We start from the raw sequence: 72,089 nt of genomic DNA, 5'->3' as shown, positions 1-72,089 counted from the left end.
TGTTACTATTGGAATGTTCTACAGTAACTTTATTAACAAAATTTTCTAAATTAATTAGAGACTGATTAAAGAGAAATGAAGATCTTCTGATTTTCTTTTTCTGTTTCGAGCAAATTGATGAATTTCAGAATCTTTCATTACTTCAGTGCAAATGGCTGGAAAACTTGACAATTTTTTATGAAAACCATTATACTTTGTGAAAACTGAAACATCATTTATATTTTTTGACATGAGGAAAATACCACTGTCAAAGTATAATCTATGATTTATCTAAGGACAATATTTTCCATCAACCTCCATAATGTGGAAAGAATGGTTAGTTAAAAACATGGGATTTATTTTCTTCTTAAGGTGTAAGTAATTTGGGTTTAAGGGATACAGCAGCTAAATCTACTAAATCTACCTCTCTTCTGGTATTACAAATATACAATTCATGGTTAATGTGCTCATCTGGAGAAAATTTTGAAACTTTAGAAAAGTTTTCATCACTTCAAAAATAAGGATCTGATAGTATTTCTCTCAGAGATTGATCCATTACTGTATTTGTCAGGCAGTTTTCCATAATTTTTTCAATATCAGAAGTGCAAATACCATAATTATCTCTTACAGAGGTAAGTAAACCATAATTCATTAAAATAGCAATTGGTTTGTAAAGGGAAATAACTTTGGAATCATTATCAATAAATAAATTGATGGAACGATACTCATCTTTACCATATAAATATATATTTCCTTTTAAATACTGTTGCTTTTCCTCGGGCAATAATTTTATCGAAGGCTTTGGTATAACTAATTGAATTGAGGTTCCATCAAAACCACGATGTGCATCTGTAGACTTAACAGCAGAATAAGAAGATCTTTTGTTAATACTATCTACAGATGCTATTTGAAACTGACATTTTTGAGGAATTCATTGAATTGGATTTCCTTTATTCAACAATTTGAGTTTGATATCTCTCATAAGTCTGCTTACAAACACATATACCAAATTTATTTAAAAGGTTAAAGCAATCAGTAGAGGAATTAGTAAACTTGTCAATGGTGTCAGCTATTAACATTTAAAAATTGTTACATTTAGAATCTCTGTTGTAGATTAAACAACAACAAATATTAAAAATTTGAGAAAACTGAACAGAATCATCACTTATTGAATTCTCCCCAAAAGGAAGCTGTAATTCTGTTTCTTGTCCTATTAAGGCACACAAGAAATTCCACAATACTGGGTCAATAGTATTTTCTATGAAGTTGTGGAATTTGAAATTTGACAAATTTCTGTTTGAACTGTTTTGAATATTTTTACAAGAAGCTTGTATTTTTAATTTGATAATTTCTGCTGCATTTTTCAAAACATTTTTATCATCAGTTTGTACTTTTTCTTCAAGTGTATTTCCATCATGTGAAGTACAAGTTTTAAATTTCTTCAATTTAGCTAATGAATCAATAAGACAGGAAACAATATTAAGTCCTTTCATTAGTATTATAGTACCTTGTCTGTCATATTTACAACTGATGGAATCACCGAATAATGTGTTTAATTTGTTAAATAATAAACGGTTTTGATTTCTCAACTGATCTGAGACAAAATTCCCCCCAAAATCTTGATAACACTGCACAATGTCTGAAATAAGAAGTGCCTTTCTTTCCAGAAGATCATTGTAAATTTTAATGACAAGTTTTTCAAAAGATTTAGTACTATTATTATCAAAATGGATTGGAAGGGAACTGTTACAGGCTTTTGTCAATATGTCTGTGATCTTTTCACGGCTTAATATCTCAACAAAAGCATCACAAAATTTTGTTATAGAAGAAAAACATTGTTTGCATATATCTGAATTTTTAGATAAATCAACATAAGTCAAATTTTTGTTTTGGAAGTAGTACATTAATTTGTCAATCTTGTCAAACCTCAATTTGTATTTTCTCTTCATAACAGAGTTACAGATTTTGCATTTGTCATGCGATGATTCAAACATCATAGCCTTCATAAAATGTGAATCACATAAAAAAATCTCCAATCCTTCATAATCAGTCACATTTGTGTCAAAAACAGAATTTTTTTTATCCAAAGAAATGGGCGAGGGACGAACATGAGAAATGCCAGGGGAGCACAACTCTAGAGAATGTTATGTACACTGTGCCTTTTTCTTTTTAATAATTGGTACATCTTGCTCATTTCTCTTGCATCTGGCTGCTCTCTCTGACTTGAGAAAACAAGTCTTGCAAATGCAGTCATTATCATTAAGTCCATATTTTTGATGAATATAATTTAAAACTAAGTCAGATTGTTGATCATTTTTTGACAAGTGGCGATATGAATAATTGCTGTGTTTTTTGCATATTCTGCATGGACAACATTCTTTTTCAGGATGAAAATTTGAACCTTTAACACCCCCCAATCCAGGTTGATATAAATCTATTTTCAGACCATCTTCACATATCACTGGCTTCATGGTTGATAATGTAAGACTATTTTTTAACCCAAAATGTTGTTGTTTTTTTCCTTATACCAGTTTTTTTTCAACAAATGATTTAAGGCTTGTTATTGATACAGTTTTATGGAATGTATTGTATGTGAGAGATTTACCAAAGGCTTGAATATGAAGACTTGTTCTCTTATAATTTGTATTATGAAGTCTAGATCTGTTACTATAATTTGCTTGAATTATATTCTTCTTTTCATGAGTAATTTCTGCTGGCACAGGTATAGTATCATTAAAACAGTTTTCTTTTTTGTCAGGGATAGATAATAAATCAAAGAAATTTTTTTTTGTAGAAAGTGTGTATAAGTCAGAGACAGTATTACAATAGTTGTGGTTGATTGTGGTTACATATTTTGGGCTTCTACCAATATTAGAAACAGGACATACTGGAGATGTATGACTTTTAGCCTTTTGTCGTTTAGTACCAAAATATTTATATAACTTTTTGCCAGAGAATTTAAAATTATTAAGAGATTTCTGGATGCCCATTTTGTCAATTGGGTCAATAAGGGGTGGAAAATCTTCCCCATTCAACTGAAAGCTCATTTTAAATCTATGTATTTTTTATGATTTATATATACAAAATATTATTTCAAAAAGTTTCCAATTTATCTTTTAATGTACACTAAGGATTTTAATAAGTCGTTAACTTTCAAACAATTATGTGTCAACCTGAATTCTCAGTGTAAACGTGTTAAAAGGTAAAGAAAAATTGAGAGCTGATTGTTTATATTACAACAAGTTTGAAGAACAACCAGCAGATAAAATGACTGACAAGAACGCTCTTGATAATATTGCGTGAACCGTTCTTTTTACTGAGGAAGTTCAGGATAGTGCGATCGATTGGCGTTTTGATTAAAATTATCGCTCAGATTCAGCCACCAACAATTTTTTTTTGTTTTGCCGGAAATGAAGGAAATTAATGTACAATGCAGTTCTCTTGCGGTACGAATACCAAATAATTCCGGTTTGATTAAAGGGTACCGATTAATAATGATTTAAACAGGAAAAGAACAATAGTTTGTTGAACATTGTGAAAAAAAAACTTATTTTAAGAACAAAATAGTTACAGCTGGAATATACTAGTAGTCTAGTATATGATATCCGCTTGACTCCGCTTTCTTGCGTTGTGACTGGTCGGGACCCAAAATGCATATTGCCATTACAGTTTTTCTGCTCTATAAATGCATATTGTCATTACAGTTTTTCTGCTCGATAAAAATAGCCAAATTTTACATCAGATTTGCTTTATATATCAAAGAACTTAAAATTAAATTATGAAGAAAATCGAGGCCTAGAATTTACCAATTTAAAAAAAAAAAGTGAAAAACCAGGTCACCCCTCCGTGAGGGGTATCCTCACAACCAATATGGTTTTTCTCCATTTCTACTCGATAGAACTGTATAATTTGTTTAAAATAACATACAATGTACACCCAGGATGATTACAGAAATGTATGAAAAAATTTGAGGCGACCATTTTTTTGAATTTGCTAATTATTGAAGTCGAGCCGTAACGTTAGCGAGAAAAGTTAAAAAAAATCATATCTTTTTCTCGAATAAAAATTCAAAAATTTAAATATATCATTACATATGGTTTTATTTCAAGGAATATAGGTACCAAGGATTTCATTACAGCGTAGTGAATATTTCATATTTATACTAAAACGCTCACAATTTCTAAATCTACGACACAAGCTATGTAAAAACTTGTAAAAAATGAGACCCCTACTTCAAAATGGGTACAAATTTTTGCCCTGGCTTGAACACTAGCTCCTGGTCTTTTCGAATTTCGATTCCAAATACTAGCGAGAATAGGATGTAAAAATATTAAGAAAATCGAAGGATGTGTATTTTTTTGTACCCATTTTAAAAATCGCCAATTAATTCTCCAGTGCAGAAAATCAAAATCCGAAATTCTACGTTCAGATATAAAAAAAATAAGATTTCCCGTTATTTTAATGTATGGAAATGAAAATAATATGTAACATCATATTTTTCTCATGTGGAAGTGCTTACAATAAACAGTATTTACCGTCAGTACTTTGCCGTGAACGAATGAAAAAAAATAACAAAAGCGCGCCATTTTTCAGTTGACGTCAACCGACGTAAAATAGTCCAATTTTGCGCGTAGGACTACTGAGCGCCGCCGAATCACCATTTGGCCTAAAAGGCACATCCGGTTGTCCTACTGATTTTCTAGCATGATACGAAATGTAACCACATCAAATAAGCGCCAGCAAGAGGGCTTAGCAGCAGTCTGTTAGGGAACGGCCATTTAGATATAGGGGAGGCTGGCAAACTTGATGAGGTCGGAATATTTATTTAAAATATAAAGGCGGCCAGATGATTCATGTTCCCTCAGACCAGGCCAGAATATTTATACAACACTTTATAAACTTTAAAATTGCATGCTTCGGAAGCGCAATTCTGGGAAAGTAAACTACATTATTTCTGTACTATTGAAAAATGAATAAAATTTATAAAACAAATATCAACAAATCTGAATTTAATTAGACCCGTTTAAATATGCCAATAGGACATTCAAACTCAAAATTTGAAAACAAACTAAGAAAGAAATACCATCACTTAATCTTAATATCCCTCACCTGAATCTTTTTCAGAGTTTTGTATTTCCATATTAGAAATAAGTGTGTGTTATTATGAATAAGTGTATCTCATATTTTTTTTAGAAATAAGGAGAATCAAAATGACAGAGCCGACCATCAGTTAAGACCAAAGGACAAACACACGCCATTAATACGGTAGCCTTAATAATCCCTCAATGAAAAACGGAAAGCAGCAATAATTACAAAAACAAATTATAAATCAGAGTGAAATCGAAACTTTTATATAAGTAAATACGAATGTATAACACAATCCACAAATCAACTTACAAAAAGGGTATGTAACCTACCAATAACTGATCATCTTTTAAAAGATTGATTCATATGTATAATGTGTATGCATGTATTTTCAATTTCACATGCAACACAGTTACACACAAGCCATTAAACACAGAAAAACTGCATATTCCGTTGACTGCGAAAATACACTGCGAGATAGAAATAAATCATGCCGATAAACAAATTACTGACTGTGCTATAATTAAAAACAAGCGGCAATTCATTTTGATAAACAGCTCAAATATTTGCTGGTTTGTAATGCAGATAATGGACATGCGTTTTTGTTTCAGATAAAACTTGGAGAAAGGGATTTGGAATATATTCAAATGATGTATTAATTTTTAATCTTTTGATCTTATCAACTTGTGTGGCAGATACATGTTGTAATCATTTTATGACTAATTTACATAACTGGCGTCACTGACGTTAGCTTACTGAAACGGTTGTTGTTTATATAACAATCTTGCTTGAGATATTTTCCATGTAAATTGGACTATAATTCTTTACATATATATCCTATCGGTAAACTTTCATTTATGGTCTTCAAACTATGATTTGTCTTAAAATGTTCGCGGTAGATTATTTTTGGGTTTTAACTATTATCGCGAAAAAACGAAAGTAAAATTGACAACATCCATACAGAAAGGTAACAACGGAAAAAACTAAAACGTTCAATTCATACGAGAAGAAGGAAAATATATTCTGGTGATAAATATAAAAATAAGGAGATGTGGTATGATTGCCAATGAGACAACTATCCACCAAAATTCAAATGAAGTGGATGTAAGCAATTAAAGGCAACCGTACGGCCTTCAACAATGAGAAAAACCCATACTGTATGGTTGGCTATAAAAGGCCCCGACATGAAAAATATGAAACAATTCAATTGAGAAAACTAACAACCTAATTTATAACAAAATAGTTTACGAAAAACAAATATGACAGACATGTACCAACGACAACCACTGAGATACAGGCTCCTGACTTGGGACAGGCACATAAAGCATGTGGCGGGGTTAAACATGTTTGTGAGCGCTCAACCCTCCTCTAACCTGGGACAGTGGTGTAACAGTACAACATAAGAAAAAGGTTATTTAAGCAATATTATTTTCCGTTACATGTAACAACAATAATTGTTATAACTATATTCCCGAAATCGGTCTACTGAAATATCTTAATATCTAAATTCGAGTTATTTGATAATCTCAAACATAATATCGAAAGTCGAATACTCAGCGAGTTTAATATGACAACAAAAAACCTCAATTAAAACATGATTGATATAAAATTCATCAGCACTGACAACTGTTTCTGACACCATATGAACAAAAGAACAAAAGAACAAATAAAATAACAAAAAATCTCAAAACGCTGCAAACACTTAATCGTGAGTAAGTATAACGGAGGTGTTATTTTCACTCGCTTTGTATTGTGAAATAAAAAGAAGAGAAAAGGAATAATACAAATAACCATAAAAATAGGGTAAAGCATACAGTTTTCCACAAATGTCAGGCGCTATCTCGTCATGATACTGTAACAGTTGTAAATACCTTCCACAGAAGCAAATGGTACAGTTGCATTCAACATCAAACTCTATAAATAAAAAACAACATAAAGAAATGATTGTAGCGCCACCGATGAGTCTGATGTAGACGAAACCCGAGTCTGTCACACTATAAAATAAGTCTGCTGATCAGACTTTGTTAAATGTCATTGGCGTTTTAGCAAAAAATTAATGAGCCAGGGTTTTGTCAAAGAAGAGGTCGTCCTTTTCTCAAGAAGTTCATCAGAAAGTACCATGAACTAATTATATATTAATATTCAGTGTCTACTTCACAAATACTAGTAATACAAGATGCTCTTGAGTTATAGATTCTAGATGCTGAAGTTGTGTATTTTTTCATTTACTGTACAGTTATCCTTTTGTCTTCGTGCTATTATGTTTCCTTTGGTCGTATGACTTTTGACGTTATTCGGTATTTATATATATCCCGCTTTCGGGTTTTTGAGTTTGGGCGTTCCTGTGTCCTGAAGTGCAATTTGGACGTAAGATGATTCTATTTTATTTATCATTGTATTTATATTTTACCTTATCTGTTTACTATATACGGTATGTACTATCAACTACAAAAACTTTTTTACTTGCGCCTTTGTCAATTTACTCACCTACACATACTGTTTTGTTGCGTCTTTGTCAAATTTACTATCATCTGCAACACATGTTTTGTTAGCGTCTTTGTCAGATTTATTTGTATGTTTGTTTCTAATTTTTAGTCAGTTGTGTTGTATGATTGAGATGTATGTTTACACAGTTTTGGCTGCTGGGTCCTAATTATTGTCACATTAACTTATTATAGAATTGAGAATGGAAACGGGGAATGTGTCAAGGGACAACAACCCGACAAAAGAGCAGAAAACAGCCAAAAGCCACCAATGGGTCTTCAACGCAGCGAGAAAATCTCGCCTGATCCCTAAACAATAATGTATACTAGTTCAGCGAAATGGACGCCACACTAAACTCCGAAATATATAAAGAACCAATATTTTAAAAACACACAAGACTAACAAAGGCTCGAGGTTCCTGACATGGGACAGGCGCATAAATGCGGCGGGGTTAAACAAGTTTTGTGAAATTTCAACCCCCCTCGATCATACCTCTAGCCAATGGGGAATAAACAAACACACAACAATACGCACAGTAAAACTAAGTTTAAAAGAAATCCGAGTCCGCTGTTACCACAATCATCATATGAAAATCAAGCGATTTGTATAGAATATTACCATGAAAGATGGGATGTGATAACCTGAACGTATAAGATGTCTGCACATTGATTTATATTTACGAATAATACTTTCTTTTTGGTTTATTTTTGGTCAATATAACGTAACTATAAACAATTATCATCCAAGTTGGAGGTTTAGCTAGCTATAAAACCAGGTTTAATCCACCATTTTCGTCGGAAAATGCCTGAACCGAGTCAGGAATATGACAGTTGTTTTGCTCTTGTTCCGTTGGTTGATAACGTTAGGTTCTAAAAATAAGAAGATGTGGTATGATAGCCAATGAGACAACTCGCCACCAAAGACCAAATGACTAGAAGTTAGCAGTTATAGGTCACCGTACGGCTTTCAACAATGAGCAAAAACCATACCGCATTGTCAGCTATAAAAAGGCCCCGAAATGGCAAATGTAAAACATTTCAAACGAGAAAACTAACGGCCTAATTTATTTATAAAACGATGAACGAAAAACAAATATCATATACAGCAACAAACGACAACCACTGAACTACAGGCTCCTGACTTGGGACAGGCACATTCAGAATGTGGCGGGGTTAATATAAAAATAAGAAGATGTGGTATGATTGCCAATGAGACAACTCTCCACAAGAGACCAAATGACACTGAAATTAACAACTATAGATCACCGTACGGCCTTCAACAATGAGTAAAACCCATACATGTTTGAATTAAACGAGAAGAACATAACCCGCTTTCAAATATTCGGCTATGAGCGTTCCTGATGAAGGTAAATCCAGAAAAGCGCTTCGGACGCATGAAATTATTTAACGTCAGATTTTATGGACTTCTCGTTTTTGAATTTACATTTGAGTTCAGTATTTTTGTTATACTTTTTAGTTGAGTTTTTACGTAGTTATTTTAACATCTGAACTCTCTTCCTTTCCTTTTTCAGTCCTGATCAGTTGATTAACGACATGTCATATTAGTATTTATTTCCTTACGTGTTAGTAGGTTTTGCCATCTTGACTTGACGCACTCCCCAATAAAAAACCTGCTTGTGTATATACAGTCCGCCAAAAGTTAAGCACCACCTAAATATAACTGTCAATATTTTTTTAACTATTGCGAAAAAAATATTTATGTTTGGTGTTATGAATTGCCTATAGCATACACTAAGAAAATTCATTACGACCAAAAAGATTAAACTCCGATATACCCGCCAAGCAACCTTTTATTAAAGGTCATCTGCACCTTTACAAATACACTGTTACGATGCCTTTAAATCATCTTCCTATTGTCCCGCGTACAGGTGAAATTTGACCTTCACCAAGTCACTGTGAAATATGGCAAGCGGTAAGTTATCTGTGACTGAACGTTGACAAGCAATTGACATGGCAAATGCCGGTAGGAGCACTGGGAGCATTGGTAACCATTTCAATGTTAATCGCACCGTCATTGTCAGATTTTTACAACGTCATATTGACACAGGAACTGTAAATGATAGACCAAGGTCCGGAAGACCCTGTTTAACTACCTATCGTGATGACAGACTACTTATTGGTCGTGCTAAAGCCAACCCATTTACTCCTGCCCCATAGCTTAGACACCACTGGCCTCCAGGTGGTCGTGTTAGTGTTCGAACATTGGTCCGTCGACTTCATAGAGGCTACCTAAGAGCACGTCGTGTTGTCAAAAGACGTGCCCTAACAGCCAGGCACCGTATAATCAGGTTTCAACTGGCAAATGACCATCGACGATGGAATATGAAAACCTGGCAAAATATTCATTGGTCAGATGAGAGTTAGTTTCTGTTACGACAAAATGACGGCAGAATACGAGTTTGGCGGGGAAATAAAACTGCCTATCACCAAAACAACAATTGTCCAACGACAGCAATCGTTGATGGTGGTGTTACAGTATGGGGTTTCTTCTCATACTGTTGTAAGCTGGGTATGCATATTTTGCAGGGAAACATGAACAGACAGATATACAGGGATTTGGTGCTTAGAAACATTGTAGTCCCTCATTTTGAGAAACCCCAACTTGCGTCAATACCCTCGTACATGGACGGCAACGCTAGACCGCACAGGGCAAGGATTGTAACCGATTACAAAGACCAAGAAGCCATTGACACTATCTTTTGACCTTCCATGTCTCCAGACCTGAACCCTATCGAACATGTCTGAGATGCCATTGGCAGAAATCTCAATCGCAGAGATCCGCCTTTGCAAAATCTTGGCGATTTAAGAGGGGCAGTTGTTGATGAATGGAATAAATTTGCTCAACTAAAGTTCAGAAGGCTTGTACAGAGTATGAGACGCCGTGTTATGGAACTGTACCGGAAGAGAGGTGGTTACACATCCTATTGACTTAAATATTGACATTAAATTTGCCAAACATACCAAAGATTATTTGTAGAGACTTTTAATGATTTTGGGTAATTAATTGTTGTAAAAAAATAAAATCAGTGTAAAACTTAAATTCCGTTTCTGTTTGTGTAATTTTCACTATTTCTATGAACGCAAAATTCAAATGCATAGAACCTGTATCAGTGACCAAACTTAAGTTAATGGTTTGTTTATGGCATATGTAAGCAAAATTGCTACATGAATATTTTCTCTTTTTCGAGGATTAACTGTTTTTTTTAAATGAAAAAAATTTCGATGCAACAAAGATAGGTGGTGCTTTACTTATGGCGGACTGTATATATGGCATAGAATAGATCTTGTTTGCTTATTAGTAAAATGATAGGTCAATCTGATTGAAATAAATTTTCGCTAAAAAGGGTCAATCGTGATTTAAATGGTCGGTTTTGTTTTATAATACGCAATGCAAAATTTGGAATGAAAAATTCATTTATTGACGTAATAGTCATTAGCAAGTTAATTTGTCCTTCCGTATTAAGCGGAAGAATTATGGAATAAAATTTCGACTGTTTAACTTGACAACCTTTATTGATATTCTGTATAATTAAACAGATATACATGTCGATATTACATTAAAATTCCGAATTTCTGTATACTTCGCTAATTGTACCATGGGAACTAATAGTCAACCAAAAGTGGAAGCGACCAAAAACCTATTTATCTTCATGCGCACGACACATTTTTCTGTTATTGTCGTCATCTCTCAAAACGAACAATACGGTCAAGATTAGTTTTAGTTCAATGGAAGCCCATTTAGGACCTTCCAAAAATATAATTTGAATTCGAAATCACGAATTGTATAATTTGTTATAACAGATTAAATTTGTGATAACGAATAGGTGGAAATCGTTATAACAGATTTTGTAATTCGTAATTACGAATTAAATTCGTTATCACATTTTTTTGTAATTTGTGATAACGAATTAAAATCGTTATAACAAATTGTATAATTGGTTATAACGGATTATATTCGTGATAACGAATTTGTGGAATTAGTTATCACAGTTTTTATTGTAATTTGTGCTTTCGGATTAAAATTCATTATCCCAGATTTTTAGCTCACCTGACCGACAGGGTAAAGTGAGCTTTTCTCCTCACTTTGCGCCCGTCACTGTTCAATACCTTTACAAAAATCTTCTTCACTGAAACCTTTTGACCAAAGTGAAACAAACTTGACCACAATCAATTTAGTTTATCGCATTTTATTTGCAAAATTAGCAAAAGGGATTGTACACAAACTGAAACAACATTAGTGACGTCTTCTCGGTGTACAAATATAAACACAAAAACACTATACCTAGACATTTTTGTCGTGTAAACGGGTGGGTTAACTCACAAACTGATATGTAAGTTTATTAGCCAGCGACCCAGTTTACACACCAAAACTCTCTAGAAAAAAAATGTGTCTAATCCTCATATTTCTTGACCGATATATTTGTATTCCTTATTTTTTATTTAAAGTCTTTTTTGGAGCGGTGAATATCATTAGTGTGTATCGCGCATGGATACATTTTACACAGAGGCAACGAAAGTAGTTTCGGTAACATGGTTTATTGAAGTGTAAACCTAGGAAAGAAAATCTAACAGACCAATCACATTCAAGTATTTGTTGATATGCTAATAATATAGTTATTTAATAATGACGAAAACATAATAGGAGTGCATGTAATTTAAAAACAAACACAAGATATAAAGAGGAAGAAAATAGAATATAAGTGCACAAGTAGATTAGGCTAGCCTGGAGTGAAACAGAGCGAGAAAAATAAATCATGTTTGAAGAATGTGTGCAATGAACCCGCCTGTGTAACAACATGACCGACGTGGCGTAAAATAGAACACAAGGGTAAAATGCAAGTTTTTTTCTTTTATCTTAAAAACCGCTATAGATAGAGAATTGTTTAGAATCACAAGATTTAAGTTCTGTCTATTTACATCAAAATTGTAAGATGACTATGTATAGGAATAATTTTCCTTTATTGACGTTTATTATTTTATTTTGTGTTTTGTCTATTATTTTGAAAATTTTAATAGATAGAGAGAATCTTTCAATCAATTATTATAGCGAAAATGATCACTGAGAAAGCAAAGATCTACTAATAATTCCGTATCATTGAAAACGGCAATTGACCCTTTTTTACCCTTATGTTCTATTTTTGGCCATGCTGGCCATGTTGTTCCGCAGGCGGGCTCATCGCACACATTCTGTATAGTAGATACCCTAATTTATTTCTCTCACTTCACTTCACTTCAGGCTAACCTTATATACTTTTGCACATTATATTCTATGTTCTTCTTCTTTATATCTGTTGTTTGTTTTTTTGCATTACATGCACTCCTATTTAGTTTTCGTCATTATCAAATAATTCTTAAATTATTAGCATATCAACAAATACTTGAATGTGATTGGTCTGTTAGATTTTCTTTCTTAGGTTTTACACTTCGATAAACCATGTTGTCAAAACAGCTTCTGTTGCCTCTGTGTAAAATATATTCATGGGCGATACACACGAAGGAAATCGCCGGTCTAAAAAGACTTTAAATAACAAATAATGAATAAAAAATGTATCGGTTACGAATTATGAGTAATTAACACTTTTTTATGCCCCCGCCGCTAGGCGATGGGGGCATTAAGTCTAGCCCTTGTCCGTCAGTCCAGTCCGTCCGTCGCGTACGTTCCCAAAACTGGTTTCCGTTCTCTAACTTTAGTTTGCCTCAACCAAATGTTATAAATTTAACTTATACACTATGCTTATTACCACAAAACACAGATCAAATTTGAAATTGAATGGCGTCACTTTTACCGTTCTTGAGTTATGCCCCTTTACAAATGGACAAAGACTTAGTGCTAAATTTGTCGTCGTTTCCGTTCTCTACATTTAGTTTGTCTCAACCAAATGTTATTGAACTACTAAACAATGTTTATTAACACAAAACACAGATCAAGTTTGAAATTGGGTGGCGTCACTTTTACCGTTCTTGAGTTGTGTCCATTTAGCGCCCATTTACAAACACAAAAAACAAACAATATCCCTAATTAAGTGTCCAATCTCTTTTGCTAATTTTTCAAATACAATTCGTTAAAATTAAATTGCTAATGGTCAAGTTTGTTTCACTTTGGCCAAAAGGTTTCAATGAAGTAAAATCACAAAAATACTGGACTCCGAGGAAAATTCAAAAAGGAAAGTCCCTAATCAAATGGCAAAATCAAAAGCTCAAACACATCAATCGAATGGATTACAACTGTCATATTCCTGACTTGGTACAGGCATGAAGAAGATTTTCGTAAAAGTTAATGAACAGCGACGGGCGCAAAGTGAGGAGAAAAGCTCACTTAACCCTGTCGGTCAGGTGAGCTAAAAATCTGGGATAATGAATTTAAATACAAAATCACAAATTGCAAAAAAACTGTGATAACTAATTCCACAAATTCCTTATCACGAATATAATCCGTTATAACCAATTATACAGTTCGTTATAACGATCTTAATTCGTTATCACAAATTACAAAAAATGTGATAACGAATTAAAATATCTGTTATAACGATTTCCATCAATTCGTTATCACAAATTTAATCTGATACAACGAATTATACAATTCGTGATAACGATTTAAATTCGTGATTTCGAATTCAAATTATATTTTTCGGAGGTCCTTAATAAACACAACATATAAAATTAAAGACTGTGCAACACAACCCCCTAGATATTGCTCCAAATGTGACAACCGTCGTGTTGCCTATGTAAGTACAAATTCGATATTAGGTCTTATTTGGTGATGTCACATTGGAGGAAAAGAGAATGGGATTATTTGTATAGACATTTGTAACATGTCTGCCGTCATTTGTGAAACAAATATTTAATAACAATTCACCAACTCGTGATGGCAACCGTAAGTTTCAAAAGCATGACTTCATCCATCAAACTCACCACTTAGAACCCTTGGTTTAACAGCTTCTCTGTAAGCAGCAAACCTCTACTAAAGAAATCATGATAAGGAATGAAATATCTGGAAAGCGCATCAACTGGGAGATATAAACACTCCTTATGCAGGCTTTTCACTTATGTTGCTGTAAAGAAACGGACAATTCACAATTGGAAGCTGAAATAATCATGATCTTCTCTTTTGTCGTAAAGTTTTGTTCTCAACCGATTCTCATTGCCAATTTCTAGAGGTAAGTCAAGATATGAGGATATCTTTACTGCAGTTGTATCTGTTGTATCCTTTATTTTAAGATCGATGTGATATATGCGTTCAACATAGTCACCAAACTTTGAATTATGCAGTGATAGGCCATCGTCTTTATAGTACTAGTGTAACTTAAATGAAAAAGAGAGGCGAAAGATACAAAAAGGACATTCAAACTCATAAGTCGAAAATAAACTGACAACGCTATTTTATTATTATTCTTTGTTTTGTTTGCTGAAAAACATGTCCTCCAAACGTAACAAATATGTTCTCAATCATGGCATTAAGCATCTTGATTATGTAAAATTGAGAATGGAATTGGGGAATGTGTCAAAGAGACAACAACCCGACCATAGAGCAGACAACAGACGAAGGCCACCAATGGGTCTTCAATGCAGCGAGAAACTCCCGCACCCGGAGGCGTCCTTCAGCTGGCCCCTAAACAAATATGTATACTAGTTCAGTGATAATGAACGTCATACTAAACTCCAAATTATACACAAGAAACTAAAATTAAAAATGATACAAGACTAACAAATGCCAGAGGCTCCTGACTTGGGACAGGCGCAAAAATGCGGCGGGGTTAAACATGTTTTTTGAGATCTCAACCCTCCCCCTTTACCTCTAGCCAATGTAGAAAAAACAAACGTACAACAGTACGCACAGTAAAACTCAGTTTAAGAGAAGTCCGAGTCCGATGTCAGAATAGGAAACAAAAGAAAATAAACAAAATGACAATAATACATAAATAACAACAGACTATAGCTACTAACAGTTACTGGCCTGCCAGCTCCAGACCTCAATTAAACTGATTGAAAGATTATGTCTTCAACATATGAATATCAGGCACAATCCCTCCTGTTAGGGGTTTAGTATTATACCGTCATAAAATATTTGAGAAGAACATAACCCGTGTCATGCCAACAACTGGTTTTAGAATAAATATGTTTAATTCCGATGCAAAGACCCTATAAGTGAATCAATATTAAAGCCAAAATATGCAACCTTATGTGTTTGTTTTACAATACACTGTAAATTCAAAAATAATTGTGATGTTTTTATTAATGAGAATAATGCGACTGGGTGAGTATCGCAATAATAAGAACTCACATTCAGATATCTGATAATATATCTGTATGCAGATTTTTCTGTAATCGCAATAATTAATCTCGCATTTCTGTCCGTTCTTTAAAAATCGCATTATTAAATGCATGCAATAATTTCTGAATTAACAGTATCATTTATCCCTTCCAAGACTAGGTAGTTTCAAGATAACCCCGATTCTTGATTGAAAATGTCAATACAAATGATGATAATAGTTTAGAAAGACGTTCGTTGCGCACTGTGAAGAACCGACAATATAACGTTGTTTGAAAAATTATGTAATTTAAGTACTCAATACAGCGAAAGAAGATTTACTTTTTCATCTTTGGTTGAGATCCCAAAGTAAAATAGAACAGACCTTTAGATCTAAAGAAACATTTCAAGTTTACGCTAATTCGCAAACGTCGGTGATACGGTTAACAATCTAAAAGGACAGCCAATCACCAGCTGTTGAAAATCATATTCAAATCATACACTAAAATTATTCCAATTAATCCTCAAAAATATAAACTTCGTAAAATATATGACATGTATAAGAAGATATAAACTTGATTTAAGATATTTGTTACATTTTATTTTGCATTCCATTACCAAATTTATTTCAGTCGCTGTAATGTTTGTATACACAGTCCATTCCTCTCTGTATGTGGATCAATGCTTCCACAAGAGAACGTACAGAAGCACCGTCTCGACGAATCCAACGCTTCAAAATTTCCCGAGTTTGATTTCTTATGTTACGATCAGATTCAAAACGAATTATTTCAATTTCTGGTATATCAAAATCAAGTTCAATAGCTAACTGGAAAGATTCAATGCCGATATGATTTATTAGATCCTCCAAAAATGATGGTTTTGGAATTTCATTTAAAACGATTTCAGCAATACCTGAAAAAAGTATATATAAACATGATAAATGAAAAGTGGCTAAAACTAGATACTATAATTAAGGTTATCTTGGTTATCACAAATTTGTTCCGATAAGACTGGGTTTTGCTTATCTCTTATTTAAAACTTATCCTGAAAAAATTATTAAACTTATCATTCCATTGCACGTCAATATTCATAGCTTAATCAACATTTGATTGGTTGAAATCATTTCACGTTACGTTGAACAAACCTTCCGAGTATCATATTCCCCTCTGGACGACCTTGTGCGACGTTACGCGCGGTTAATGTTTATAACGTTTTGAATGGTCTTTTTTATATAGAGTTTGTAATGCAATTTCGTTTTTAAAATTATTTCAGATCTATAAAATAAAAGAGAAATAGTAATGAACTTATGATCGGTACTGTTTATCATAGTTTATGTTTTGTTTAGTTATAAAAACAAGCGGATAAGAAACAAAATATGTAAATTAATATCTTATGTTCAGGTAGTAAAAAAGTAAAGGCACTAGAATAAGACATTCATTTTCCTTGGCTTAGGGAGATATGAAGATTTGTTCATCCTTGAAAAGTCATATTTCCCTCGGGCGATGCCCTCGTGAAATATGAATTTTCTTTGGTGAAGAAATATTCATATTTTCCTCAGGCATGGGAAATAAATGTAAAATGTTCAGGAAAATAAGTGTTTTCCCGTAAAAACATTATGTTAACTGAATCTAACAAGCGTCTTACCTATTGGAAAGTTGTCTTGAATAAAAATCTGTAAAAAAAAATCCGCCTCAGAATACGTAAAATAATTTGATTAACTGTCAAGAACATTTATAATTATCAAATAATATAGTCTATTAATTTCCAGAATATTTCGTATGGATTACAGAATACATCCATCTGTGTCACGAATGACGGGTGTGTTTCGTTTGTCCTAATCACAGTCACATACTACTCTTAGTGTGTATTACCATCGCCAAAAACAAAAAACCGACTTCTTACCGGATTTTTTTATGGCAAGAACAACCTAACGGGTGCAACTTGTAAAGAAGGAACTGCTTTACCTTCACGATTGAGTAAACATTATAGTGTACGTTGTCATTGTGTTGTAGGTATTTAGTTTTTAGTCTTTTTGATTGATCATTTTGTGCTTTCTTTGTATTGCAAGTATTGTAATACATTACCTGACACATTTTGTGGTCGTCTTCATCGATACATTTAATTGCTCTTAATACATCTTGTAGGGATGTATGACGGTTATTGACTTTCCATTTCCATAATAACATAAATTTGTAATCGTCCACATGGTATCTGTATTCATCCCAAATAGACTGTATTGAGTCTTGTGAAACCTTCAGATGTTTGGCTAACTCTCTACAGCTATTTATACTTAACCTTCTACTCAGATGTGCAAGTTGCTTATTTGTTGGACATTGCTGCAAATCAGCGTCTTTAAGAACTATAGAAATATCACAAACATTACAAAATATATTATGCAGTTATGCAGATCACAATATGGCGTAAACAACTTTTTTGTAATTCAGTTCTATTGCTGCGTGCATATGATATATATAAAACAAATATATTTATGTATGTGATCAGACACGGTTTGACCTATAGTTAATTTTTACACCATACCGAGATAGGATAATTTGCAAAAGGAAGGAATCTCAAACTATTTTACGAGGTTAAGAAATAACCGTTGTTGTTAAGCAGGAGATGTTATCCATCCGTAGTACAATAGAACACCCCCGGTTTTTGGTGGGGTTCATGCTGCTCTTCCTTTAGTTTTTAATGTAGTGTTTTGTAGATATAAGACTGTTATCTATCTTTTCGTCCTTTTCCGTTTTCTTCCCTATGATTTAATTTGTCCATCATCGACTTAATAGTGTTGATTCTCCCTTAGGTATTGTACATTTTAGTATCGACGCTATTTACTGATGTATGCACAGTATTGCTCCAAAGATTCCGTTTGGGTCAGCTAGTTCTATATACACCTTCAACAATGTACACTCTCCAACATTGTAGACTAGAATAGAATTCATGACAAAAAAATCTCTTTTACGTTGATCTTGTTTTGCTGGTCATTTTTCTGTTTACAATTTCTCTCTATCTTCTTTCAAAAATTAGCTTTTGTCCAAAACACAAAGAAGGTTTAACCCTTTTAACTTATTTGTAGATCTTGTCTTGCTGGCCATTTTTGCTATTAAAGCCTCAATCTATCTATTATAGTTTTCAACATAATAGGCAAAAATACTAAAAATGTGTAAATATCGTCACTAAAGAGGAATAACTACTGTAATGAGTCTACTTTAGATTTCAGTCTGTTGACTTATTTGTAGATCTTGTCTCGCTGGTAATTTTTGCTATTTTAAATGTCAATCTATCTATTATACTTTTCTATTTAAAAGACAAAAAAATAATAATTTTTTTTAAATATCATAATTTAAGCGCAATAACTCCAATAATGAGTCAAGTGAAGAATTCGGCCATTAGACTTATTTGTAGAACTGGTCTTACTGATCATGTTTTGCCTTTTTAAGTTTCTATCTATTGTAGATTTTAAGATATTAAGCAAGCACGCAAAAATTGATTTAAATCGTCATTTAAAGCAATAACTCTAATAAGGAGTCTTCTGCCAAATTTTTCTATGTTGACTTATATGTAGATCCTGTCTTGCTAATCATTTTTGCTATCTACTTTAATTTTCAACATAATAGGCAAAAATTTGAAAATGGCAAAAATTCTTAATTGATGTCGTCTGACAGTTTTTGACGTAAATAGATAGTAGGTAGAAATCAACATTCTAAATATTTCTGGTCCTGTCTGATTTCTCTATTTATAGCGGTTTTCAAAACAATAGACAAAACTTGCATTTTACCCTTAAGTTCTTTTTTGAGCCATGTTGGCCATCTTGGTTGGTAAGAGTAATCATCGGACACATTTATATATCTTAGATACCCCAATAAATATTGTGGCCAAATTTGATTTAATTTGGCCCAATAGTTTTAGAGGAGAAGATTTTTGTAATCGTTAACGGACGACGACGACAACGACGACGACGGACGACGACAACGACGACGGACGACGACAACGACGGACGACGGACTCCAAGTAATGGGTAAAGTTCATACTGGACCTTCGGGCCAGGTGAACTAAAAGTGGTCAAAGGGGGCTGTATATACATTTTCATCATATCTGCAGACACCAGACATTGATGTTTATCGATACCTAATGTACCATTCACATAAATAATATATTTTACGCAACCCGAGGAATAATTACTGTATAACATATACCACAACAACACGAGGTTCACATGATTCCGTAGTTTAATGGTGCTGCTTTTGCAGGGAACAAACGTTCGTTTACCAGGTAACTATTGATTCACATTATGATGATATATTAACTAATCATTACTTCAATATAGGTCATAGACCTTGCTTGTGTATGTACAGTGTATATACAAAATAATAAGCAAAAAGTGCATTACTGAAAAACTACCTTGGCCATGCCGACACTTGAAGACGTCTTCTATCCTCTGAAATTGATGAGAGGGCATTATAGTCTTTAATAAAACAAACACAGGGCTAAGTATGGAGCAATCTCAATTAATATTTTATATAAGATATTCATTGTGCAAATGAAGCTACGAAAGTTTACAACTAGTGATTTTTGTACCAAGCGATACAGTAGAGATCGCCTTTTCGAACAATTTTGACTCAATATCAATTTGGATATTAAAAGAGAACATGTACTTTTTTCGTACTTTTTATTACAAAGTCTCCATGTCTGAATTCAAACATAAAATATGCTATTTCGACACATTTTCGAAAGCAATTTTCAGACATTCAACAAAATAGGTAACTTCACTAAACCAGTTGTTGACATGATACGGGTTATGTTCTTCTCATATATTTTATGATGGTATGATACTAAACCCCTAACGGGAGGGATTGTACTCGATTTTCATATGATGAAGACATAATCTTTCAATCAGTTTAATTGAGGTCTGGAGCTGGCATGTCAGTAACTGCTAGTAGTCCTTTGTTCATTTATGTATTATTGTCATTTTGCTTAGTTTCTTTTGTTACCTATTCTGACATCGAACTCTGACTTCTTTTAAACTGAGTTTTACTGTGCGTATTGCTATGTGTTTCTTTATTCTACATTGGCTAGAGGTATAGGGGGAGGGTTGAGATCTCACAAAACATGTTTAACCCCGCCGCATTTTTGCGCCTGTCCCAAGTCAGGAGCCTCTGGCCTTTGTTAGTCTAGTGTGTTTTTTAATTTTAGTTCATTTATATATTTTGGAGTTTAGTGTGACGTCCATTTTCACTGAACTAGCACACAATTTTAGTTAGGGGCCAGCTGAGGACCACCTTCGAGTTCGGGATTTTCTTGCTGCATTGAAGACCCATTGGTGGCTTTCGGCTGTTGTCTGCTCTTTGGTCGGGTTGTTGTCTCTTTGACATATTCCCCATTTCCATTCTCAATTATCCGAAAATAATTATTGCTATTTCAGGAAAATCTGCATACAAATATATATTATTGTTGCGATAATCATTAAGTTGCGTTATTTGCATTAATAAAAACCTCACAATAGTTTCTGAATTTACAGAATTTAAATATTTTACAAATTGAGACAGAATTACCTCTTTTGCGAACCAGATTGTCATTTGGTTTATATCTGTACTAGTTTCATGCTGCGAACATTGCCAGAAATCTCCTGAAGCATTTTTTAGCTTTACATAGTCTACATAGCAACCACAGGACGCCTTTACTTGAAACTTAAATGGCATATCATTCATTTCAGAGGTTGACGTTCCAGCAGCGGAATTCAAAATGTCGGAAATTTTCTTAATTGATACAGATAAACATTCTTGGGTGCTCGTTGCAACATCTCGAACTATGCAAGACTTTCCAAATGCATGTACAAGGTATATGATAATCTGTTTCTTTTTTATAATTAATATGAGGTCATGATTTTGGTTTATTCCGAACATTGCACATCCTGCAAATAATTGAAGTTCAGCTCTAATAATTTTCAGGTCCCATATACAAAGGCATGAGCTTAGAATTCGATAGGATAGACCAGTAGGTATAATGTCTTCTTCGAAGTTGTAAATCAAACACAAACTTTTTTCATTCGAGATCATTTCTGGAATCCATTCTGACTTACATGGAGTAGTAATCATAGAAGGCACTAAATACCTTTCAATAACCTGATCATCTGTGTCATTGTCGTACCTTTTTTGTGCTACTAAAATGTCTAAATGACACAGGATGTCAATCATGAAATCTTTGTATGGAAGAATGTTACAAAATTCAGGCTGTTGCCAAATTTGAAAAATATTTTTCTTTGATATGATTCCTTTGGAACTTAGTTCAAGTAGTGTTCTTGAAAAATCTGGTCCACTTGGCCAGTGTTCTCTTATCGTGACAATTGATTTTAATACTTGAATTAGACATAGCGGATTGATAATTATATATTTGTTTAACTTTTTCACATTGAAATAAATAATTTTTCCAAGACTATTTTGAATTTTCAGGAATGTCTCTAGGGCTTGTTCATTCAAAGTCACTGATGTCTCATGTGTATTTATTGCAATTAATGCATCCTTAGTAAGAACAAATTCACCTTTCTCAACACGCAATGCAATTTGTAATTCCAATGTGATCCAGGCAACAGGCATTGGCTCACCCCATTTTGGATGAGAAAACGCAATGCTAACAATCTGATCTTTAACCATTCTCATTTCACGATCGGATTTGTCAGTTGCATTAACAAAAATCAATGGATTGAAAATTAAATGATGACGACCTGAGTGTTTCTGGAATAATATTTCCAGCGATCTAGTTATCTCACGCCTGCGGTTCTCTACGTTGTGCTGGAAAAGAGTAAAACCGTGCAAAATTACAAAAAAGCAAGTCAGAGCAGACTATTAAATGGCATATTGATAATTTTAAAACAAATGACAATTAACTTTTCAGAAATTGACCTTGTAACAGCGCTCTGTCTGAATTTTCCGTGAGAATACAGCTACGCAAAAATATGCCATTAAAGACTTATCTAGATGTGTTTTTGATTGTGTGCATCATTTTTTTTTTAATAATGCTAGAATGGTATACCCTCTGAAGACCACTTTTAAGATAGCACTGTTAAATATGTCATCTTTGTAGATATTAAGATAAGTGCGTTTCATAACTTTGTCCCTTTTAACTTCTTTCTGAAATTGTCAAACCTGCTATAAAAGTAACCTCTTTTTAGCCCCATCAGTCTTTTCAAATTACCTCCTTTTTTGAAAAAAAGTAGTGACCTATGCATTTTGAACTCAAAGATCACTTGTCTGATAATGTCCAGGTTGTCTGGTCATGAAGAATAACTTTATACACAGGTTTGACTGATTTATAGTGGTAAATAAACATTCTCAGGTAAGCAAATAAATCCGTACTGAAATTTGTACGCATAATTTCATTGAAATCATCAATTATACATTTATGTTCTAGCCACTACACAACCAATACATCGTTTTGAATAATGCAGCTTTGAGTGAACACATAAACACATAATAGTTCAATACTGATCAAATGTACAAGTATTATTCTAAAGTACAAATGACAAAAGTGCATATTAAGCAAAACATTGAGATTGAAGTCTATTTGCCTGGACGAATCGATCTATATAAAACATATAAAATTCACGTGATAAATATTGCGGCATGTGTATTCTTTTAATGATCGAACGCGCTGGAATATTTCGGCTACGCTTCTTATTCCGATTGAACGACATTTCAGATCAATACCTCAGGTGGTTTTATATCTTAAAGTGATTACAATTAAAATGGAAAACAAAAAAAAAACTTGTATTTGTTGTTATAATATTTAATAAAGTATTATTTCCATTTGAAAAATCAAACCTTGAACTAGTCACTTTTGTACATGTTGTAACTATAAACATAAATAATCTATTATTTAACGCAATACATACAGGCATGCTCTGTGTAGATAAAATTACCTGATGTAGAAGGTCTTTATGTGTTGCTACAAATAATATTTTTGGATATCCATCTTTAGTATTCTTGCAGTATGTAAGAATTGAATTTACCCAATGTAAAAGATAGACTGAAATAATAACATAACTTCACTTGAAGCAAATTTTAATTTTGATGTAGTTTTTTTTTTATATTATTAAAGTGAGTTATCGCATCGATGTATGGAAATAATAAAACATTGAATGTAGAGATATAACTAGTTTCCTATGAATTCATATCACACCAAGGCCGCTTTCGTAAAGTCAGTGAATGTTTACAGAAACATTCACCATATCATAGAATCATATGAGTACGGTAAGGATGATTCATCTTTAAAACTTATTTCCGATTATATGTCTTTATAATAAATTTCTAAAAAAAAAAATGGCACAAAACTTATATTCAATCACAAAATATCAAGTAATCAAATTATAAATGTTGTCTACATTATGAAATTTGGTCGTGTTATTGTGGTACCAAACACCTTGACTAAAATTAATTTGGCTCGTTTAATTTTCATAAAACTTTGACAAAATATTTACTTTGACTCTTTGACAAAAATATAAAAATTTCAAAAAACTTGAACCACACACTTTATTGGAAAAGTTTCATTGGATCTATAGCAGTTTGACAAACACTAATTTTTGTCATTCAGAAGCTCAAAATTTCTTTAACAATAGAAAGTGATTAAACGTTCAACTGATTTTTACAGAGTTATATCCCTGTAGTGTTATGTCCAACCTTAAGATGTGCTTTATTCACAATGATAGTACTTAAAACGTTCCGAATAGACTGACTTTTATTATCTATCTTTATTATGCATGTATGTAATTAAGATCATACCAGAAGTTGTGGGATACTCTGAAATACCCGGCAAATATGATTTGACGTCTAATGGATCATCCATTTGTTTGCTTCCATCAAAAACTAAAAGAAATGTCCCTCTATAACAGATAAATAATTGGTGTGTTACATAGTAAACGTCTTGTCCCCCAAAATCCCATATATCAACAGGGGCGATCTTTTCCTCGTATTGACCATTTTGCAACATTTCTTTAATTCTATTGTACATCTGTGTATGAGTAGCTCCGATCATGCTATAGAGGGTATGGCGCGTGTCAGAAACTTGAGAACTTTCTAGACACACCTCGGATTCACCTTTAGCTAGTCGAAGCTTCTTTCTGGCAGGTTCATCAACGGTTTCACAATCAGTAGCATATTTGTTTGCGGTTCTTCCGGATCTTTCATAAATAGTGGTCGTGACTTTTGGTGCAATTCCTGAGTAATTAACAGACATCAGGAATCCTTCCAATACAGAACTCGATTTAGAAATTTCTGCATAAGAAACACTCATATAAATTAATTAGACAATTAAAAATCATTATAAAAAAAACCAGACAGAACCATGGCCAAAATAGAATACGACGACAAGACAAACAATGGTTCGAAAACAGCAACTCAGAAAACTGATATTGCTGTGCAAAAACCAGACGATTTTATCGTCAGGGGTGAAGCCCAAAAAATAAGTAATTCCATTCATTATAATGGCATACGTCGTGTAGATCTTAGCAAATAAAACATTGTTGATGTCACAAACGATATTCCATAACGATCAATCAAATCAAAGGAACGACTGTAACTTAGCCAAAAGGGGCCATGCATTCAACAGCTACTTACAAAAGCAGCTTTACAACATGATTCGATACTGAAAACAAAACAACACGAACAACATTTAAAGTGCACCGGTGATGCGTAGTATTATTTTACAAGGCATTCATGATGATTGCGATATGGTTTAAAAGGATTTATTATAAACATAGCAAACATTGTTACCAGTTTTGCCTGTGTTGTCAAATCGGAGTTGAATGACATTTATAAAATTAATCTGACATCAGGTAGTTGGATTGATATAGGTTTATCATCATGTGTGCGTTCGTACATTGAAAGTTCATGATAAACGTACTAGTATCCAAGGTTAGAGGTAGGGTTGGCACCTTCAAACATGTTTAACCTGTTCACATTCTATATGTGACTGTCCCAACTCAGGAGCCTGTAGTTCTGTGGTTGTCGTTGGTTAATGTCTGTCATATTTGTTTTTCGTAAATCGTTTTTTTTTTTTAATTAAGCCGTTAGTTTTTCTCAATTCTATTGTTCATATTTTTCATGTTGGGGCCTTTTATAGCCGACTATACGATATGGATTTTTATGATTGTTTAAGGTCGTATTTCAGGGAAACGGATTAATATTAGCTATGTACAGCTTGTTTCCGAATCCTATTATAATTATGTATTTTGTATGATGATATATTTGTAATGATGACGAATAAATATGTTTAAACTAAGGCCGTACGGTTGCTTATAACTGCTCACATCCACTTCATTTGAAAAATGGTGGATAGATGTTTTATTGGCAATCATAAAACATCTCCTTATTTTTAAATATTAATAAATGGCCATTTTCGTATCGGTTTGGGTATCATTGCTCGACCCATATCAGATCATCGACTAGTGCTTTGGGCTTATAGGAGAGTCCTGATGTGATAAAGGGATCGGTATGGTAGGAATCTAGTCATTTCGTACCATACCTATTTCGTGCCGTTTCCATTTTGTACTCAAAATCACCATTTCGTACGCAAAGTTTGCCATTTTGTACACAAGGTTTATCATTGTGTATCCCTGATCAATCTATTTCGAACTATATGAGCCAACACCATATACGATTTCATATCATATTTATTAAAAGCATGTTTCCTATTTCGTAATATGTATTTGTAAATGATTGAAAGTGTGTACTAGTATCGGTATTTGTCATGTTGATTATTTTGTATAACACAAATTTATAATACAATATAGAAAAGATCCTTTAAAGTCCCTTAAATAAGTTGATTTTTCAATGTTTTACTTTCGATGTATTACTGGTCCATTCAACAAGGTAAATATGTTTTTGATATGGTTTTGATAAACAAAAAAAGATAATAATAATATAAGATGTTCAAAGCTTCCAGCAGTACACCTGTCTAAAGACCTATAATTGGTTTAATTAAGCAGAACGTGACAAAACTGCACATTAAGTTTTAGTTTCTCTTTGTATGCGTGCAGGATTTCATTTTTAGTTATTTTTTCAACTCTAAAAATATCAGTTTCTTAACCAACAAATGAGTATTTATCTATAACTGTTTTTATAGTCATAACAGTTGTTTGTGAAAATGCTGTGAAAAGGGACACACTAGCTGATATTCACTGAAGAAGAATTCATGAAATTGCATTTTATATAAGACTTTTCACCTGGTTGACTATCAGTACCCGAGGGTATCATCAGCTCGGTAGTCAGTATTTTGGTATTGACATGATTTATAACAAAGATTTCTAAAACTGTCCGTTTAAAGATTAGGAACTATTAAAAAGCTAATGTTTATACTCCCTCTTGCAAATTGGCATTACATTTATTATGTCCTTTTTGGTCATATAGCTTTTCAACTGTTTCAGCAGTTCTGATACATCCATTGCCTTCAAATATTCAGCTTTCAGCGTTCCTGACAAAGGTAAATCCCGAAAAGCACTTCGGACATATAAAATTTATAAAGTGTTGTTTTCATTTGTTGTAGTGTAACACCTACAATCCAAGCCCGGTCAGAAAGAACTTTCTAAAAAATGTTGTATATATTTCATACAAAAAAGTTCCTACGCATAGGTTTATCTTTCAAAATATGTAGAATATTTTGGTAATTTTGGTATCAAATAAAAGTAAAAAAAAGAAATCAAATACCTTGCTTTTGCTGTTTCATTTAAACAAATTACTAACTACCAAAAGAGCAAGCCGAAATGATGAGTAATCATATAAGCACAAACGAAAATTACAGGCGACATGTATTAATAATGTTACAGAACAGTTCATGTTCCATATGGTAAGAATTGACATACATTTAAATCTTCCATAACGTACGAAACGGCACAATACAAATTTTCAATCAATTGCGTTCGTAAATTTACTAATAAAAAAGAGATATGAAAGATACCATAGTGACATTTAAACTCATAAGCCTAAAATAAACTGACAACGACATTGCACAAAAAAAGAGACCAAAACGCAAAAAACATAAACAAAACACAACATAGAATACTAAAGACTGCGCAACACGAACCCGACAAATATTAGAACTAGAAAGTAATTTGTTAATTAATGAAATTTAATCAATATGAATTAAATTTATTTATTGAAACGATACAAATTAGATTTATCTCCCTTTTTATGTTTTGATTGTTGCAAGCGACATATTAAACCGGTTGTATGATATATATTTTTCTGTACATAAGCGATACGCAATGAGCTTGTGCATCAAAAGGCGGAAATTTAAACAATAATAAACCAGTTGTTTCAAATATGTTGTTTCATTGTTTAACAAACTTTAGACGGAGTGCAAGGACAAAATAACCCACCACACCCTACCCCAAAAAATATTTGTTTGCTGCTGATATTTTTATAATTACAGATGATATACGCAGTCTTCGCCGAATCTTCATGGCTTTAAAGAATAATATTTTGATACATTATGACATTTGGTGGATGGTGTTATTATCCAACATTTATGACCAATCAATGTGTATGGCGGAATTTATCTTATTTAGGTGTCGGAAGCCCAGTTACCACCTCTTCGGTGCTGGTTGCCTTTTACTGAATTAAAGAAAAACATAATTATATTGTCATTGAATGATTCATTCTTTGGCCTCTGAAAAGCTGATTGTTGTTATGATGTTGTTGTAAAATTAAAGCCATGACAAATTCGCCAATTCTAAATTTGTGTTGTTTTAATACATGAGACAAATAATGGATTCATGACAGAGAAACTAATTGTACGTCATTGGTATTACTTTATTCGATTCACCATTTACGTATAGCGTCAGTTTTGTATATTCGATATCGTTTACAATAATGTCACATTTTAAATCTGATTATAAATGTGTTATGACTTCTGAACATTACCAAGTACAACATGTAGCAACGTGAAAACTATCTTAATAAGGGACAACAGTAGTTTACCAATATTCAAATCTCATACATCCGTTGGGAAGATAAATATAATAGTAAAAAACAGGTTTGAATAGAACTTATTTCAACGATTTTATAATACACTTAAAATGTGAGTTATTTTTTTTTCTTTTGTTTTTATCTAAGCATTCCATGCATATGCGTCATAACAATATAAAGATAGATTCGAACCAATGACAACGTAAGGGCACTAACTTAAGTTTTGTCTGATGTTCATGTTCAACATTATTCACCTGATTTATAAAATACCCATTCTCTCTTTTCAATGTTCATTCCTGCTCTCCTTAGATGAACCCATATTCCATTTGTCGGACATCTTTCTTTTGGAATTTCATCATTTACTAGCACTGCTGCAATAGTAGTCTTACCAACATTGTAAGGTCCAACTGGTCAATAAAAAATACGTGGTTGTTTATTTCCTGCTGTTACACTAGTATGAATATCAAAGAATTGCACAACGAAATGAATAAAAATCGACTCCAACGAGTATTTGTTATTGGGAGTCTAATAAAACGAATTTTGCACCTTAACGCAAAAAAAAAACTTAACACAAACCGTCTAAATAAAGGCAACAGTAGTATACTGCTGTTCAATAGTCATAAATCGATTAAAGAAAACAAATCCGGGTCACAAACCAAGACAGAGGGAAACACATCAACTATAACATGTATAAGAGGATAACAAAGGAACAACAGAAACACTGAACTGCTACAAAAACAAACGCCAACATACATAGAAACCGACTATTTGCTAATAACTGCCATATTCCTGACTTGGTACAGGACATTTTAAGGAAAAAAAGGCAGTAATTCACAGTTAGAAGTATTAGTTTGCATCGTGATTTTAGATAGAGAAAAAGTCTAGGTAAAAGTTCTTGAGAATTAAGATTATTGACAATTGTTGCTGTTAAATTAGTTTTAATATAAAGGTATGATTATAATGAAGAGATTGAACCATGTTTGTCAAAAGTATACATTTCGGGTTTAAATCCATGTCCAGTACACCAATGGATCTAAGTTTAGATCAGCATTGATTTTGTTGACAGTTTCAGAAATATGTAAAGTTAGGACAAACTTTTAAAGGGTAACTTGCGGGAAATGATGTGAACGACATCAATTATTTTTTTATTATTTTTGTAGCTGGTCTTTTTACCGATGTTGTAGCATGGTATGTCTGATATACGTTGACATTCTGACTTTAAGATATATTTAGACCTGAATCCGATGGCTCATGAGCAATTTATAACTATAAATCATAAAACAAACACAAAATGTGTCTATTGATAAGATAAACGACCTTCATTTTACATACCCAAATAAATTCTGTTTTCGTGTGACTGGTAAGAACCTTGAGATACTATACTTTGAAAATCTTCCTCCGTTTTCATTTTGAATCTTTCTAAATCATTTTCTATCTCTGTATAAATTATAAATTAAAAACTTTAAATCCAAAATTATGTAAGTACGAATGAAATAAAGCGTTATTTTCATTCACTGGCACTAGGATTATACCATTGCTGGTGGACTGTTTGTCTCCAAAGTTAGTAGTCAGTGCTTCGGTACTGACATGTTTAATAAAATATCTTTTATATCAATAATGCACGTTGAAAAAAATTAAAATTATGAAGAAACTGAGGTACCAACTCACTCAGGTAAAGATAAACTCACACGTATTTGGCAATTCTTTTTGTCATGTAACTTTGAACGTTTCAGCGAATGTTTGCATCCCTGGTTTCTTATGTTTACATTTGAGCGATCCTGATCAATCCAGAAAAGCGCTAGGGACACACGAAATTTGTGAAGAGTTACTCTCATAACTTTATGTAAAATATATGTATATACTTACGATGTCCTTGATCTCTGCAATTCTACAAAGATTTATTTCTAATAATTATATTGCTATAGTTTATAATTTTTAAATGACCAATTACTTTAATTTTAATCTTAAAGGATAATTTGATACTAAACTAAATATAGTCCCATTAGAAATAGCATTGTTTATATATCAATCTGTGTGATTGTACTATTTGCAACTCTTTATAGGATATATGATTAAGGAGGTTTAGTTCAAAAATGAATTGATTGACAGATCTTCCATCACTTTTAGCCTTCGTAGTTAGGATTATGAGATATTTGTATTGTATTCAAAGGCTAGACGACGTAAACCATACACGCATAACGTACGTGTTTCGTAGACTATTCTTTCAAGCATATAATGTGGATGTAAAAAGCTCATAAATCAGAAATTCCACGAAAAGCCATTATTTACTATTTGCATCTGTCTGATGTCATAGCTATATTTCCTGTGTGAAAAATGAACAGAAGACGTTTTTATGACTTTGTAAATGCATCAGCAATTGACCAAATTTGACAATTGGAAACTTTTAGGGAGAACTGTGATTATTTAGTGAATTATTGGTGAAATTGCGTATAGTAAATTCTGGAATTCGAAATGGCGGCTTCCATTGGTTACAGACTCGTAGATTTAAATTTTCCACGGGTGACTGTACAATCAAATCAATACATTTGACTATTAAAGCATCTGTCAATTATTACAATACCCTTCCCTTTTCACGAATGTGACCTACCGAATTAGACTATTTACCGGATTTGTAATAACATAAGCAACACGACGGGTGCCACACGTGGAGCAGGATCTGCTTACCCTTCCGGAGCACCTGAGATCACCCCAGTTTTTGGTGGGGTTCGTGTTGCTTAGTCTTTAGTTTTCTATGTTGTTTCATCTGTACTATTATTTGTCTGTTTGTCTTTTTATTTTTGGCCATGGCGTTGTCAGTTTGTTTTCGATCTATGAGTTTGACCGTCCCTCTGGTATCTTTCGTCCTTCTTTCAAGTACAATTGAAACGTGTTATCAAAGTGTTAATGGTTGATGGGCATTGTTGCACTGTTGAGCATTTAAGCGAATCATGTTGCTCCTTTTTTATGCATCATTTACTCGGGTCATAAGAACAGTTGACCAAAAGTGTGATCGTATTAAGCTCTTCATATATGACACAACGGTCTTGAAATGGTAGTTCAGCAATGTAAAAAAATGTTCTCTTTCCGTTAGTATTCTAATAACCGAAAGAACGAAATTGATAAAGTGTTATTTTCATTTTCATACATTTGCACTTGAACTTCAAATGTTAATGCCTTCTTCATCATTCGCAAATTTTTATTGCACACTCAACTTACGTATAATACATGTACTTCCTAACGGCAATTCATTTAAATTTATTATGGGGGAGAAATGCACATTAGTCGAATGGAAACTGTGTCAATACTTAATAAGAATTAACCTACTTACTTTTAAGTATTCAAACACATCTGTATTTTGACCCTTTGCTGCTATTTCAACTGGTGTTATCCCCTGAGAAAATAAACACTAATTTTCTTATTTCACACCTTTTGACACGGTTTAGAATTTTTAAAGCTGTTAGACAATTGAAACTTATCAATCACAAATCACCTTAACTAAACCAAATGCTATTACTGACCAATCTCTATATAGAAAAGTGTGATAAATGGGATTCGCTAATTTTTAATAGCCATTGCTTGATAACTGTGTTTCCTGACGCATTTTCACGGAGTTTACATTAAATTCTGATTTTGTTTGATATGCGCTTATTTGCAGTGATTGCATATTTCATTGGACATAATATGTATTCATTTTAAAAAAATTTTTTCTTAAAAATACAAAATTATGATGGAAGTATAGTTCCAACAGCAGTAACTGAATAAAAAGAGGTATTCCACATCAAACTACTACATTAATGTCATTTTAAAAGCTTGCAATTGTTAAACATACCATTTGAATCCTTTATTTTGCACATTTTACCTTTAGATTAAGTTTATAAATATTCTGTTATCGGTCCAACGTTAAGTCTAGTATTTTTGTATACCACTAATTCGTTAATTTATAATTTGAAACACGACTGTTATGATCCATTTCCTTTCTAGCATTGCAATTATGTGCAGGCATTGCACAAGGTCATGTCTTCCTGTGCTGATTATGTGTGATTTGCTTTTTGCATATTTAGCACATTGGCATGCCTTCGGTAACAATCAGCTTTCTCATAGAAGCTTTTGCTTATTTATGTTGTGTTTGTTTGTTGTGATTTTGTTATCTATTATACCGTTAGTACGGTATTACTGTTTCTCTTTTATTTTTGTGGTAAGTTTACCATGTACCATGTACCAGTGGTCAACTGAGCACGATTAAAAAGAAGGATGATTGAGATCTAAAAAAGCAGTTTTTTTTATCCATGTTCATTTGCCTTGTCACACTAAAAAACGCACTAGGTTGTTGTCTTTTTTAAATGTTTTGGTTTTTTGCTTTGTTATTTGGAAATATTGTGTTCTATGGCGAAACATTGATAAGAGTTTCATGGTTTATATTTTGGAGTACACCAAGTATCATAACGAAAACTGTATATTGTTTAAGACAATTGCGATCCGTCTTATTAAATATTTGTGTCGAAGAGTTATTGTCTCATTTACGTATAACCTTCATCTCGTATTATTCATATGCCAGTTATGAAATTTGTCCGTTTATAAATTTTAAAATTTTAAAGAAACTAAGGTTTCAACTCCCTCAGGCAAAGTTGACCTTAGATGGATTTGGCTTTTTTTTTTTGGTATTTTTTGTCATATAGCTCTTCAACTGTTTCGGTACTTATACATCCTCGGCTTTCAAATATTTGGCTTTGAGCGTTCCTGATGAAGGTTAATCCAGAAAAGCGCTTCGGACGCATAAATTATTAAACGTGTTGTTTTCAATTTTTTATGAAATGTATAAACAATAACAGACATTATAAAATCTTGAAACCAAAGAAAGAACCTTCTTACATTTTAAGATACATCAGCTAATACATCTGATCAAAAAGAGATATTGGGTAAACTCAAATGCTACGGTAACGCAACGTGCATTGTGTTAGTGTGACACCGATACTTGTCATTTATGAAACATAAAAGACACAGTTTTGCTATTTGGAACTAATACGAAAAGGATCTTACGTCATTGTCTTTAAGATTTACACTAGCTCCATTTTCGACCAACATTTTGGATACCTCGACCGATTCAACCCAGTAACCAGCCATATGTAATGCAGTACATCCCTAGAATTATGGAACAAATAAAAAATTAGCACTGCAGGTAGTTACTTTTTAAAATGTCATGAGGATCTGTATGCGTCATTTCCCTACATACAAATCTGACATCTCAAATGTTACCTCATGCATGATATATCTGCATGATCATTCAGTTCATTAGAATATGTTCAATACTGAATAAAACGCATGTACCTCAATGTCCTCGCATTTTATGCCATAGAAGTAGCATTACAAAATTGCATGACGGCAGAAGAAAACAAAACATAGCATTTAATATGCAAATATCCGGAAACTAAGATTGTAGATCAGTCAAGCAAAAGACTATAAATAAAATTCTGAACTCCAATATCAATTCAAAAAGGGGAAGTCTATACAAACTGAAAAAAATCAAATGTTATTATTCCACTGCATGTTAATATTGATCATTTGTTGATAGCAAAATCAACGTTTGATTGGTTGAGACTATCCCACGTGACGTTGAACAAAACTTACGCGTGGTTGATATTTATAACGTATTGAACTTTTATGTTAATAGAAATAGTATAATAATTTCGTTTTAAAAATTATTTTAGATCCAAAGAAGAAGAAATTAACTTTTGATCGGTACTGATTATCATTGTTTATGTCGTGTTTAGTTATAAAAACAAGCTGATAAGAAAAACATATGTAAATTAATATCTTATAATCAGGAAGTAAAAAATATTATAGGCAGTGGAATAAAACATTCATTTCCCTTGGCTTCGGGTGAAAACAAGATTGGTTCACCCTCCAAAGGTCATATTTCCCTCGGGCGATGCCCTCGTGAAATATAAATTTTCTTGGTTGAACATATCTTCATATCTCTCTCAGGCACGGGACATAATTGTATATTAACCAACGGAGTGCACGGAAAACAACTGTCATATTTAGACTTGGTACCAGCATTTTTCCTAAGAAAATGAGGGTTTAAACCTGGTGTTATAACTAGCTAAACCTCCAACTTGTATGACAGTTGTTGAAATCACCCGAAATTTTTGTGTTCTATTTATTTCTTTATCTGTGCTCCAACAAACATTTTTATGAATTTGACTCCTTAATGATTTGTTATCTAGAGCACTCCTGCTGGAGTTCATCCCTGATCACGTTTTGTGCGCGATGTAATCATTATCATACGTTCCAAAACATTTAGATTTTGTATCGTTCTTTATATTTGGAATGTTGGATAACACTTACTAACTGTTCTTTCCATTCATAAAGCATGTTACGTTTTGTAAACATAAATACCAGTTTTGGAGGTATTACTATGTTATTTATACCGAACGTTTTGATATTCTAGTTTTACTCATTTTATTTAATATAAGACAAGAAGATGTGGTATGAATGCCAAAAAGAGAACTCGCCACAAGAGACCAAATGGCGATGACGTTAACAACTACGTTCCTTTATCTTTAATCTTTGAAATTGGTCGTACTTTTCAACTAGCGTTTGCTCTAGATTATGTCATACGTTACTAGTTGTTTGAAATATTTTATTTTCATAAAATCATTAATCTTTTTCGTCATAATGCCAAACATTTTGTGCTATATTAATATATTTTTTCTTGCAAATTATGGAAATTACCCGGCTTGATTGGGCGACCGGACGAACGGACAATAGTAAAGCATAATAGGTTATAAATTAAAAATGGAGATACAAGTCTCGTGTTGAGATACGAGGGAGTGACGTCAGTAAATCTTAATTGCTTACATCATTAGTATGAATTATCTGCAAAGTCATTTCCATTAACGCATAGAGCTCAACTTAGCAAATAAATAGCTATATTTGAATATTCTAATTACCTCATGCAATTCATAAATCTAATTTACCAAGGAAGCATTCCTAAATCTTTTTGTAAAAATATATGTTAAAGGTAATTTCTATTTATTTGTTTAAAAATCTGATCTATCGCATTAAAATCAACTCACAAATTTGTTAACAGCGTTAACGTTAGTGCCTCTATTTATCAATACTTTTGAAGCTTCTAGCTGACCTTTGTACACGGACAAATGAAGAGGTGTTCTTTCCTATAGGAGACAATAAAATATACTAAAAACGGATCAAAAACTGAATGGTTGGGTTGCACAGAATATTTTTTAATAATAGAGAATAGTCTATGATGATCATTTTAATATATGAAATATATGAAGAATGATGGGATCTTAAAAAAAACATCTACATACGGTGAGGTGCACAACTGCATTTATTTTCGGGAATGATTATATGATAGGTGAAGTTGATTACAAAAGATCATGTAAACCTCGATTATCAGACCAACATGCACTTTATGGAAACAGGTTGAAATTGTATTGTTGTAGATAAAAAAAACAACATTTAGCTGCATGTAATAAACAATGTTTTCATGCATACCAGGAAGTAGATAGATCCGGATTTACCATCATCAGCAACGCTCAAAGCTAAATATCTGAAAGCCAAGGATGCATAAGAACCGAAACAGTTGAATAGCTATATGACTTACAAGGACCTAGAAATAATAGCCAAATCCATAAGTATCAGCATTTGCTTAAACTAAATTAATCAGTTTTAAAATCGATCTAATAATACTCATATGTTTGGTTTCTATTTCATCACACAAATGGACTTTGATAGATAGTTGTCTTATCGGCAATAATACCACAGCTCCTTATTTTATATCATTTACACTACACTGAGTCTAAATGATCTCATGTATGTCTTGTTTTTAGAATATTTTTAGTTGATTGAGAGAAAGAGAGAGAAAAAACCATTCTGACTCCAAATAATAACCAGAAAGAATCAGCATAGTAATAAAGGGTTTACACCATTTACATTATCATTTTTTTATGTAAACGTATCCATACATTTGTCGTCTTACTGTATCATATGCATACCCTGTTGTTGCGGCAGTTCATGTCTGCTTCATTATCTGCTAGGTAGTTGATAATCTCTACATTACCTTCTTTTGCTGCACAGTGGAGGGCCGTAAAACTCTTTAAGAATAATGATGCATTAATGTACAAATATTTACATACATGTGACATAAATACCTTGATTTAATTGTATTTCTATGATTTCTGACATAAGTTTGCGATTTTTTTTTAATAGGAGAATAAAATGGCATTCAAGTTGAAACTAGAGTTCGATAATCACAAATAATCTGACTTTCACTATTATTGAATAGTTACGTTTTTAGTTCAAATTTCAATAATCAACCTTTAACGGTATTCGTTTGTCACTACCATACCTTTCTTTTAAACGTGAGCCTTGAGATCTACATCTTCTACGATATTGTGGGAAAATATCGAATAACTTAATTAAACTTCTAACAAAAATTATTTTCAAATTTTGTTATAACTAGTTCATGTTCTATACATAGTCACAATCAATTGTTCTTTCACACTGGTCATGAAATCATTGAAAAAATAACAAATACTACATTAAGTACTAATTATTGGGTTTTTTTTCAACCGGTGCCGTATAAACATACTATGAAAAAAACAAACAGTGAATATTTTTCAAATCATTATATCTTCAGACAGTGAAAGGGGTAAATTTTCGACTCTGCAATGGCAAATTTATTCCATTTTATTTCCATCTTCAATGACGTAATATAACGTAACGACATCCTGTTAATCGCACTTGACTTGACGTCATAAGTTACAATTTAGACCAAAAGCTATGCAGGTAACTATTACATCAAACGTTTAACTTAGAATCAGCACAATTCACAGGAGCATCTTAAAGTCAACCTTGACTGAGAAAGCTGAAACTGGGTTTTTCAACAATCTTTTTAGAAACTATCAATTTAAAATCAAAATGTAATTATTAAGATTAAAGCATTAACGAAAGTCCGTCCATCGAACGAATGGTGTGATCTGGAACTAAGAGCCCCCCTGCACCCTTGAAAAGTCAAATAAATGCGTGATACCTCTTTAAATGACAAACTTACGGACGATAAATTATTATACCATCTGACGTCTTAAATGGGTTATCCACATGACAAGTCGACTTGGACAATCGATAAGTCTTTTTCTTTATTTATTATTAAATGAAGTGAGGATTATCTACGTTAGCAAATATTGGAAGCACAGTACTGATATAATAACTGCCAAAATTTCAATATTAATTATAAATATCAACATTTAAGAATCGTATGAATATTCTTACCCCAAATGTGTCCTTATAATTTATATCAGCTCCATGCCGAACTAAATTTTTTACTCTTTCTAAATCCCCGTCTTCTGCTGCCTTCAATAGTTTCTGCAATTATATCGATTTAAGAAAAAGCAAATTTGAAAATCAAAGGTTGCATATTTTCAAAGCAACAAGGACAGATGTACTTGGTACATTCGAATTATAATATTGGCGGCTCCTACAAAACCCTGTTATAATCGAAATAGAGATGGATGCTTTCGTGTTAGATTTTAAATATTATCCAGGACATCTGGTGTCTTTAAGAATAGTAGCTCTCTGAAAACCTCGGTATTGTCACGGTGGATTTGAGGTATTTTTACCAGTGAAGATACTATGCGATTTATCTCAGAAGTTATACAGAGTGAGACTGAAACCTGAAGCTTTATGCTCAAAATATTTAACCGTTGACTATAGATTTAGTTGAGTTAAATTGACCAAATTGACTCTCGGATATGCATGTGGAACAGCAGTACAGTCAGTAGCTAGATTTAAAGATCATGCCGATTTACAATGTCTAAAGAAGAACAGATGACATGTTGATTAAATATATTGATGTCTTTTGCGAAAAACTCAGTATCCCATTAAATTTATACTTAGATTTTCTAAAATACTAGTTTGAAAAAACATATCATGTTATAAGCTAATGGTGTAGCTGTCTCTCTTAATTGTTTGTGACAATAGGTATTTGAAAGTAAATAAGTTATGCAGTTTTGCATAGTTATAAACAAACACATAAAGCATTGTAATGAACAGTTGAACAACACTGTGCCTGTAAAGGCTTTGACAATGAACATGGACAAAATCTTACAGGGTAAGACTGTATTGCTGGAAAACTTAATGTTTTTTTTCATTTGATATACAAATAAGAAAAGGTGGTACGATTGCCAATGAAACAACTCTCAAACAAAGACCAAATGGCGTAGAAGTGTGCAACTATACATTTGTTTTGTAGGTCACCGAACGACCGTCAACAATGAGTTTTTTTTTCCATTACAGCATGTACTACAATCGCAATGATTGACATGTTTTTGTTGTTGTATTTTCTACCCAGTATAATTCCGATATAAAAGTCATGCATTGAATTTCGAATTTTAAAGTATGTCGGGTTGCAAAGCTTCAGCAGTTAATATCTTATGAATTTAGGGAATTTAGGGAATGTGATTGGAGGAATAAAATGAGTGCATTATAATATGGGAGATGTTTTGTTTTATATATGCAAAGTTTACTTGATTTATTTCACAGTGAATTGACATCTATCTATTTTTCCGGAAAATATTTTGACTTTCCAAGACGATAGACAATAATGTGCACAGATTCTCCCAGTATCTCATTTTTGTTGGAGTTTGTCTTGCTCAGTCTTGAGTCTTTTGTATTATGTTTTAGAGACGGTCGTTACTCTTTTCGAAATGATTTTGATGTTTTTCTGCGACTTATGATTTGTTATTGTCCCTTTGGTGTCTTTTGCTGCTTACTTGTCTTTTAAAGTGTATATGTAGAACTGTTGTAATAATCCATTCATGTGGGGGAATCTTAATTCAACATGAAGTCTTTTCCCCATCAAAACAAAATGTCATGTGTCTAATTTACCTCGTTTCTTTTCTGTTTTCTCTCCATTTTTCTTATCTATCTACTCTGAAATACTTTTGCTTTTGGTTTGTTTCCGATGTAGGCTATTAAAACAACATATCTCAATTTCTGAACTCAGCATTCTATTTTGAGAAACATAGATATTAAAGATGATATGCTCCTCAGTTTCCTGATAAGTGTAAAATGAAAATATCTTCTACACTAGCACAATCATTCACGCACAACCAATGAATGATAAAAAATACATGATCTGTGATATATTTCGAAATACTTTATGAACTTGTCCACTTTATTTTATTCCTTGTCACTCCTTTAAACATTTTGATACCGGTATACAAATGTCTTTTTCTCTCCCAAACATTTAAATTTATTATGCTATACATGAGTGAAATGTAGAATGTAATACGTCAACTTTAAAGCAAAATTAATATCACGTTTAAAAGGTTAGTTTCACGGGTGCATGGGTATCAATTAGTTTTGCATTATTCAATCTTATTATTCTAATCATTGCTTTATTGGATAATATTTATTTATATAATATGCATGTGGTAAGAAAATCGTTGATTACTTACAAATATTGCCGTAAAATGATGATACTCCCTTTATACTTCTGAAATATGGTTACTGTTTATTCAATACTTTGCGTGACTAATCATATCTGTTATATGATATTTACTTCTAATCGTTTAAAATGCATATGTGTATTATATTTATTATTTTGTCGTGTGGAATGAATAAATAAGAAAACGACAATTTTATTGTACTCATACTGAATTGATTCAATCAATCAGATATATTTTATTTTAGTTACTGTGTAAAGCAGAAGTATTTCAAAATCAGTGCATTAAATATCATTTATGACATACGTTAAATATATAACACTATGATCTTCGGACCAGGCTAGGATATATCTTAGACTATAAATCAACACTGTCATAAACTGATCGTTATCAGAATGCTTCTTAATTCTTCTTCTTTGTGTTATTGTGCTATTGTCATTTTTGTATTCTTGTCTTTCATTTTTGCTTATGTGCTTTGTCTATATGCCATTTTGTTTCTCTTTGTTGACATATTTGTTTGTTTTTTATAGTGATTAAGATTATAACACATATTGACTGCTGTACTCTAATTTTTGACATTTTTACTTATTATGTCTGTTTGTTTTGTTCACACATTTTTGTCAATATAATGGATATTTTACGCGACTGCCATACAAGTGAGAGGTTTAGCTAAATATAAAACCAGGTTCAAGCCACTATTTTCTACATAAGGAAATTTCTGTACCAATTCAGGAATATGACAGTTGTTTTCTATTCGTTTGATGTGTTTGAGCTTTTGATTTTGCCATTTGATAAGGGACTTTCCGTTTTGAATTTTCCTTGGAGTTCGGTATTTTTGTTATTTTTACTTTTTAGTAAGGTCTTGGATATAGGCATTTCTCTTCTTTCTTCATCATTGTTATGCATTTTTCATTTAGTGTAATAACATCACATTAATTATAACGATCGGAACAACAATAATCTATATCAAAAATATGATAATCAAAATAAAAAGACGATAGTTAATAAAGACAAGTAATTCATTATATTTAGTAACTCAAACGTACGGGATAGTTGTTTATAGAATATTCTATTATACTTTAAATCTTATATTTACAAAGTAATCGTCCATGTGTATTCTCGCAACATAGTCATTTCCACTGCCACCAAATTATGTTCATTACATTTTTTAAAACTGATTTACCGTTTATCTTACCTTACCTGATTGATAAGTTCAGTAGGGCAGGTGCTTGTACGAACTACCTGATAATCCTATGCATGGACAATTTTTTCAACGGACAGTACAAGAAATTAAAAGAACAGTTCATTAGGAATGTTGAAACAAAAAACATAACAAATAAAGGCAACAATAGTATACCGCTGTTCAATAGTCATAATTCGATTAAGCGAAAACAAATCCGGGTAACAAACTAAAACCGAGGGAAACACATCAACTATAAGAGGAAAACAACAGAACAACAGAAACACTGAACAACAACAAAAGCAAACGCCAACATACATAGAAACGGACTGTAGATAACAACTGCCATATTCCTGACTTGGTACAGGACATTTTAAGAAAAAATGGTGGGTTGAGCCTGGTTTTATGGCTAGTCAAACCTCCCGCTTATATGGCAATGGTTAAAAATACCGCTAAAATGACAACAATACGTGACAGGAATACAGTACAAACAAACGCAAGAACACTCAGCACAGAGAAATACATAAATGAAAATGAATAATATAATAGTACATTACAACATGTAAACCGCAGAATAACAACGGACACCTCCCATGAATTTACGACAGCACACCAGGACACCACAAACAAAATAAACTGCTCGTCACATGAATGGATCAACGTCACAAAAAGTGACGTACTTTTTGTGACGTTTATATTATTACAGGTAAATTTCTAAAAATAAAATAGATTTATTTTATTTATAGACACGTAAAAGAATATAAAATTCGGACTGAGTTTGTAATGGTGTTATTTTATGTATAAACTTAAAATCATATAAATGAAGTAGCTGATTTTATATCTTAACTTTTGCATACATAAAGAAAATAAAAAAAAAATAACTGCAATATAAGGCAAATCATGTAATACCAAACAGTAAACGCACATGAAAACAAGCAACATAAAACAAAAACCATGTAGACGAACCACGAGTAACTCGACTATACTGAAAAATAAGACATATGTGAAATGTACCGAAAATACAGAATTCAAACGACAAACGAAATAAACAAACAACAACTCAGCACAAAATGACCCATCGGACCCAAACGTATATGAAAGTAAAATCAAAATGCCCGAAAGCGGGATATATAAATACCGAACCACGTCGTCTCCAACAACGCACATAAGACATAACAAAATATCCAACGGGACTTACAAAAGAAACATCATAACTAAATACATGAATGCTTGATATATAAATACCGATACACGTCGTATAGCAATATAGGTCACGTTCGGTACTAAGCAGACCAGACGACGCAGATGGTAAACCACAATCTAACACGTGGTAAAAATGTCGTTGGTTAGTTTAGACACAGACACATCGTATAGATCAACCAATTCGTGATGGTGTCTATAAAATTTACGGAGTGTCATTTTTATGATTTCCTCCTCATAACTCTGTTGAAGTAGTTTCTGCGTAAGGAGCACACTCATGTATATACAGTCCGTATAGTGTGAACATGCACGAACATAACGTATCAATTGAGATATGTAAACACCATACGACGGGGCAGAAGGTATGTTACTGCTGAGAAATGGGAAATTGATAATTGGGAAGTTGAAATCATCCCGTTTGTCATAGATTTTAGTCTGAAGTCGTACATCCGTGTCATTATTGAGGAAAAGATCAAGGTATGAAGCAGTCCTTCTAGTATCAGTTGTATCCTTAATTTCAAGTTCACTGGGATATTTGAGATGCAAGTACTAACTGAAATATTGGCCATTCAGTGATAGGACATCATCAATATATCTGAAAGTAAAATTAAAGAATTTCGCAAGGTGCTTTTTCTTATTGTCTTTTAAAAGGTTCTAAATGAATTCTGCTTCATACGAGTACAAAAACAAATCGGTCAGTAGGGGTGCACAATAAGTACCAATTGGAATATTGACTGTCTGTTGAATTATCAATCCTCCAAACTCAACAAATATATTGTCGATCAAAAAGTCAAGCATTTTGAAAATATCATCTTCAGTGTTTTTTTTTTTGGATAGAATCAGTGTGGTTCATCACAAAATGAGAATTATTATAATCCAAAACAAGAAGCCAAGGATGTATCAGACTTAGACATGTGAAAAGATATACTACTTTATTATCAAGGGACATAAAAATAGCCAAATTTCATCTAAAGCCAACTTTGAAGAAGTTTTTTAAGTTGCCGTGTATAAGGAAAACAGTATACATTTGTATTTCAAACATGTCAAACAAATAATAACGTAAAAAAACAAAAAGGCGAAGTTAGCACGATACATATTTAATCGATGATCATGTAAAATTTCTCGATTGAAATAGACTCTTTTTCTTCATTTCGTACTGGTTCGTACTTACATACATTCACCTCGTTTCCTTTCTTGTGTCCCTTATTGTCATCCTTGTACTCATCAATGGTAAATTTGTTCGTTAAGTTTTTAATTGTATGCAATGTTTATAGATTATAACACAAATCGGCCCTGGTTTCATCCCGAGACTCCCATATAGGCCCAAGGCGTTTGCTTTTGTTGTAGTTTAGTGTTTCTGTTGTTCCAGGTGTTTTCTTCTTACAGTTGACGTGTTTCCCTCGGTTTTAGTTTGTTTCGCGGATTTGTTTTTGCTTAATCGAATTATGACTATTGAACAGCGGTATACTACTGTTGCCTACACCTTTCAGTATCAAATTTACATCGCGATCGAAGTTCGTTGATGTCGTGAATAATGGAAAAATGAAATTCCCTTAATTGAAAACCCACAAACACAGAAACAAGCACAGCTTTCGAAAGTAGTCGTGATCAATGTAAATCTCATCAAAGACGTAAACTGGAACACTCTATGAAATCCCCATTTCAACCACATTTAGAAACAATTTAAATACTTTTAGGAAAGTTGAATGGTCACGAAGCTAAAATTTCTGTTTTATATCAATTTGACCATAGATGTCGTTTCATATTTATATTTTTCTGTGTTTCTTTTCTTTCTATTATTTTTTCTGATATTATTTATGTTATTTACTCCTTAAGATAAAAATTCATAACGCATTTTTTATGGTATTATATAACAATGAACATACCTTTAACAAACTATACTATTACATAATTTCATGTTGAAAAGGTTCATTTTACGGGTTGATGGATCATACTTGTCTGTAACGCTTTAATCATTGGTTGTTTATTTGTTACCTGTACTGTATTGTTCAATCTTTAAGCCAAAGGTCAAGTACATTTTTATTTTACGTTAAAGAATTACTTTTGCTTTTTAATAGCCTTGATAATCTTTAATTTCATTTACTAGCTTTTGTAATATGTATTTTGTCCTTGTTTTATGAAAATGACTGTTTAGAATAAACACTGCATGTGGTATAACATTTATGTGTACCATAGAAATGTATGAATAAGAAAAGTCAAATAATTACTGCAATTATGCTTATGTTATCTAGCGTAAAAGTTAAATAAAATCATTTTAAAAAGAATTAGACATGTGTCAATAAATTTGATACTGAAAGGTTGCCATTGGTGTATCTGTTTTACCAACATTTGTCCCTCTAGCATTGTTACAGCTAGAAGAATGTAAAGGCAGATGTAAATCAGGTCATGGGAATGTGCTTGTAGGATCCTGTTAGCAGGATTGCTCATGTCTGCCCTCAGCTGGTGTAAAATGATAAGTGGCTCATTGTACGAAAATGCAACGTCATTAATAACTCTTCCTTCCTCTAATATATGTGTGTATCTTAAATGCATTATTTGTCATCATAGAAAATAGATCATGAGTGTATCCGGAATAATTATATATAAGCTAACCATACCTAATACATTTTAATCAACTGGTCTGTGGAGGAATATTTCGGCGACATATTAATGAAAGAATATTATTATATACTATTTCAAACATTTTTGTTTCCCAGTTTTGCGATTAAAAAAATTGTATTGTTTTAAAGATATTTCTCATATGTATAGATGCAACGTTGTCGCTTCTCTGTTAATGGAACTATATATTAAATAACAATTTTTTTACATATTCAGTCAGAACATAATTTTAGCAATAATTTCTAATATACAGGATGGTATCTTTGTTGATCATTCTTCCTTAATTGTCGAAAATGTACATTTCAAACAATTTTTTTATTCACAAAAGCAATATCAGACCGTTTTGTATCCGTTCAGTTGAATGAAAAGGTTGATATAACCCGTTATATATTACAACGAAAACATCATCAAAGATATCAGGTTTATAATTTGGTACACCGGACGCATGTCCGTTTAACACGAGATTAACCAGTGGAACTAGAATCTTATTCATTTTTACATGATTTATTTGGTCAAATTGGAAACATCAATATATCATATTTTGAAAGTACAGCATTATATTTCTGAATAATCAAACAAATTAGAAATACCTTACTCCTTAGAAGACAATAGTTACATGTTTTACATGTTTTACGTATTTTAATATATTTTTATTCTTTCTATTAAATGGAATAAGAAGGACATTCCTTTAGAATACTAAAGTTTATTGAAAGAACAGCTATGTGTTGTCATTCAAATCCCATAATCGTTCAGTTTAGTGCCAGAAGTCTCTCATTGTAAAATTTACAAACGAAAGATCTAAATGGAAACTTAAAACAAACACGCACATTCTATAGCTGCTAGTGTATTAAAACAGTAATTTATTTTTGTGTGCATATATTTTGAAGTTGAAGTGAAATTTGAATTAATCGTACATTATTTATCTCGGTTTTTTCCCATGACAAATACATAAATTAAAAGGTTAAACCATATGTTAGGTATTGACTTGGAAAGTGAAACAAAGTCGGCAAATTGAAAACACAATGAAATTGTAAAATCTATATTTTCATGTAACCATTTGTACTTACCTTAACAAAACAAAATACTATTTACAAATCGTCCGTTTGATTAACTCCTTGACCGTTTTTCCGTTTTCTATAAATAACATGCCTACACACTTACAAAGAACATCATACAGGGTGATATAAAATAGTTCCATACACTCCAACTTGAAAACTATATTAAGTTTTTATCAACGTTAAAAGTTCAAAATGAACGAAGCTACAAGTCATTGTATATACAATTCGAATGGTGTGAGCTGTTACTATTGAAATGAACGGTTCACCTACTTAGCTAAATATAGACAGTGGGTATTTTTGCATTGTTTGTAGACCTTTTCAACAATTGTCTTCACCTACAGTTGAGAACGACTACGACAGGTGAGACATGAGAGGTCGTCTCAAAATTTAAATTGAAAAAAAAAATTATTGATCCCATATGGTTATATTGATTGCCAATGAGACAACTATCCAACATCTTCGAAATTTCATTTTTTAGACGTCGAGATGGATATTGTAAAAAAAAACCAACATGTACTTTTGTAGTAGATGTTAAATTAAACAATGTTTTATGTCTGTTGCCTAGGCCGGCACGTGTTTCTACAATGTCTTTAAATTTTGGCTTCGCCTCAATGTACTCACTACTTTATTTCTTTCCAATTCGCCAATTTGATGTTCAACTTGAATTCGATATTCAGCGACAATGCAAATCATTTTTCGACTCTTTTATTCAAATTTTCGGCTTACGGTGCCGTCGCTGCCCAGCAACCAAATGCTGAACCTGATGATCTGCATGTTGGTTAAATACCCTCATCTTACCCCCCCCCCCCCCCTCCCCAAAAAAAAAGAAGAAAAAAGTAGCGATCTTTGATCGACTAACAAGGAATCAAATATGAAGGCGAACCATAATGTCAAAATATCAAATTGTAAAATTCTATTGTTACAAAGACGTATCAATGACCAACACGACAACAGGAATTGTTTCAGGCGCTTAAAACATGCGGCGGTGTTTTACAAGTATAATTGGATCCAATACCTCCCCTTTGTATAGTCAGAGATAAAATTTAAAAACAATTACGCATGGGAAAAATAGAAAAGAGTAGAAAACCAAATTATAGAAAAGGGAAAGGTTAAGCAGTTACTATTTCTTGCACAACACACGAAGGTCATTTTCGGGAACGGGGAAAGGAATCTATGACAAAGGGACAAGGTATGTTTTCTTTCGGGACACTGACAACCTATAACGGTCAATCAGTTCGTGATGACAACCATAGAACTTATTAAAGGATTACCTTAACTGTTGGCCAAAAAGTCCTGTTTGGATCAGAAGTGCGGCACTGTCCAAAAAGACTCTGCAATGACAACAAGCTCTGTTGAGATATAAGGTATTGGTGGAATATTGTTACATATTTTCAAATATTTTGGCTTCGAGCATCACTGAAGAGACATTGATTGCCTAAACTCGCATCTGGCGCAGAAAAAAATGATACCGTTAATGTTTCCAATTCATTAGAGGAACACCTCAACTTTAACATGGTACATTTATCTTGCAGCGGAGTAGTCCCTTGTAACTAAATATTTCGATGTGGCCTTTTCCTTTGACCTTTGAAATTGATAGGCTTTTACCCGTCCCAAAATTGAATGTGTACACCACGTGACGTGACGATCGGTTGAGAAACACAAATTCTACCGGACGGACGGACAGTCCTGTTACAATGTTCCTTCATAAAAAATTTCATAAAGAGCATTACAAAAATGAATTAATCGCTATTGGCATGTGGTACAATCTTCGTTGACAGACTCTCTTATCTAAATACTCATAATCATACATTTTAAGAAGAAATAAAGCAGATCACGATGTGAAATTTATAAATTCAACGTTGTGAAATGTCTTATAAATACATGTAATAAGAACATTATATGATTGAGAGAGATATTCATATTTGTTTGAAATATGTTCTTTCATCAAAATAGTGTATAACAGTAAACGTAATACTATTCATGAATGATTTCTATTTTTGAGACGACCCTTCCATTTTACCTGTAAACTGTAGGTGTCATTAGTCGGTGTCGTGAGTTGTTGAAAAGGTCCAGTAATCATTGATTGACAAAAGTTACATGCATAATCACGCCTGGTAAACCATCAAATCTCAACCAAATGGTTGACGTTTTATCGATCATTCAAACCTGGTGCTAATGTTTCATATTTAAAATTGAAAAACAGGAAATTAATGAATATTTCGTATATCATACGAGGTTTGTTAAAGTTTTTAAGTTATTTCTTTCGTCACGCTGAGGAGCATAGTAAAAGCTTTTGTACGAATCAAACTGCTTTTCTGAAGCCACTTTGTCGACTGATTTTATAATTTGTACACTTAAATATCATCATGTGCAGTTTACTTTTTGTGTATTTCAGATTAATGGCAGTACCTTATAGGTCTTCTAAACCGTCCTAATGATTTCTAACTTAATAGGATTGTTTTTGACATCTTTTACCATGGGTCATAATAATTACACCTTGTGCCCATTTCTTTGTCATTTTGCCTAGTTGTATACCCCACAACTTCATAACTCGTCAAAAATCATACTGGACATCTAATAACGAGGATGGCCCTTAAAAATTAAAAAGACCACCCTAAGGGAATCTCACGAAAGCTCCAAAATATTTTTTTTAGAACACGTACGATAATTAATACAATAATGCCACGCAAAATTGATTTCTAGTTCTTTAGCCTAGTACCTTCGAAAGAGATTAACCAGTAATAATTCATGATTTTCATTCAACGTTTGAATTTTCAAAGATAAATACATTTTCTTAGCGATAGACTTTTAAGAATATTTTGGTGTTTTATGATTTCTTTCATTTTGTTCTTTTATTTGATGAACCATAATATAATACTGTGTTCGGTGGGAAAGGCTGTCATTTAAAAAAAATGTTTTGCTTTAAATTTCAGATGCAGTCAGGCTTGAAAACCTCGTCAAATAAAAAAAACCACTTTCTTTATTTCGTGCGTTGAGACGCTTTTCTAGTTTTACCTTCAGATAAAAGGGTTATAATTTGTTACGACCGACGCAAATCGCGTCTACATAAGACTCATCGCTGTTGCTCTAATCATAATAGCTGGAAGGCAGTTTCATTTTGAGGAACATTGAACCCCTGAAATTCCAAGAAGTTGTGCAAAACCTGGCTGAGGTCATCTATATGTATACATCGGGCCAGAAAATCCTTAGTGTTAGGAATACTTCGATATCTTAATCTTAATTGGCATTCATGTACTTACGCTTGGTTTGAAAACAGTATAGTACTTTCTACATTGGACCATCTGTACCAAAAAAACTGTTTTATTCGCCTATTTATTGATTTCAAAATTCATCTAATCTAAAAATATAAAAAAAACGATATTTAAACTTAAAACTCGAAACATAAACATTAATGTGGTCAAAATTTTGAATTTCATCGCAGGCAGTTGAATACTATGTTCTGGGTGTCGAAAATAGGTAACGATTTTCGTCACCGCTTACCCCAAAGGCGTGATTATGCATGTAACTTTTGTCAAATTTCCAATAGAAACTGGAAGATGGCAAAACATAGAAAGAGAAAACAGAAAATGTGTATTGTGTAATTCAGATGCAATTGGTGATGAATACCATTACATTTTTAATTGTTCAGCTTTTGATAACTGTAGATAACAATGTATTGCATTTTACTATAGAAATAGACCAAACACATTGAAGTTTTACGACTTAATGAATTCTAAAAAATGTACAGAACTGAACGAACTATGTAAACTTATTAAGGAGATCAATAACAAATTGAACTTTTCTGGGTGAAGAATTGTGAATGCCTCTATCTACTTTCGTACATTATTTATTTATGTAATTGTATTGAAATATGTATAATTATCTCTATACCTTTGTAATTTGGTTTGTGAGAATAAAGATATATATATATATATATATATATATATATATAAAGTAAACTGACTCCTTTCATCAATATTATTGTAGTGTCACTTTTTGACTTTCTTAATTATATGCACTCGCTTTACAAATGAAAATATTTAATAGTATAATTAAACTGTAAATCTTCTTTAACTTATTTAAGACACATGCTATATTAATTTAATCAATTTACAAGTGCCTTTTGTGATAGGAGGGACAAATATGTGATACAAATATGGAATATTCTATTTATTTATATATACTTAACAACAAAGGAAACGCACCACATTCATTAACTTCTTTTGAGTTAAAATTTCAATTGCATGTAACTTTTTAAAAAATGATTCAAATGAGTCAGAATTTTGACACAATGTTTCTGAATTCATAAACACCAAATTCTATGAAAATAAGAATTTTCTTAATTTTATTTTTTGACATCTCAAAAAACACATTTTTAACCAAAAATCGTACAAATGAGATATGTCCGAGACCAAAAGTAAAATACATAAAACGTTTGGACCACAAAGCTCAAAAAGGCCTTACATATAAAATTCCAGCTAGGTTTAATTTTCATGAGCGGAGGGAGCAGTACAAATCAAGTAAACTTAACTAACTTACTAAGACAGGCAGATAAGAAAACAAGTAAAACATACAGAATACAGTATTGTAGGTATAGTTATGTGCCGTGTGTGGTCATCTTTGTCTGAATTGGATAGTATTGTAACGTCGTGGTAGGGTTTTCAGGTAGTACCGAATTCATTATTTGGGCGATTGTTGACCATTATGGACGAGTAAAAAACTTCCTTTTGTTGTTATAGTCGAGCGTTTGGTATGAGTCAGGTTTTATGGACTGCCTATTTCTGAATTTACCTTGGAGTTCTGAATTTTTGCTATAATTACTTTTTCACATACTGAAAAACTTTTCCCTTTAAAATTGATGAAAATATTATCTTAGTATTCATTTATTAATTTCTAATTTCTAAGTTTGTGTTGCAGGTAATATAATGCATGGAACAACCAACATAGTCTTAACTAATTTATTTAGATTAAGATGAAGTTATTTAAACTCTGGAACTTTACTCCATTAGGTAAGATTCATATTTTATAAATTCGGTTATTATGCTAATTTTATACATATCGTCTACGTATTTCAACTATATTATGAAAGGCTTGCACCACCCTACTGAAAATGTAAAGTGGGATTTCACTGAAAATACCAGTGGAGTTTCATCAGAGTTCCATTGGAATACCACTGTATTACCACTGGGAAATTTGGTCGGGATTTTCATTGGACATTCATTGTTTTCCATTGGGATATCAGTGGAATATCCAGTGGGATTCCGGTGAATACTCGAGTGGAATACAGTGGAAATTCCATTGGAATACCAGTGAAAACTTCGTTGGAATACCATTGTTTTCCCACTGGACATTTATTGTTTTCTACTGGGATACCAGTGGTAATTCCATTGGAAATTGTAACAATCAACCAAAGAAAACCAGTGATATTTCAATGGAAATTGACAATTCCACTGAAATGTTAGATATCATTTTGCATGCACTGCTTATTTTTGAATGAATTAATAAGAAAACTTGAAATAAGACAATAACCATTTTAATGCAAGTCAACAATTAAAGAAATTACAACAGTTTATACATCATCCACATTTAAGACCTTTTAAACGAAAAGATCAACCTCTTTAAAATGTTAACGTTGATAAATTATCATTTTTTAGTCAAAGATGTATTTACTTAATTTTACATGTAAATCATTTTTCTGGTTAAATCATTCATAAGTCCATGGAAACTTTTGGTCCTCTTGAAATCTTTCACAAATGGTTTTAATTTTCAATTTTACAAATTTGTTTATTGTGCATTAAACAAACAAAAATGTCCAGTTTACATGCATACGAAATACTTTGTCAGTTTGGTCAGTTTTCTTCATCATCCATTGATATTATTCATGAATTAAGTCCAAAGTTTCTGCATTCCAATCCTGTTCCATTAAGTCTTCATTGATTAATCTGAAAGAAAAAAAATCATACATCATAACATGCATAGAATTTTGAATTAAAATAACATTACAATACCATGCTCCAGTCTGCAATTATTCAAAAATATATGTTACTGGCATATTTTATTTGTGTTTGTGTGTAATTTATTCACAACATTTATACACTAAGAGCAATTTAGACACATGTATGTCTATTGTTGAAGACTATGTGTTCTCTAGATATCTTTGGCTATAGTTGTTGGGTTGCTGTCTCTTAAGACTTATAACACACATCTCTTTTTATCAAAATAGACTTTTATTGTTCATGGATCAGGTGTCTCTCAAAGCCAAATAAAATAGTATGTGTGGTTCCAGTTACATTTAAAACAAAATTAGGGTAGGTAGGTAAGATTTTTTTTTATTTTATGGTTTTTTTTTACATTGAGTCCATCATGTCTATGGGAGCAACATTCTGACTTAAACAGTACTTACTGAAAAATGACAAAAAAATCTTTAGGGTAGGCTATTGTTAAGACTAAAAAAAAAGGTAGGTAAGGTAATTGGAACCACGCATATATTTTTATTTAGCCTCATATTATCTTTTCCCTTTGTGTTGTGTTTGTTGTTGGTTTACTATCTGGTTGAAGCATACCAGACACCTCATTTTGTTCACATAATAGCCATGATTAACCATTGTGCATGATGATCAGATCAATGTTTTTGAGATGTGTTTACAGCTTATAGATGTGAAAGATTAACATGATTAATGTATTTTTAAAGGCAGTGCTTTAATGCCTTTCTGGTTGCCGGGTTAATACTTCCTTCCGCGATATCCAACTTATCTACGTGGGGGGTCATTAGGCTCCAAGTAGATCCGGAAATGTTGAATTCTCTCCTCTTCTTATTGCGATATAAAATGTTTTTTGTTTCATTTCATTTACATTGGGAAATAGAGAAACGATCATTGTGTTTTGTTAGTTTTAAAAACTTTTGATATATTTGTATTTTGCATTATAAGCAGTCAACCGATTGACAAACTAGAATTATTTGAATTCCGTGTGGAAAGAGCTCGGGTTAATTTCGAGTGTTATCTGCAATCTATATGTTTATAAATCATTTCAGTCGTTGATATAATAATTAAAGGTCGACCGAACATGAATTTTATTATACAATTTAAAGCGCATTTCTGTTTATGCACGTGAACCCGTCTAACGTTATTGTTATTTCGCTGTTACATGTATATAAAGTAGCAAATTATCGTTCCTGAATAGGTGGCGCCGTGGTAGCGGATCCTGTTCCTCAACATCCGGTTTCTGCACTGTGCAACTATTTCAGTTGTATTTTTAATTAACGATGCCAAGTACTTGTTGTTGTGTACATGGATGTCATTTAAGAGGAGGACATGCATTTCCAAATGACTTAAAAAGAAGGAAAAGTTGGATCAACGCCATAGCCCATACGCAGATTGGACGAGAACACGATGAAATCGTGGAGTCCATCTCAATCAGCTGTTGTTTGCAAGGCACGTTTTACTGAAAAAGACTACGTGCAGGAAACTATTCATGGTAAAACTCTATTTTCTTTTTGAAATATATAGTTAAATATGTAATCGCCATGCGAATAAACCAAAGTCTGTTTACAACCGCAATTATCGTTTTAGAATAAAAGGGGGTGGTTAATTCAAGACGTCATAATTTTTTGGATTACGATTCAATGTGATCTGTTTGAGATTTTTTGGTGATTGTTACAATTATAATGATTTCTTACAAGAGGTATATCATACTGAGAATTATTTTAGCAGTAATTATGCTAATGTAGTAATGACAGGAATGCATAAGCTATGCCTCTTACTTATAGTTACTTATAGTTGATTTCCAGTACAGGACCCCTCAAGGTTCCTCTTCACCAGACTCATAATTTAATGTTTTTCTATTACTGTTTTGTCCGTGACTTCCGGATATTTCTGCTCTGTAGTCATTATAGTATATCTCTTCGTCTGACCAAAATTTGTCTAATCGGTTTTTAAATGCATTTATTGATGGTGACTTTGTTATTTTATCTGGTAATTTGTTCCAGGTTTTAGCAATTCTAACAGAGAAAGAGTGTTTACGGATATTTGTTTTGAATCTTTGATGAATGACTTTATTACTGTTGGTCCTGCTACTGAATCTTTGTTGAGAATCATCTGCCGTTCTTAAAAATGAGCTTACTTCTTTGTCGTAGTATCCATTCATTGTTTTGAAAGTTTCAATCATATCCCCTCTTATTCTCCTATACGATAATGTTGGTAAGCCTAGTTTTTTAAGTCGCTCTGGGTAGCTCATGTCTTTGAGACCTGGTAATTGTTTTGTTACCCTTCTTTGGACACCTTCTATTTTGTCGATATCTTTTTTCCTGTATGGGGACCAGACTGAGCTGGCATAATCTAGGTGGGTTCTAACCATGGTTTTGTACAATGGCATGAATGTCTCAATTCCCAAGTACTTAAATGTTCTTCTAAGAACTGCAAATATAGAGTTGGCCTTGTTCACTTTTTCACTTATGTGATTTTCAAAGGTGAGTTCTGAGTCAATAAGGACTCCTATATCTTTTTCCTCTGTAACTTGTGCTATTGGATGGTTTAGAAGACTATAATTTGATGGTTGGTCAGTGCTATTAGATTTATTACATATTTTCATATATTTACATTTTTCCGGGTGAAATTTGAGTAGCCATTTGTCACATAGACTTTCTTGAAAAATATCAATGACAATGTTAACAGGAACAAAACAATGACATGCTCTCATCTATATTAGATCATATTATAGTTATTTAGGTACAAACAATGTACCTTTGTTGCATAAAAGAGGGACGAAAGATACCAGAGGGACAGTCAAACTCATAGATCGAAAACAAACTGACAACGTCATGGCCAAAATTAAAAGAAATTCAGACAAATAATAGTACAGATGACACAACATAGAAAACTAAAGACTAAGCAACACGAACCCATAAGTCTCTCATTGTTTGTCCTTTGGATTTACATAACATACATTGAATCAGGCAAACATAGTTTTATCCAGATTGTAATGATTAAATCTAGTTAATATTTCGCCAGGTAGTACAAAGTATACATTTACGTTTCTCGCTGCATTGAAGACCCATTGGTGGCCTTCGGCTGTTGTCTGCTCTATGGTCGGGTTGTTGTCTCTTTGACACATTCCCCATTTCCATTCTCAATTTTATTGCTAATGGAAGTTCATTTAATTATCAAAAAACTAATGTTTTATAACCTTTTTCAGGGCGCAAACCCACCATACAGAGACTTAAGTCTACTGCCATTCCCAGCCTATTTTCCTGGACCAAGCAAGAGACTGAATCGTCCGCAAAAAGAAAAATCAGGGCAGTTTTCTGTGAAAACAAAAGAACTAAACTTGATGAATATTGTAGTAGAAATCTAGAGGAAAGTTTTGATTGTAAAGTTGGTTTTCCTGAAAAAGTCATTCATACTGCAGAAAGGATTTATGACTGTCCACCACCAACTGCCGAGCTAATGTTGAGCTTCACAGATGGAATTACGCAAACACCATCAATGCCTATGTTTTCAGCAGAGAATTTTTAAATGAAGACACGTGACACAGCCATGCATTTTTATACCGGTTTAGAGTTGTATACTAAATATTTATTTGTTTTGACCACATTTGGTCCAGCAGCACATTCTTTGAGATACATATATTTTCAAATTGATAGGATGTCAGTTGAAAATCAGTTTTTTTATGACTTTGATGAAATTGAGGCATTATACAACCAACTTTGAACTGTCTAGATTCTAGATTGAATCTAGTGTTAAGAATGTTGTGTATACATGGATTGTTTTTATGTCTAAACAGTGGTGTGAGGCTAACACTTGGCCATCTAGTGGTTTAGTCAGGTATTTTTCACCATCCAACTTCAAATTAAAGTTACCTACGACTTGGATTATTATTGACAGACCAGAATATCCCGTGATAAAACCTAAAGCTCATAGAGCTCAGGCAACCTTTTCATCATATAAAAACAGAAACACTGAAAATTCTTGAATGTTCGACACCTGGTGGTTTAGTCAACTATGTCTCTAATGCATACATGTACATTGTATGTTGGTTGTACCAGTGACTATGAAATAGTTGAAAGATGTAGAATAGTTCAATTATGTGATCCAGGTGACAGTGTGATGGCAGACAAAGGTTTAAATGTGCAAGATTTGTTTGCTAACTTTTTTCAAAAAATGAAACAGAATTAGTTCCAAAACTCTTATACGGGATAGAAAAGTCTCCAATTAACACGTGCACATAGAGCGAATTATTGGACTTGGCAAAACATACAAAATTCTAATAAATCCTATGAATGGAACTGAAACAAAACTTTCATCTGAAATAACATTAAGTTGTTTTATGTTGTGTAATTTTAGAACTTGTACTGTGCCAATGCCAAGGATGCATAAATAAAAGTGACGCAATGAATTTTGTTCTGGTATATATATATTTACAATTACATGCACATGTAAATTGTAATGCATATAAAAATAAGGAGATGTGGTATGATATTCAGTGAGTTTATTGAACTAAAGTGCATAAGAAATGGGTTTAAGCAGTTACAGGTGTTACTGTCACCATACAATCTCCAACAATGAGAAAAACTCGTACCGTGTAAAAAATTTCAGAGATCTTACAACTAAGTTTTGTTCTCTCACCTTGACTTTGGTGAATTTTTTATATCTGTTGATGTAAATATAAAAAAGAAGATGTGGTATGATTGCCAATGAGACAACTCTCCACAAGAGACCAAATGACACAGAAATTAACAGCTATAGGTCCAGTACGGCCTTCAACAATGAGCAAAGCCCATACCGCACAGTCAGCTATAAAAGGCCCAAAAATGACAATGTAAAACAATTCAAACAAGAAAACTAACGGCCTAATTTATGTACAAAAAATGAACGAATATAACAAATATGCAACACATAAACAAACGACAACCACTGAATTACACTTTTACAGGCTCCTGACTTTGGGACAGGCACATACATGTACATACAGAATGTGGCGGGCTTAAACATGTTAGCGGGATCCCAACCCTCCCCCTAACCTGGGACAGTGGTGTAACAGTACAATATAAGAACGAACTATAAAAATCAGTTGAAAGAGGCTTAACTCATCAGATGGATAAATACAAATACAAGTGGACGTGGTCGGGTAGTTGTACATCCAAACAACAAAAAGACACTAAGTACAGATCTGAGAGTACTCGCAGTTACTGACAGCTACAAAAAATGAAGTTCAAAGCCACTAACAACTGATAAAAAAATCTTGCATCTAAGACTAAATTATCAATTCGTAAGCTCCCTTTAGAATTTTATAAATTTTAGATTTTACATTTCTGAGTTATGGGGTTTTATTCATTAAAAAAGGGGGGATTTTCCAGTTTTTGGACAACAACTCAAAAATGCTTTAAGCAGTTCACATGAAACTTTGGTGAATTATTTATAGCTATTGATGTAATCTCCCTATTGATTTTCATAAATTTCAAATATGACATTGAGAAGAAATTGAACTTTATTTGTTTATAGTCTGGCAACAGATTTATTAAGTATTGCGCAACAGCACAGTGTATTGCACAACAGCAAGAAATCTTTTATTGAATATAAATTCAATTCATATAACCGATTTCAAGTTCTTTGACTACATTTATTCAGAAACTATAATATGTCAAATATTTAATTACAATCCAAATTCAGACCTGTATCAAGCTTGAATATTGTGTCAATTTTTGCCCCAACTGTTCAGGGTTCGACCTCTGCGGGTGTATCCAGCTTCACTCAGCGAATCAGTTTATTTCTTAATTAAGAACTCCTTTTTTCATTCATAAATTACTTTATGCTTGGAAATATAATTTTGCTTGGAGTTATAGTTTCTAAAAAAAGTATTGTCATTGAAAGAGTTGACATGTTTCAATGTTCATTTATTCTACATTTGTACATAGTTCTGTGGTACCAATCAAAAGTTTATATAAAAGAAAGAAGTCACAGGTTTCCCATCATAGTTTAGTTACATACATTTTTTTTGTACCTGAGGTCGTTGAATATAGATCATTATATAAATAAGGAGATGTGTTATGATTGCCAATGAAACAACTATCATCCATACTTACCAGTAATAAACCACAATTGCAGAGTTGAATAAGATACAGTTGATAACATTTACTTATTACTAAAAAGAAAATGCTTAACTATTTTAAGCAGTATTTGAATATCAATTATATGGTCATTTTTATAAATTTCCTGTTACAAAACTTTGAATTTTTCGAAAAACTAAGGATTTTCTTATCCAAGGAAAAGACTACCTTAGCCGTATTTGGCACAACTTTTTGGAATTTGGGTCCTCAATGCTCTTCAACTTTGTACTTGTTTGGCTTTATTACTATTTTGATCTGAGCGTCACTGGTTAGTCTTATGTAGACGAAACACGCGTCTGGCGTATTAAATTATAATCCTGGTACCTTTGATAACTTATTTGACTATAAACATAGATAAAAAAGGTACAAACTGGACATAATGCACTAGTTCATAAACAAGTGAGAACAATCGCCTTCATATAGTGCTCAGAATATGACATTCATAAAACTTGTTCAATATCATTAGAGAACTCTAAATCTTAAATACTGAAAGCCACCTCTGATAAGTACACTGTACTATGCAAGATAATGATATAACTGGACTAAAAATACACACAACCTGTAATTAACTGCCTTTACAGCGCTTTCGCGCTTTGATTATTTCAAGTGTGGGAAGGATGAAAAAATAATTCAATAAGTACCTTTCAATAATCTTATACTCAAATTTCTTTTCTGCTGCTGGTTCGTTTGTTTTCATCGTGTTTTCATATTATTGAGTGGATATTGATCGATGCACAGTCATCATTTTTGCAGCTTTGTACCTTCACCATGATCAATCCCTTTTAATATATGGACAACCTAAAAAAAAATGTAAAAACATTTTATTAATAATTTTTAATTCTGGTCATGACCTGTATGCATCATATATTACTGATATTTATCATACAATGTACATATATAATTAAGAAGCTTCTTTCAGTTAAGTATAAAGACTCTAAAACACAATATTAATTCCTTTAGGGATTTTTTGTGTTGCATGTCCATCCAAATCAGAACATGACAAAATAAAGTTGAATGTGCCTGACATTGTGTAGTAAACTGTAAACATCTTTCCTTGATTGTGAAGGCACACAATGTAATTCAATATTGAATAATACAATTATTATTACATTCCCAGGTATCGGGTCCGTTCGCGCCCAATACACGTTCGCACCCTACACGTTCGCCCCCTAGGTCCGTTTGCACCCTACACGTTTGCACCCTTTTTTTTTTTTATTCAAAAACCTGATAAACATTCCCACCTCCCCCTTTTCAGAACACCAAATGGTCATCCTCAAAGTGTGAACTAACAGATCCCATGAATGAAACTAAAGGGGGTGTATATCTCTTTTTTTAATTTTAATTAAAAATATTCATGATGTAAAAATCAAATGTAAAATCTCTTAAAAATTACCTGTATCTGCTGTACGTCTGCCCTACATCAGCACATCGTCTGGTTCAACAGCTAATGTCATACCTAAATGTTCTGCCTTTAATGTCTATTTCTTTATTTATCGAAGGTTGTTGAGTTTTAATTATTATTAACATGATTAATGTAACCACAGCTGGACAATCATACTCGTACAATATTTTTAGTTTCAAATTTGAACACATTCCGTGTATTAATGATAACGACTATCTGATTGGCCGATCGGAAATCCCGGAAATAGAGTTATCCAATCAAATCAGCGGTTATATATATAGTCTGGTAGAAAAAATGGCAGCCTCCATGAATGTAAACATGTGTGTTGAAAAACAACATTATAGACTACAGTTTCACGAATTTTCTGCTCAAATTATGCCAAAACACTGACATTTAGCGTACAATTGATTGGAGCGGATTATATGTGAAATGTTTCTATAGATTAACTTATATGACCCGAGTTCCAGTGCCGAGTTCAGGACATGAAAATGATGAAAAATTCATCACACCGACAAAGTTAAGATACCGAAACAGTTTATAGAACAATGTGGAAAATGAAAGCCGTTCACTTTACTTTTCTCAAAAGAACAGTAGACCAGTAACAGTTAATGAACATGATGAAGTCAAAGGAGAAATAATTATATTATTGTATACATGTAGACTGTAGTGCAGGGCAGTTGCCAGTACGGTCACTTGAAGAAAAAAACGGAGTTATCCTAACAATTCGTACAGTCTGAAGATAATTTCTGCAACAGATCTGTTTAAAACGGCCCTTTTAAGAGCCATGCACATTTTTCAAAAAGAATCTTAATTGTTTTTGTTCGTTAAATCAAACAGAATCTTATTCTCAACCCAATTTGATATAAAATATTCATTCCTTTATTTATATTATCTGATTATTGCACATTTAATTTTATTTCTTAATAGTTAAAATGTATCCTTTCAATGAGTCATACTCATAGGCTATATGGTGATGCATTATATTCACCGTACATCTGAGGAGCTACCATTTTACTTATTTTATATGGCAAATGTAAGGGGGGGGGGGGGGTCTTTCAGACCAAATGATTATTTTCATTTGTTACTAGGCAAGTGATTTCATATTACATTTAACCATGTAAAATTTTTTGAACAAATGTTTCATATACATGTATATATGTAGGTTTATGAAATATTCATTACATCCCATATATTATCATGATTATAATATTTAATTTCTTATCAGGCCAGCAAATTATATGTTACAAATTAAATCCTTTATATAATAATCATGCACTTAATTATTTGAAAAATTTAAATTAGAAGTATATCATGTATATATTCCTTTAAATTTCTAAGTCCAAAATTCCACTGGAATATTTGCATTAAATCAAAACTCCACTGAAATATAAACAATAATATTCCACTGGAAATTAATTGGAAAATCTTTGGAAGTTTCATTGGAAATTTCACTGATTTTCCATTGGAATTACAGTGTGAAAAATATTCCAGATGTTTTGGATGAAATTCTAATGGGATTCCATCGGAATATTTTTTTCCACTGAATACCAGTGTAATTTCACTGGAAATCCAGTGGAATCCCGTACTCATTTTCAGTAGGGCATTATGTTGATAAAAAGCTATTATGTATCAACTATATATAATTATTATTCAAACCTTATCATTCTGTTCCTTAATATAGATTTTAAATATAGTATCCAGGTTATTTTTTTTTTTTTTTTTTTTTTTCGGCTTCTTTTCTTTCATTGTATTATATAAGGTACCTGTGACAAAGAGCACAACCATAGACGGTGAAAAATATATGGTGTTTACCTACATTGTTATATAGTATCTAGATTTGAGTTATGTCGCTTATATTTATTACATTTTTTAACAATTATATATAGTGATTAAAAAAAGGTCTTCCACATCAATTTTCTAAATTATTGATGAGAAGCTACTTCCGGTTTACTGAAAGTTACTATTGGCGTCCAAGCATAGGTTTCTTCATACCGATTCAATAAATAAATGTTTCTATATATTTTTGCCTGAAATAAGGGAGATAATTGTCAACTTCCGGTTTTAAAAATGTCACTTCCGGTCTCACATGATAGCTTTATTTACACTGATTCCAAATATATATGGTTTCTATACTTTTCCCTGTAATAATGGAGATATTAGGTACTTCTGGTTTAGTGAAGGTCACTTCCGGTCTCAAATGATAGGTTTATGTATGCATATTTAAAAAACATATAGTTTCTAGGTACTTTTCCATGAAATAAGTGCAAAAATGGCTACTTCCGGTTTACTCCAGGTCACTTCCGGTTGATATTTTTCAAGGTCATATGTCAACCAACAGTTTGCAAAAGACCCTATGGCTTTATCATGTACCAAGTTGGAGAAATAATCAATTAACCTTAAATTGAATCATTTCAGAGACAAAAACTCCTATAAGATGTCATGGGACTGTTTCAGACCAAATGTATCATATCTTCATCACAATGAGGCAAACATTTTGCTCCAGTTCTTTTAAATATATCTCTAAGATTGTCAGACGAGATCTCGGAACAATGAATAGTCAAAATTTAGAACATGACCTTGACCTTTGACATTGACCTCAAATACACATACCTTAGGTCTGTATTACTTACCATTCATGTGATACATTGTCATATCACTTATGTCAAATTCAAAAGGGGAAATAACTGTCATATGGAGTCTACGAATTGATTCGGTTAAAATTGACAAATCATCCTTAGGATATAACGAGCAATTTAGTAAAATAAATTTGTCGCTTTCTTTTACGGTTACGGAGGAGATCTCGGAACAATGAAAAGTCAAAATTTAGAACATGACCTTGACCTTTGACCTTAACCTCAATTTTTTTTTATGAACCCAGGACCTCAAATACACGTACCTTAGGTCTCTATTACTTGCCATTCATGTGATACATTGACATATCACTTATGTCAAATTCAAAAGGGGAAATAACTGCCATATAAAGTCTACGAATTGATTCGGTTAAATTTGACAAATCATCCTTAAGGTAGATAGTGATGCTAAAGACTGAGAAAAATCTAATCCCTGACGTCAGGTGATCCATATATCAAGGCATCACAAAACACTAGAGAAACCCAAATTCTTAAAATCTATTTTATTTGCAAGCATATTTTTAAAATAATTTCACCAGGCAACACACCAACATTCACATTTTCTATAATAGAACAGATACAAAATTGTGTTTCTATTTTTATCCCGCTCCTAGAAAAATCTCGCTATTTGAAAACAGTTTTATGCGGCCGTTTTATGCTACTTACGGCCGATAAAGCGATCGGTTTTATATTTGAGGTATCTTGTTATTGATACAATATGTCCTGAAGGTTACAATTGCGCAAATATTAACAATGCATTTTCCGTAGATTATATTGTATGTTTGAATCCTTATAATAAACACACGTATATAAATTGCATAGAAACTAAAGCCAGACTCTAAAAGAAGACGTAATAAGAATTTATTTCAGCAAATAAAAACAGTATGATGATGCAGCGGAAATAGCATTAAATAGCAGTTGTATGGACGCTTCTAAATGAGACAGGAAAATTTTCAGTCACCCTAAAATATCAATTTCACAGAAACTTTCATATCAATCACTCCAAATTTTAATTATGTTTGCACATTAATGGTTGATCTTTCATAAAATTAATAAATTAAAAACATATCATCCAATCAGAAGCCTTACAGTTTTGTATTCTTACTACCATCTTGGGTCTAAAATCTTCCCGGTGAAATTTAAACGAACAATCGTGTAATTGTACCCTGAACGTGCACAAGAGATTGAAGGCACTATGATCAACAACGTCAAAAAATGAAAACAACAGTTTAAAAAATTGCATGCGCCCGAAGTTCTTTTTTATGTACCTCAATCAGGAACATTTAAAGCCTAATATGTGAAACCCACGAGTGTATAAGAACCGAAACAGTTAAAAAGCTATATGACCGTTCTAAATTGATAAGCGATATTTTAAGAAAAGTTTCTTATAAATCATGTCAGTACCGAAGTACTGACTACTGAGCTGATAAAAACCCTCAGGGAATGTTAGTCCACCAGTAGCGTTATCGACTCAGTGCTGGAAAAAATGAAAACAACATTTTATAAATTTCATGCGTCCGAAGCATGTTCTGGATTTACCTTCATCAGAAACACTCAAAGCCAAATATTTCTAATCCACGGATGTATAAGAACCGAAAGATTTGAAGGGCTATATGACCAAAAAGAACATAAAATAATAGCAAAATACATATAAGTATAAAAATAAGGAGATGTGGTATGATTGCCAATGAGACAACTTTCCACCAAAGTTCAAATGAAGTGGATGTAAGCAAGTATAGGCAACCGCAAGGTCAACTTTTCATAAGGTAGTTGAAACCTGAGTTTTCTAAATAGTTTCTAAATATATAAACGCACAAAGAAAAGTTTGTTATAAATCATGTCAATCCCGAGCTGGTGATATCCTACGGGACTGATAGTCCACCAGCAGTGGTATCAACCCGTCAATTGCTCATAAAATATGGACTCGGAAATGTCAATCATTGGAAATCGAAATAATAATTTCTTTAAAAGGACTTTGCAGTTGTACGTGGATTATAAACAACAAGTTTATCAAACGTTTACGCACCAAAAAGTCATCCTCGGGATACATGTGTAAAGGAATATGAGAACAACATTTAAAACGTAACATGCGGGATTGTCTGAGAGTCTTGCCGAATACATTTTTATGTCTCTATATATTCATATAGAAGGGTCTTGATCGGGAGTCCATCAATCCTGTATTGTTTATTTTTAAGGTAATTTTATGTTATGCTTCCGATCTTTTTGCCCAATATTAATATCTATTTTTTTTTTATATTTTAGCACCCTACTATTCTATATTCTTTATTCTTGTGACCTACTTTTCTCTATTCTTAATTCCCCATCAGTTGTTTATAGCATTGGCCCAGAGTTCTCTATTCTGTAAACCCTATCCACATGTAGGACATTTCATAAATAATAATACATAAACATTACATAAACATTACACAGATATCAAATATGTTAAATAAAGTAAATGTATAATGCACAATCTAATTATAAAAATATAAAACTCATGTAAATAACATCATCTGTTAAAAAATTAAAGTGCATGTCTATACATTATCAGTAAATAATACATAACAATGAGTTATTATATATATATACAGTTATTATTTTTTTAAAGCTTTTTAATTTCGATGTGAAATACTTGTTCCTATTTAGTATTTTTTTTACGTCACCGCTATAAAATGATATGTAGTTAGGACGATGTACAGAACTGAAAACAATAAACAAATACATTTTTTACGGTAAAAAAAATTAGGATTGTCACAAAGGAGTTAATTGTATATTCCATCTTAAAAAATACTTTCTACATAAAGGAAAAGATACGACGAACGTATAGATCCATACATTCGTTGTCATATTTATATGTGTATAATACTATTTTAGGTTTTATTGCTCATTTTTGAATTTAACGTTTCAATTTGATCTGTCAGATAATCATAATTACCATAATAAGAGAGGAAACCACTTTCTTAGTTTTCAAAATCATGTAGTATCAAACCACAATTTGTTGTACAAACTTTTTAAATTGTCATAATCATTTAAATTTTGTTTATTTTCTTGACATTATTGCCCAGACGGAAACCCAGTCGAAATTAAACAAAAGAAATGGAACTCTTTATTAGAGAAGGTAAAATAGGCCGAGTTGGTATATTTGAATTGTTTACATCTGTTTCTATGGGCTTTAAAAGTTTAATGAATGTGCATAATTTAGGATTTTATGCATCTTACATATGTGTTTTTACTTAAATTATGTTATGGAGATTCGAGATATTTGTAAACTTTTAAATTATAGACAAATTTTCACAAAACAGTCGATTGTGGTAGGTGCAAATACATGTGTATCTTTTTTGTGCATAAGCATAAATTCCGCCGAAGAAAATTACAATATAATAGATTGATCTTTATTAAGCATTAATTTGCATCTCTGCCCCCGACGACAGTTTTTTTTGGAAAAAAATCCCCAAAATGGGCAATAATTTCATCGAAAAGAGAAATTCGAGTACACCTTTTTATGTTCAGGCGTGTTTGAGTTGACTATTCTGTCTTGAAAACGTATAAAAGAAAAATATTTGAAACATCATCTCGCTTCAGATTCTATTATTTTTATATATTTTGATATATTAACATTAAAAATTTACAGTACCAAGAAATGAAATATATGGGTCAAGTGAAATACCTTTCTAATGAGTCATAACAACAGAGTAGGTGTGTTCGAATAACAATTTTTCACTAAAAGTACTTGACGACATACTTTACAAGTGGATTTTGAAAATGCATAACTTCAAAAAACCTTAATTTTTTGTGTGTTTTATCTAGGGTAATTAGTCTTCAACCTCTGAAAATTTTTAGTCTGCCCTTCCACGAAATATTTGATTAGAATTTTTTTTAATATTTTTGAACTTTCAAAAATTCCCCCAGACAACCGATCAGACAATAGTTTTAAGATTAACAAATGCATGGTAGGTATAGTGTCCGGTGGAGATCGTGTTTTTTTCGAGTGAATCGGTCCACTTTTTTCTAGCAAGAAAACTAAGTAAAATGAGTAAACAATCAGAAAAATTCAATATAAACCCAAATATTCTACTAAAAGAGCGTCCCCTCCCCCCCCCCCCCCCCAAATAAATAGATTACAGTAACATTTGAATTGAATGGAATATCTAATACAAAATGAAAACAAGACTTTATAATTTTATGCTATATGACCAAAATGACCGAAAAAATAGCCAAATCCATCTAAGGTCAACTTTGCCTGATTGAGTTGAAACCTTAGCCTCTTTATAATTTTAAAATTTATAAACGGACATTTCAAAATAATTGATTGTTGGTTGTTTAACGTCCAGTGGCAAATGTGTCGTGCATGTTCAGGACGAGAACATATTAACAATACATCTAATAAGTAGGATCTGATACAGAGAACGTTCGGGATAAAGGTCGGGAAATTTAGATTGCCACTGAATATGAGAGTACATGTATATTGGATATGGACAGAAATTTTTCCTTGCAACAGGCCACCTACGAACCCTTCAAAGAGCTGTTGCGAGGGTTTTTAACGTGAAATGAACGTAGCACTCTCTCTACACGCCCCATTCTGACCGGACGTGGCTGCGTACTTGAACATCCCACACAGAAAAACGGACGTGCAACTTTGGCAAGGGTCGGTCGTAAGAGAACTTAAGTGACCATATTTCTATTCCACTGTACCCCTTGGAGGTAAATAATTTTAGAAAGGATTGTTATAAATCATGTCAATACCGAAGTACTGACTTCTGAGATGATGACAAACTCGGGGACGTGTCCTTTGTATTTAATAAACATCTAAACAAATAATCTGTAAGCTTCAATACGATCCTTTTGAAATAATTATATAAAAAAAAAGAATAAATGTGTATATAATATGCGTTCACCTAACAAATATACATTGTCAATTTTTATGCTTTTAATTTCTGATGGAAATGAAGTTATGCTGGTGCTTCATTACTGTGTGACCAAGCATAGCATACGCTTGATCAGACTCCTCTTCACAGTAGGAGCAATTGAACATTGTTCTTGATTTCCATTTCTAGAACGAGAAAACGTTATTTCTTATGAAGCAAAAATTATGAAAATTAAAATTTTGGAAAAAAATATGATAAAAACGCAAAAAATTTAATCAAAAAACAAAATTTGCCAAAAAAAAAAACAAAAAAACAAGTGAAGAAAAAAAATATTGTCCAATAATCCCCAAATAATCATATTTTCAAATTTTCCACAAATAAAAAAAAAAAATTAAATAGATAATATTTACAGACAGCAACGTCGGGAAAAAAAAACGCTAAATAAGAAATAAATTCGTTATCTTGGTGCAATCAGGGGTGTACGGAATTTTACACCGGTGTTGAAAATGCAAACTACCTTCGGCTGCGCATCAGGGTCTAAAGATTTTCAACGCCGGTGTAAAATTCTGTTCACTCCTGATTACACCAAGATAACTAATATTACCATCAAGACAAATAGCAAATGAAACATTAAGGATATATTTTCTGTAAAAACACATTTACCCGCTTTACACACTGTGTGTACGTACGTCTCAGTCCAACATGTCTGAGCTCAAATAAAGATTGTTTACATCATGAAATATTTATTGTATGAAATCCATATCGGTACTCTAACATGAAGATTTCTGAATGCAAATGAACGATGACTTTTTATGAAATGTACGTGTTAATACAGCATTATCAAACTGGTTTAATGCATTGTTCGTGCTTTGAAAAGTACTTTATTTGAACCTTTTCATTGTTCTTTTAAATGTTAATGCACTGACATGTTACATTTTCAGCCATAGGAATTTTGTTTTTTCACTCGATTAAACAAGGACACACTCGAAAAAACACGGACATATACTCTAAATATGTCCTTTTCAATGCAAAAACAAGAACTTTTGTAAAGTGTCTGTATATCGAAGTATATATATAGATTCCATGTGCATATTTCCGTTGACATTTACATTGGTATGTGTATAATAATGGCTTTAATCTATATTTTGGAATAAAGCTTTGTAAGGCTAAATTAAACGTTTCTAAAACAAAATAATGTAGGAATGATAATATCTTTTTATCAAAAATACTAATTTACCTTCTATGATCTTGTATATAAGGTTCTAGCATCTTTTTTTCACGTTTTACCAGAAAAGAAGTCTGTTTGTTTACATTTTTTATCATATTCACTCGAAAAAAGTGGTCACACTCGAAAAAACCCGATCAAATCACTCGAAAAACCACGATCCCAGCCGGACACTATACCTACCGTGAAATGCATAAAAGTACAGTAAATGATCCTTAATAGCTAGTAGATACTTTTGTCTTTTAAATTACAACTGGCAATAAGGATGAGGATAAATTGATAGGTTTTCAAGAGCTAAATTGACAGCGCGTCTTCCATTTTTCCGATTATAAAAATTAGGTGGCGTAATGGGGAGATAATTTTGACGAAGTAGAATCCTGACTGTACCAGCGTTAAAATCATGTTTTAATCATACTCATTGACAATTTGGAAGATAATCAGTTTAAATTATACCAAAAGGAAGAACAATTAAAAAAAAATATTAGTAGCACATGCGTAAAAAAAAGTGCAAAATATGTCTAGAAAAAAGGAAGTAATGCATAATTAAAGCATTTCAGTACATTTTAAGCAGTTCAACATCAAACTTTAGTTTTGTTTTATACCGTTTGGTTCCTATGGTGCATGGGTACATTGTTTAAGATATTCAATAAAAAACAGATTGTTTTAGATTTTATATACCCTATTTATGTTTTTCGTGGATTTTTGTTTTAAAAACAATACCTTTTTCAGTATAATGACTTCATACAAAGAAATTGAATTTTAAAGGGAAAGTATATGCATCGCTTGTTTTGGCATCGTTAAACTTATAATTGATAACGTAAGTTATACCAAATTTACTAAAAATATAGCTATGAACATGGAATATTGATTTTTTTTATATATTTGTGAATGTTCATTCTGTATGCATTTCAAAAAGGTATCAATCTAAAACAAATCCCTATAATATCATAGCCGTTAAGGCGAGATTGATCATGTAATACATGTAATGGCTTGCATGTGACTTCAAGTCAAAAGTAATGAACATTCTCTTTTATGATGAGTAAACTGTTGATATTAAAGGAAAAAAGAAGAAAAAATGAAAATGAAATACAAAAGGTTGATGGAAATATGATTTAAATTTTTTTCACGAATTCTTCACTCCATGTGTGCTAACAATCATGGTCTCTAAATTATTGTGTATATACAATAAAATCGGGATCCTTTCTCAATTGTTGATAAGTGTGAACACATCCCAAAGCGAAGAAGAAACAATAATGTATATACTTTACAGTGAAAAGTGATGAATGCATGTTCTATTCGCAATGAAGGAACTGTACAAGTTTGAGTTTGGTTAATGTAGTCCTGTCTTTAGATTTCTAATAATATTGCCCTCTGTTCTTTTTTCACCACGATTTCTTTTTCTTGCTTTTCAACTTTAATATCATGGGTCCAGTCAAAGCAAAAACTTGCGTCATTGGTATATGTCGCTTATCTACCAACCTTGATTCAGTCAACGCTGAAAATACTTTCAAAATAAAACTTAATTGTGATAACTAGTATCGGCCTCTTTAGTCTTTCAGATTTTCCTACTGCTATAAATTCTTTCCAACAAAACAACTAGCCCCCAAAATCAATCAATTGATCAAAAGACAAAGGTGTACATTCTTCGCCTTCTACATGTTCTTTGTCTTATTTATAAATATTTAACCAAATTAGTTAAATACTTATGGCTAAACACTACCATTTTGAGGGTTACGAAATTAAAGGTTTGAGTATTCATAGATAATGACACCCTTAAACAACATTAGATTGTTTCAGAAAAAAGTTTTGTGTTGTTTGTCAGATATAAATTAATTCATTTTTGTTATGGAAGTTTTTCGTTGGAAAATTTCACAAATAACATATGAAATTTGCAATATGATATTAAACCTAAACTGTCTTCATCTGGAATGTGAAAAGCTGAATAACATTTCGATTCAAGGGATAATATGTGAAATCTTTGAAAAATCTTTCAGGAATATTGATTAGACTCTCTTTTTTAAATTTATATTAGGCTTTAATGCCTTTTGGAGTGAAACAAAACAGGAAAAAGTTTGTCGCACCTCATTTATAAAATTGTTTGTCTTGTAAAGTAACTAAATGTCTGTATTGCTTGACTCTTGAACATTTTTTATTTACGAAAAAGTTAATAAACGCAAAAATAATGAGTTGCGGAATGCTTAAGTTTCCATTTATCAAAAACTACGTACACTATCAAATTATAATTTAAGTATCTAATAAATGAGAGTTATCCCTTTCCACTAAAATATACTTGCTCCATGCCCAAAGTGTCTGTACATTTTAATTCATTTTCTGTCTTTTAGAAATACTTTAAATACAAATTATGTCAAGCAATATGATGCTGCTATTTGCATTAAAAAACTAAATGGAAGAAAAGCCAATGTCTTTATTTCACACAAGGGTCATTTAAAAAATTTTTTTTAGCAAACGACGTTAAATACCTGTAATTTGCGATAGAATGTATTTTTTAATATTTTTATTTTTTCTGGTAAACGGGAGACAACCAAATTAAAAAAACTTAATGTTCAGTTGTCGATTATAAATGTATTACAAGTCCGATATCTGACGTCAAAGATCAATGGCCTACTATGATGATGATGATGGATGGCTGCTTAACGTCCAGCGGCAAATTAATATGCATATTCAGGACGAGAACATGTTAATGTAAGATGAAATTTAGCCCTGCTTTGTACTAGACCGACACGCTGAGCAGGATTTTGAATGTGCTAGTTGACAAGGTAACAGTCCACAGGAAGACATGTCACCTTACTCGGACACATTATTCTGACTCCGAGCTAACCAGTCTTTGCCCTTACTCCATAATACCGCGTGCCTAGCGGAGAAACAGCAAATACCAATTTTAAATTCTTCTTTTTTTACCCGGCCGGGGTTCGAACCCACGACCTCCCGCAAATACCAATTTTAAATTCTTCTTTTTTTACCCGGCCGGGGTTCGAACCCACGACCTCCCGCAAATACCAATTTTAAATTCTTCTTTTTTTACCCGGCCGGGGTTCGAACACACGACCTCCCGCACTCGAGGCGATCACGCTACCACGAGATCACTGAGGCGGTGACTTACTATGAGGTTCTGTATTTGGTTTATAGGATAGAGAATAATGGGGGGGGGGGGGGGGGGTTCAAGAATAAATAAAAAAGGCAAATACAACAAAAAAATGAAACAACGTATAATGAGCACTTCAATATAGCAAACAGAGAATAATGAACACAAGATATGAGAAAAATTTGAACAGAAATGAAGACCCTTATCTCTCTACCTCCGACAATTAAAAACCTTTATAAGCTTTTTTAACTTCTTATTTGCTAATATAACAAACTAGAAATGAACGATATTTGTACGAGCAGAGAATTTAAAGAAAGTAAATAATCAACAAAATAAAAGATTATACAGCACAGATTATAATAGTAACTAAGGCGCTTTCTTCGTTTGAAGCGCCACGACCGGTTTCGGACGGCGGTCACAAGCAACAGGGACTCGGGTAGCGGATATAACTTCATTAAGTAATT

The 72,089-nt window shown here is 32.4% G+C and overlaps 2 protein-coding genes and 1 long non-coding RNA gene across 6 annotated transcripts; 1 reads left to right on the top strand and 2 right to left on the bottom strand.

Moving 5' to 3' along the window:
• Nucleotides 1-16,395: 16,395 nt before the first annotated feature.
• Nucleotides 16,396-46,558, bottom strand: LOC127708967 (serine/threonine-protein phosphatase 6 regulatory ankyrin repeat subunit A-like). Of its 4 annotated transcripts, none has more exons than XM_052214194.1 (18): nucleotides 46,310-46,558; nucleotides 40,256-40,293; nucleotides 39,684-39,852; nucleotides 38,070-38,162; nucleotides 36,794-36,892; nucleotides 35,852-35,950; nucleotides 33,813-33,914; nucleotides 32,104-32,166; nucleotides 30,642-30,663; nucleotides 30,108-30,212; nucleotides 29,030-29,182; nucleotides 24,594-25,085; nucleotides 23,735-23,841; nucleotides 21,372-22,607; nucleotides 20,221-20,257; nucleotides 17,901-18,175; nucleotides 17,461-17,488; nucleotides 16,396-16,728 (listed from the first exon to the last, which is right to left on the bottom strand). In XM_052214194.1, exons 3-18 carry the CDS (start codon nucleotides 39,708-39,710, stop codon nucleotides 16,445-16,447), a joined length of 3,222 nt encoding a protein of 1,073 aa, XP_052070154.1. In that variant the 5' UTR covers nucleotides 39,711-39,852; nucleotides 40,256-40,293; nucleotides 46,310-46,558; the 3' UTR covers nucleotides 16,396-16,444. The 4 variants fall into 4 exon arrangements, with proteins under 4 accessions (XP_052070154.1, XP_052070155.1, XP_052070156.1 ...); XM_052214195.1 differs by having other exon boundaries at nucleotides 39,684-39,805; XM_052214196.1 differs by lacking the exons at nucleotides 33,813-33,914; nucleotides 35,852-35,950.
• Nucleotides 46,559-52,006: 5,448 nt separating this feature from the next.
• On the bottom strand, nucleotides 52,007-59,927 carry LOC127708993 (uncharacterized). The gene is made up of 3 exons (XR_007985452.1): nucleotides 59,797-59,927; nucleotides 59,045-59,201; nucleotides 52,007-52,242 (listed from the first exon to the last, which is right to left on the bottom strand). It is a non-coding gene; the product is annotated as an uncharacterized LOC127708993 (long non-coding RNA).
• On the top strand, nucleotides 53,445-56,692 carry LOC127708990 (uncharacterized). Its single transcript, XM_052214244.1, has 2 exons — nucleotides 53,445-53,776; nucleotides 55,493-56,692. Exons 1-2 carry the CDS (start codon nucleotides 53,692-53,694, stop codon nucleotides 55,810-55,812), a joined length of 405 nt encoding a protein of 134 aa, XP_052070204.1. The 5' UTR covers nucleotides 53,445-53,691; the 3' UTR covers nucleotides 55,813-56,692.
• Nucleotides 59,928-72,089: the final 12,162 nt, after the last annotated feature.

The sequence above is a fragment of the Mytilus californianus genome, unplaced genomic scaffold, assembly GCF_021869535.1.
Source record: "Mytilus californianus isolate M0D057914Y unplaced genomic scaffold, xbMytCali1.0.p SCAF_7, whole genome shotgun sequence".
Lineage (NCBI taxonomy): Eukaryota > Metazoa > Mollusca > Bivalvia > Mytilida > Mytilidae > Mytilus > Mytilus californianus.
Note: the sequence above shows the minus strand (reverse complement) of the source record. Positions and strands in the feature narration are given on the sequence as shown.

What these genes read in the sequence shown, in the direction of transcription:
- LOC127708967 (XM_052214194.1), bottom strand. Translation starts at nt 39,710, where the DNA reads ATGGAGAGAAAACAGAAAAGAAACGAG. An exon ending in TGAACTGCCGCAACAACAGG is followed by an intron (nt 35,951 to 36,793) that starts GTATGCATATGA and finishes TGTCTCCTATAG; the next exon opens with GAAAGAACACCTCTTCATTT. An exon ending in AGAGTATCCCACAACTTCTG is followed by an intron (nt 23,842 to 24,593) that starts GTATGATCTTAA and finishes TTATTATTTCAG; the next exon opens with TCTATCTTTTACATTGGGTA.
- LOC127708990 (XM_052214244.1), top strand. Translation starts at nt 53,692, where the DNA reads ATGAAATCGTGGAGTCCATCTCAATCAGCTGTTGTTTGCAAGGCACGT. An exon ending in CGTGCAGGAAACTATTCATG is followed by an intron (nt 53,777 to 55,492) that starts GTAAAACTCTAT and finishes AACCTTTTTCAG; the next exon opens with GGCGCAAACCCACCATACAG.